Raw genomic sequence first — 57,465 nt, forward strand, 5'->3', positions numbered from 1 at the left:
GAGAGATAGCATCTACTTCCCCCTCCCTTACTTTACAGATGAGAAAACCATTTCCAAGAGGTAGTGAAACTTACACAAGGTTACATAACTAGCAAAGTGGTAGAGTGTGGATTTTAACAAGTTTTATTGTAGTGATTCTGGGCTTAATCACTGCCCAATTGCTTCTGTTGCCAGGAACATTTTCAAGGCATTTCCTTCAGCATTACTCACTCCCTTCTAGTGAAGTCTGAACAAGTTGGTTAAATTAGCAAAAACTTGAAGAGTTTTTGCCGAAGACAGTATGGTAGACACTATTGGGAAATCTGAAGAGGCAAAGATCCTGTGCCAAAATCTTCTTAGGGAACTAAAATACACTACATATAAGAAGCATATGGGTTCCCTGGTTCTTCAGACAGTAAAGAATCAGCCTGCAATGCAGCAGATCCTGGTTCAGTCCCTGGGAGAGGAAGATCCCCTAGAGAAGGGAATGACTACCCACTCCAGTATTCTTGCCTGGAGAATTCCATGGACAGAGGAGCCTGGTGGGCTACAGTCCATGGGGTCACAGTCAGACACGACTGAGGGACTAACACTTTCATTTTCACTTTTTTAAACAAATTAATATATATGGATATATAGCAGTACTTTTAGAAGGAAAATAACAGCAATTTAGTAACTGTGGTGTGGTGGGCAAATCTATCCAATGTCAGGGAACCAAATGGCCATACCCAATTCTGCAGCTCTACAGAATTTAATACCCTCCAAAGAGTAGTGTGGGGAATATTGCAGACCATCCTGAAATGAGAATTAAAGCTGATTTATTTTTTTTTAGATGACCAGGTTTGTTCCTTTAAAAAAAAAAAAAGCTGATTTATATTTGTAGAATGTAGGAAACAAATCACCTTCGAGATGTAGCTATTTCTAAAGAAAAGTATTACTACCGTGAGTGAGCATAAACCACCGAACGGACTCATCTCGCCCCTTCGTCTTCACTAACCTGCGTCTCCATTCCCCAGGTGTGCTCCGCGGTCCTGGTACTATCCACGAGGTGGTGCTGAAGCAGGTGATTCCCGGCTATCTGAAGCCATTCCCAGTGGAGCCATAACACCCTTGGTCTCCCCCTGCCTCCAAAATCTCGAGCTGCCAACCGACTTCTGCATGCTTAGTATGCAAATCTGAACTCTGCGGGTGTCGCACCGGATGCCCTGCCAATAATCTTTTTACTGATCCCTCCTCCTGGCCACTGTCACCATGCCTTTGACCCATGCCAATTCCTTTGACAGGGTTATAATAGCTCATCCTACAAGATCGTGTAAATGTACGTGATTCATTACACGGTGTCATTCTTGAGACAAGGACATGCATAATGGAAATACACACCCAAGAGAAGATGTAGCTCCTTGAATATGTATTGGTTATTTTCTTTTTCTTTTCCTTTTTTTTTTTTTTTTTTTGCGCGCATTCCTAATCCAGGATGGTTTGCAGTCCACATTAGATGGAATTGCGCGTATCCTCAGCCTTGTCCCCTAAGTTTTGGAAATACATGTTTCCTGAGATTAAAATCACTAGCTAACGGTTTCCTGCCCCGCTTTGGCCCCTCAGCCTCCTCCTGCCTGGCTGGGGCCAGATCCTCGAGCAACGGTGTCTGTAGCCCTTCGCTGTGCGAGGGGATATCCAGATTCCGAGGTCTTGCGGATGGATGTACTGCCTCTTAAACCCAGGACCTACCCCTTCCCTCCCCATCCTCCCCTCCGCCCGCCCCGCGCCGCCCTAGGAGGAGCCTAAATGTCCGCTTCCCCTCGCCGAAGGGGATTGTAATGCGTAAACAGGATTAACTCTCTCTCCTCCAGCTGCGCGGATCGGCCCGCGGCCTGCGGGCCGCAGTGAGCCCCATGGGTGCGAGGAGCGCGCGGCTCGGGGTGTGGGGGGTGTGGGAGCACCGGACCTCGGAGCTGTCCCTGGGGCCCGCTTCTTCGCCGAGGGGGGCTGGGGACCACAGCCTGCGGAGCTGCTCCTGGGAAGCCGGGGCTGACGGCCGCGACGGCTCGGGCTCCTAGCGGCAGCCTCGGCTCCGCCACCTCCCTCTCCCTCCCCGCGCTTCCTCTCCGCCCACCGCGCTCCAGCCGCCCGGTCGCCGCCGGCTCAGTCCTCCGCCCCCCGGAGCCGCCGCGCCCGCCCGCGCCCAGCCATGGGAGACCTGCCGGGCCTCGTGCGCCTCTCCATCGCCCTGCGCATCCAGCCGAACGACGGCCCGGTTTTCTACAAGGTGGACGGACAGCGCTTCGGCCAGAACCGCACCATCAAGCTGCTCACGGGCTCCTCCTACAAGGTGGAGGTGAAGATTAAGCCCACCACGCTGCAGGTCGAGTGAGTGCGGGCGCGCGCCGCGGCTGACCGGCCCGGCTTGGGATACGCTGGGTGGAACGAGGCCCCCGGGACAGCCAGAGCCTCTCCCGGGCACCTCTTACCTCTTACCTCGCCCGGAGGGCCCAGGAGGTTTTGTTGGGGGGAGGTATGAGGTCAGCTGTCTGCTCCCTAGGTCATCTCCTTCGCTATTCTCGCTTCCCTCCACGCCTCGAAGGGTGAAGTGTTTTAAACTGCAACTGGAAGCTAGGGGATTGGGGCTTTTCCTTGTAAATTTCTCATCCTTTCTGTCCAGCCATTGATGCGGACCCTCAGGCGGCCGGGGTGGGGCGGAGGGGAGAAGCTCGCCTTGGGCTTCGCCTACCGCAATTCCTGTTCATCTCCGCCGGGTTCTGCGAGACTGAAGGAAGGAGAAAGGCTGAGTAATGAGGCATAAAATTGGGGGTGGCTGATTCTTGGGGCTTCTTGAGGATGCTCGCCACTCATCCATCAGCCATTATGAGCCTGGAACCCCGGGGCTGGAAGAGGAAGGCGGAGGGCAGCCTTCCCCGCTTAGGCCTAGTTTCCTTTGCCTGGTGTGTTTCTTTTTCTCCTGAATTGTCTGTTCAGCCTGGTGATGGGATTAGCAACATCCTTACAACAAAAGGATGGTGGTGTGTGTGTATCTGTGTGTGTGTCTGTGTGTGGCAGAAACCGTCTCATCTCTGCTATCAGAGGTTGATGTATCCAGTAAACCTCGGGCTAGAAAGTCAGCGTAGAAGGGTGCAGGAACTTATGGGGAAGTATCCTTTACCATAAGAGGTGGAGTCCTTTACCTCTCAGCTTCTACCTAAGCATGGTGTGAAGTCTATTGTGGAAAGAGGAAAGAAACCACTCCGTATTGTATCTGCTACCATTTACTGAGCTCAGAAGGTGGGGTGGAAAGGGCTGATAGCTTAAGTCTCCCCCAGTAGACCTTAATTCAAAAGTTGTATTGGCCAGTAGACTTTAATTCAACAAAGTTGTACTGGCCTTCTAGGTGCCAGGCTCCAGTTGAAAGACCTAGAATCAAACCTGGGTTGATTCTGATGCTCTTGGTCCATTTACTTGTCAGCATACCCAGCAGCTCCAAGCATCCATTATCCTCACATTTCCCAGTGTTCTGTGCATCTAGATATGATCTAGACTTTTCCTTTCCCTTCTTTCCTGGCAAACCCTTCTACCAAGTTACCTGGTCTAGTTCCCTCAGGATAGTTCTCTATTTTTCAAGTTAATCTAAAAACAAATTTGTGTTAATAATAAAACTTTTTTTTCTTTTTACACTTTAATTTTATCAAAGTGCTTTAATGCCCTAAGCAGTGGTTCTCAAACCTGAGTGTACATGAGAATCACCTGGAGGGCTCTTTAAAACACAGATGACTGAACCTCACCTTAAGTAGATGTAGTAAACTCTAGCACTAGAGTGGAGCTTAAGAATTTGCTTTCTGATAGGTTGGCAGGTGATACTGACACTGCTGGTCCAGGGATGACACTTCAAGAACCATTACCCTAACATGCAGTGAGAATTTTTGGTATATGCCTGGCTTGAGGAAGAGTACCCCCCAAATCATGGGACCCCTAATGTTCTGTTGTTGGAACAGAAAAAAAATTTATTAGAGAACTCATTCAATGGTTCTGAATTATACCTGTGCATTAGAATCACCTCTGCAATGTTAAAATAAATTTACAAATGCTCAAACCACACCCCAAGCCAAGTGTTTGAGATAGGCTGGGTATAGCTAGATTTTTAAAAGTTCCACGAATGAGAACCTAAAGAGGAAGACCATTGACAGAATCTGACTTAGCCTTGTATAAGTATTCTAGATGAGAATACTCATGCCAGTCCAGAGAGATTAAGCAGTTGATCTAGGTTCACATGACTGGTTAGTTGGAAAAGACAAGCTCGCTTAAGTTTCAGAACTTTCTATCACACCACAGTGTCTCTGTTAGCCAACCCTGTATGGTTTCTGCCCAGGGTTATGGTCCAGACCAGAATAGGGTGCCTAAGCTAATTTCTACCAAATATGATCAACTCAAGTCCATTGCAGGAACATTTCCATTGGTGGTGTGGTTGTCCCACTGGAACTGAAGTCTAAAGAGCCCGATGGGGACAGAATCGTATATACAGGAATATATGACACGGAAGGTGTGGCCCCAACCAAGAGTGGAGAACGGCAGCCCATCCAGATCACCATGCCGGTAAGGTCTACTTGGGAGTGTTGGGGTATGATGCCAAAGCAAATGGAAACCATGTAAAAGAAAATAATCACTATTTTCCCTTAAGAAAGGATATAAAATCAAATATTATGAAATGTTATATCAGCTCATAGTTTCATATATTTGTTCATAATGTCCCAGTTGTTGTTTTAGTCTCTAAGTCATGTCCAGTTCTTTCGTGACTCCATGAACTATAGCCTGCCAGGTTCCTCTGTCTATGGGATTTCCCAGACAAGAACACTGGAGTGAGTTGCCATTTCCGTCTCCAGTGCATGAAAGTGAAAGTGAAGTCTCTCAGTCGTGTCTGACTCTTAGCGACCTCATGGACTGCAGCCTACCAGGCTCCTCCATCCATGGGATTTTCTAGGCAAGAGTACTGGAGTAGGGTGCCATTGCCTTCTCCGTTTAGTCTCTAAGTCATGTCCAATTCTTTTGTGATCCCATGGACTATGGACAAGAATACTGGAGCAGGTTGCCATTTCCTTTGCCAGAGGATCTTCCCAACCCAAGGATCAAACCCACATCTCCTGCATTGGCAGACAGATTCTATATCACTGAGCCACCTGGGAAGCCCAGTGTCTCAGTACAGTTAATTAAATAATCCATGCTTCTCCATGATCAGTTTTATAGTAATTTCTTTGTGGCAAAAATTTAATTCTCTCCCTACATTTTTGTTCTCTGTTCCATTGATCTGCCTATACTTATGCCACTACTGCATTGTTTTAAATGCATTGTTTTTACAGTACATGTTTGTGTATTTTATAATTGGCCACCTTACTGAACTTGCTTACTAAAATTCTTCATTCAATGATCTTGGATTTTTGAGATAGTCATAATCTATTAATTCATATAATTGCGTCATTTTCTGGGGTTTTTTTTCCTGCCCTTATTGCATTGGCAAATATTTCTAGAATAATGTTTTCTACTAATAGTAGTAATCGTTATCTCCAACGTTTCACTATTAGATATACTGCTGGTTTCAAATATTTATCTTGTTAAAGCATCCTTTTTCTGGTTCATTAAGAGATAATTGGGAGATGTGTTGAATTTCATTTCATTCCTTTACCCATCTATGGAAATAATTTGAAATCCTAAACTTCTCTTCATTTCTTAAAAGAAATCCTACTTAATGTCACTTATCATTTTTAATATGTTGTTAAACTGAAAATGCTAATATTTAAGGGTTTTAATTTTTAATTTTATTTTTTTTTGTTTGGCTGATTTATCAGCAAATATGTAAAGACTTCCTCTATATATCAGGCATTGGGAGAAGAGTGGTAAACAGAATAGATATCCCTGGCTTCACAGGGCTTCTAATCTAGAGGAGGAAAACATACTTTACACAAGATCATCAATAATAAAGTAGATAATTATTATTGTACAAAATGTACTAAAAAAGTAGTGGTGCCTTTGGGACATATACCAGGGGTCTTAGTCTAGCCCAAGATTTAAGGGATGGCTTTCTTAAGAGCTGAGAGAAGAGGGAACACTTGAGGGAAAAGGAGCTACAAAGATCAACAGCTGGAGGAGAGCAAAATGTGTTTCAAGGAAAGAGTAGCCCCAGCATAGCTTGAGCAGACAGTGAGGTAGAGACTGACTTAAGATTAAGATGGATTTAACCCAACATTGTAAATCAACTATATTCCAATAAAAATTTTTTTAAAAAAAGATTAAACTGGAGAGGTAAATAGAGTTTAGATGTTACAGGGCCCGCTTATTGAATTTATCTTCATGCCTCTGGGAATCCACTGAAGGTCTGTAAGTCAACTTTGGTATGCAATTTACATGCAAATTGTATGTAAATATATTAATAAACCAATTTAAATTGTACAGTAACATAGATTTTGATTAGTGTATAATCACCACCCCGATAAAAATATAGAACATTTCTGGTCATCCTGAAAATTTCCTCCATGCCTATCTGTAGTCAGTGCCCCCAGTCTTAGCCACTCTGAGCTTTTTGTCTCAATAACTGTTATAATGGTTCTAGAATTTCATGTAAATAGAATCATAGCGTTGTGCCTGATTTCTTTGACTTAGCATTATGTTGTAGTATAATGTTTTTGTATAAGTAGTTGGTTCCTTTTTTTCCTTTTCATGGTAAGGATATACAAGAGTTTATTTATCCCTTTACCAATAAATGAACAGCTGGGTTGTTTGCAGCCTTTGGAGTTATAAATAAAATTGCTATGAATATTTGAGTATGAGTCTTAAAGTGAGCATGTTTTCATTTCTCTTGAGTAAATACCTAAGAGGAGATTTAACAGATCACATGGTAAGTATACATTTAACCATATAAGAAATATCCCGATTGTTGTACCATTTCATATTTTTACCAGCAATGTATAAGAATTTTAGTTACTTTACACACTTAATTATATCAGTCTTTTAAGTTTGGAAATGCCAAAGACCTACAAGAGCTAAAACATTTTATTTTATGATCTATATTGTAGTCTTTAAGTTGGATAGCCTAAATCTTTCAGCTTTGTTTATTCAAAGTCATTTTGACTATTCTAGGCCCTTGGCATTGTTATACAGATTTTAGCATGAACTTCTCAGTTCATTCTCCAGTTCTCTAAGAACTGGAATATGAATTGGGTTTGCAAATTGGGCAGTTTGGAAAGATCTGACACTTTAATATTGAGTCTTCTGATAGATGAATATATCTGCTTATTTAGGTCTTTCTCTCTATAATGCGTTACAGTGTTTCCTGTACAGACTTTATACATATGTTGTTAAATTTTTCATTAAGTATTTCATATTTAAACACTATTATATATGGTGGTTTACTATTTATAGAAATAAAATTGATTTTTTTCTATATTCATCTTGAATTCTGAGGCTTTGCTAATCTCACTTATTAATCCTGATAGTTGTTCGGGATTTTTTTTGTAGAACACTTAAGCTTTTCCATGTTTGATATAATGTCTTCTGCAAATAAAAAGTTTTTCTTCTTCTTTTTCAATTCATCTTCGTTTTATTTCTGTCATGATGGCAATGCCTAGGACCTCCAGTTTGATGCTAAGTAGAATTGATGAGGGAGAAGGCAGTGGCACCCGACTCTAGTACTCTTGCCTGGAAAATCCCATGGATGGAGAAGCTTGGTGGGCTGCAGTCCGTGGGGTCACTAAGAGTCAGACACGATTGAGTGACTTCACTGTCACTTTTCACTTTCATGCATTGGAGAAGGAAATGGCAACCCACTCCAGTGTTCTTGCCTGGAGAATCCCAGGGACGGGGGAGCCTGGTGGGCTGCCATCTATGGGGTCGCACAGAGTCGGACACGACTGGAGTGACTTAGCAGCAGCAGCAGAATTAATGAGAGTGGACATCTTTGTTCCTTAATCACAGGAAGAAGGCATTCAATTTTCAACACTAAGTACAATGTTAGCTGTAGGGTATTTTATTTAATGCCTGTTATCAGGTTAATGAAGTTCCCTTCTGTCACTAATTTACTGACATGTGTCGTATGTTTTCAAATATTCTTTCTTTACCTACTGGGATGATCATATAATGTCTTTTTTATTCTCTAGTAGATTTTATTGTTTATTCAATGTTGAAACAACTTTGAGTTATTGAATACTAGGATAAATACCAATTGGTCAATGGTATGTTCCGTGTATATATGACTGGATTTGATTCACTAACATTTTATTGAGGATTTTACATCTGTGTTCCTGAGAAATATTGGTCTGTGGTTTTCTTTTTTTGTATTGTCATTGTCTAGTTTTGGTATAAGAATAATAAAATTATTTGAAAGTTGTTCACTCTTCTGTTTTCTGGAAGAGTTTATATTATTATTTATTTAATGTTGGATAGAATTCACCAATAAAGGCATGCATTTCATTTTGTTTAAAGGTTTTTAGTTACAAATTCAACTTCCTTCTTTGATAACGGGCTATTCAGGTTTTATTTCTTGAGTTAATGTTTGTGATTTGTCTTTGATATCATTCGTTTATTTCAACTAAATTGTCAAATTTGTTGGCACAAAGTTGTTGGTAATAATCTCCCACCATTCTTTGATGTGTTAGGATCTCTAATAATGTCCACTCATTCTTTATGTTTATAATTTGCATTCCTCCCTTATCCCCAACAGTCTAGCTAGAGATTTACCAATTTTATTGGCTTTTTCAAAAACCCAGTTTTGTTTTCATATGCTTCACTGACCCATTTTTCTGTTTCATTGATTTCTAATCCTATCTTAAGTATCTCTTTCTTTTGCTTGGATTAAAATATTTTAATTTAGGTTATACACACAGAGAATTTGAGTCTATAAATTAATGTTCTTACCAAATTTGAGTTATTTTTAATTTTTATTTTGCCTCAAATTCTTTTCAGCTTTATTCCCTCCCTTTCTTGTAGCGCTTCAATTACACATTGGAGAGTTTGGTATTATCCTTCAGGTCTTTAAGGTCTTGTTCAATTTTCTTTTATGGATCTCCAAATTAGATAATTTCTATTGATGTATACTCAAGTTCACTGTTTTTTTTCATCTGCCCCAATTTACTCATGCTTGTTTTCTGATTTTTTTTTCCTATCATTATATTTTTCAGTTCTAGAATTTTTATCTGTATTTTCTATAGTTTCCATTTCTCAAGGTTCCTTATGTGTTTGCCCATTTTGACCATATACCCCTTTACCTCTTTGAGCATATTTATAATTGCTGGTCTGAAATATTTATTTGGTAAATCTAGTATCTAGCCCCATTTAGAGCAGGAATGACTTTTTTCCTGAATATGGGTCATGCTTTCCTATTTTGTTACTTGTTTGATAATATTTGATTAGAAACTAAACATTATAGATGGTATATTATTGATTTTAGTTTACTTTATTCTTCTGAGGATTATTCTCTTTTTGACTTACATTCCTGGACTGAAGCTGCAAATTCTGTCTGTCCAGCAGGATAGCAGCTGAAATCTCTGCTTAATTTTTTTCGGCTTCCAGTTGCTGCTTTTCTAGCCTGGTCCCCTTTGTTCTAGTGGAGTTTAGCAGTCAGCTAAGGAATTGGACAGTTTATACTAAGATTTTGATATCCATCCACCCTGAGGTTCCTCTAAATTTCCAGTTTCTCTGCCAGTCCTGAGCCCTTTGCTTTGGTACTTTGAAGCCATTAAGGCTTCAACTTCTCAGGTTTGGGAATGCATTCAATTAAAAAAAAAAAAGGCAGCAAAGTTCCAAATCTTATTCAGCATAACTTTCTCTTTCAAGAATAGACGCTTCACTTAGATGAAATCAACCCTGCTAACACCCTGATCTGGGACATCTGAGGAGCCTGGTGTCCTATAGTCCATGGGGTCGCAGAAGAGTCAGACGCGACTTAGCGACTAAACCACCACCAACCTCTTGAACTATGAAACAATAAACTTCTGTTGTTTGGTGGGGGGAAATAGACTCTTTACTGGTTTGTCTGCTTTTTCAAGCGGGAAAAACCCCCTCCCAGCAGCCTAGACGTGTGATTAGCCTGTAGAATTATGGCGTAGTCATAGTCAGATTTTGAGTCTCACCTCTTCTGCAGCTCTCTTGCTTCCAGGATTTTCTCCCTAAATTTCCAGCTGCTCTTCCAGCCCAGAACCCTCTTCTCCCTTTTCCAGTAGATAATACTGCTATTTTCTTCTTCCAGAACTGCCTGGGATTGGGGAGCATCCTCAGGCAAAAAACCACAGGGACAGTTTTTAATAGTTAGAGTTGAGATCATGGATGTGAGAGTTGGACTGTGAAGAAAGCTGATCGCCGAAGAATCGATGCTTTTGAACTGTGGTGTTGGAGAAGACACTTGAGAGTCTCTTATACTGCAAGGAGATCCAACCAGTCCATTCTAAAGGAGATCAATCCTGGGTGTTCATTGGAGGGACTGATGCTAAAGCTGAAACTGCAATACTTTGGTCACCTCATGCGACGAGTTGACTCACTGGAAAAGACTCTGATGCTGGGAAAGGTTGGGGGCGGGAGGAGATGGGGACGATGGAGAATGAGATGGCTGGATGGCATCACCGACTCTGTGGACATGAGTTTGAGTGAACTCCGGGATTTGGTGGTAGACAGGGAGGCCTGGCGTGCTGTGATTCACGGGGTCGCAGAGAGTCGGACACGACTGAGCGACTGAACTGAACTGAACTGAGATCCTTCAAGAGGAACTCTGATTTCTGTCTTGCTTTCAGTTGCTTTTTAAAGGCATCAAATAGCTTTTGTTTACATTTTATCAGATTTTATAATTCTCTTTGTAAGTTTCATCCAACAGTTCCACCCCACTATTATCACCATTTAAAAAAAACATTTCAATGTAGGACTTCCATTTCCTGGTAATGGTGATAAGATTTGCCAGTTGTTAAAAATCAGTCTAGTAGCAATGTGTAGATTAGAAGGGGAAAAGGGCAAAGGACAGAAGGTCTTCACAGTTTAAGATGGGGTGTTAGAATTAATCACTTTATAAAATGAATTGGGCACATTTTCATAGTTTGTGCTCTGAAACTGTTTACATGGTGTATGATTTCGTTGTTATTTGAGAGTCTGACAGAATTTCCCCATAAAAGTCAGGATCCAAAGTAAAGATATTTGGAAAGAATATCCATAACTTTCAACTTAGTCCGTAAGTTTGCCTTTGGAGAGGCTTTGAAGATTTTATTGAGTCCGTTTTAGTTGGTTTTCTGAGAAAACCATCCATTTCTACAGAAACACATATTTTTAGACTTCTAAAAAAATATTTGAAGATCACATATCCAGTTAAGGGCTGGTGGATCAAATAAATTTCTTTTGTATCAAAGAAATATCCTTCTATTCTAGTGTATCAAGAATAGCATATATATCAATAATTAGAGTTAAAGGAATGATTAACTGGAAGCAGAATTGCAGATGCTTATGACTTACAGTGTTGTATTAATTTCTTCTGTACAGCCAAGTTACTCAGTCATATATGTTGATATTTTCCAGAAAATCCTGGAAAATCCTGGAAGACTGTATATATGTAGTCTTTTTCATAGTCTTTTCCATTATGGTTTGTCATAAAATATTGAACATAGTTCCCTGTGCTATACAGTATGACCTTGTTGTTGTTTTTCTATCCTATATATAATAGTTTGCCTCTGCTAATCCCAAACTTCCTTTCCTTCCCTCCCCTACTCTCTCCCTGCCTTGGCAACCACAAGTGTGTTGCCTATATCTGTGAGTCTGTTTTTGTTTCATAGATATGTTGATTTGTATAGTATTTTAGATTCCACATGTAAGTGATATCATATGGTATTTGTCTTTTTCTTTCTGACTTACTTTGCTTAGTATGATAATCTCTAGGTCTATCCAAGTTGCTGCAAATGGCATTATTTCATTCTTTTTGATAGCTGAGTAATATTCCATTGTACGTATACACCACATCTTCTTTATCCATTCATCTGTCAAAGGACATTTAGGTTGTTTCCATGTCTTGGCTAAATGGTGCTGCTTGAACATAGGGATGCATGTATCTTTTAAAACTTTACTTTTGTCTGGGCATATGCCCAGGAGTGGGATTGCTGAATCATATGGCAACTCTATTTTTAGTTTTTTGGGGGAACCTCCATACTGTTTTCCATAATGTCTGCACCAATTTACATTCCCACCAATGGTGTACAGATCTCCGCCCTTTGTCCAGCATTTGTTATTTGTAGACCTTTTAATGATAGCCATTCTGACTGGTGTGAGGTGGTAGCTCATTGTAGCTTTGATTTGCATTTCTCTAATAGTGATGTTGAGCATCTTTTCATGTGCCTATTGGCCATCTATCAGAATTCTAATGAGAGCTCAAAAGGCCAGTGAGCTGACTTTAAATTGTTCATTCTTTCACTGAACTGGTACTGAGCACTGGGTCAGGTACAGAGGAAGTCACAGTAGATGAGACTATATCCCATTCCAGGTGGTCACAGGACAGGAGAGGAGACCTCCCCTCCCCACCTTCTCCCTGGAGCCAGTATGGGCTGAGGGGAGCAGAGCTATAACTTCCTCTGGTTTTAAAAGGGTGTGGAGTCACACTTCTTTTGCTGTAAGTGTAAAAAGAACACTAGGGAGACCGACTAACAAGCAATTTAGAACTTGGTTAAAAACTTAATTGGATTTGTAAACTAAGAACATCTACATTATTTTGAATGAGACTAAAACACAGTATTTTTTTTAATGTGAGTATAATTTAAACATATCCATAAAAAGAAATATTTTATTACTCACAGTAAGTCTGGATTGCCTGTCCAGGTACCTGCTAAAAGGCTGGAAAGCTTTTAAGTTACTCAATGCCTTTGGGGTGTATTGTGGGGAAAAGAATCTCTACACTCTAACTCAAGAATCCTGAGTTCCATCTGTAAAGCCTAGATTCTTCCATATAATTCCACTCTAGAAGAAGCAGGTGATTGATAGTCGAATGTTCCAGCAGTGATCACATAGCGTTAGGTTTGAGCATTGGCTGTGCATTTGTGTTTTATTTGTAGTAGTCTGATTCTCAGGAAAACAATGGAAATTAGAGGTTTTCTGATTATGTCAGCAGCTCTGGTATTAAATTAAAATGTTCATTCTAGTGGTGAAGCTTTCAGCTAGTTTCATCATTATCCTGTGACATTTTTAAGTTACCATTCAGTTCAGTTCAGTCGCTCAGTCGTGTCCGACTCTCTGCGACCCCATGAATCACAGCACGCCAGGCCTCCCTGTCCATCACCAACTCCCGGAGTTCACTCAAACTCATGTCCACAGAGTCGGTGATGCCATCCAGCCATCTCATTCTCTGTCATCCCCTTCTCCTCCCGCCCCCAACCTTTCCCAGCATCAGAGTCTTTTCCAGTGAGTCAACTCGTCGCATGAGGTGGCCAAAGTATTGCAGTTTCAGCTTCAGCATCAGTCCTTCCAATGAACACCCAGGATTGATCTCCTCTAGAATGGACTGGTTGGATCTCCTTGCAGTCCAAGGGACTCTCAAGAGTCTTCTCCAACACCACAGTTCAAAAGCATCAATTCTTCGGCGATCAGCTTTCTTCACAGTCCAACTCTCACATCCATACATGACCACGGGAAAAACCATAGCCTTGACTAGACGGACCTTGGTTGGCAAAGTAATGTCTCTGCTTTTTAATGTACTATCTAGGTTGGTCATAACTTTCCTTCCAAGGAGTAAGCGTCTTTTAATTTCATGGCTGCAGTCATCATCCGCAGTGATTTTGGAGCCCAAAAACATAAAGTCTGGCACTGTTTCCACTGTTTTTCCATCTATTTCCCATGTTACCATTATTATGACTCAAATTTTAAAAATTGTAGACATACCATATTCTCACAGGCAACATCAAAACCTTGAACTATCCAGGTAAATACAGTCAGTTAAGCAGCAAGTTCCTGGATTATTAAATTTGCATACTTTATCAAGGGAAACATCAGTGGTGTGGGTGCCTGAGGAAACCTCTAGAATATCAGAATTAAAACTGGAAGTTATGAAGGTATTAGGATGCCATCTTCTTCTATAATTAACTGTGTGTTAGTCCCTCAGTTGAAACCCCATGGACTGTAGTCTGCCAGGTTCCTCTGTCCATGGGATTCTCCAGGCAAGAATACTGGAGTGGGTTGCCACTCCCTTCTCCAGGAGATCTTGACCCAGGTCTTCTGCATTACAGACAATTCTCTATCATCTGAGCCATGAGGGAAGCCCCATAATTAACTGTGATCCCAGGCAGTGGGATCCCAGACTTAACTCAGTGGACCTGTTTCTTTAATACAAATAGGTGAATTCTACTCTTTGATCACTAAGACCACTGTCAGCCCTAACATGGTATAAAAATTATAAACTTACCCTTAGGGTATGATACTAGTTATTTGCTGAAGAAATCAGATTCTCAAATACTATCATTTAGGATGACACCAACTAGGACTGAAATCCAACAAATCCATATAGGATTCCTTTCCGGTTGGGTACAGGCATGCCGAGAAGTATGGCAATGCATCCCAGCATCTCAAGGGATTTGCATGTTTCTTTAAAAAACTGTGAGATATCAAGACAAGATTCAGAAATATGAGCAAACTTTTAAAGCACCGGTAATCCCTACATTTTGATTTGGTTCATTTTCAGATTAACTTCCACATAAATACATTCTATAGTTGTAATCATTTTTAATATATATTGTCCATATACATATTTAAAAATTTTTAATGGTAATATAAGATTCTATCACAATGTATCATGATTAGACTTACCCAGATATTAGATATATTGATTGTCCCATCATAAAAAGTACTATAATGTAAAATTTTATATATGTTTATACATACATATATATATATACACATACATATATATATATATATATATATATATATATATATATATATATATATATGCACCTCAATCTGAGTAAAAATATTTGGTCAAAAGAACTGAATCTTTAAGGCTGTTCTCCAATATGGCATTTTGGTGTTTTTTTTTTTTAACTTATACGTACTATTTTACAATGTTACTAGAATGAGGAAGCCTACTGACTTTGTTATAATTATGACATTACTGAGAATTACTTCAAATGTAATAGATTTTCTAGTTTACTTTTCACTATCACAAGAATGAACATTTCTACATGTCAATTTAATTTTGTTTCTTCTATACATTGTTCTTTCATGTTTTGTCAATGCTTCTGTTGGAAATTATTTTTTTAAATCACAGACTCCTAATACGGAAAAAAATCTGTCATATCTATCCTATTTCTCTTGCTTTATTTTATTTTCCATTGTGTAGAAATACAATTACACTAAAATTTTTCATATTTTGATTTCTTCTTTTAAAATGAAGAAGGTTATTTTTTCATAGTCAACAGTCTATTTTGGCTTTCCCATAATTTTAGATTTTATGTGATTTAACTTTCCTCTAATTCAAACTTGATTTATGTTTATACTGTACATCATTTCCAAAAGCAGAGCTATAACTTTCCAGAATGGTATTTCACATTTTATGAGTCCAAGCGGTAAAGCCTAGGTCCTTAAATGTAATTTCTACTCTAGAAGAAGCAGGTGATTGATTGTTCCAACAATGATCATACAGATTTTGGTTTGTGCATTGGCCATGCATCTGTATTTTATCAGTGATAGGCTGATTCAATTACAGTTGAAATTAGAATTATTATTAACTGAAATTAGAAGTTTTCCTGATCAAGTAAGCAGCTGAAATGTTAAGTGAAAATTTCATTTTAGTGATGAAAGCCTTGCATATGCTTTAACACTATCCTATGACAAAACTTTTGTCAGGCTTAAATATTATACATTGCTGACACAACCACTTACACAAGTAATAAGGAAGTCTTGAGATATCCAGGTAAAGTCAATTCATCAAGTAGGTGAAGCTAGCAAGGAAAGCTGAATTAAAGGTACACCAGAACAACTTCTTATAAGTCTAAGGTTACCTCAAGATAGTTTCTCAGATTTTTAAACATTGGATAAATGATGCTAGGATAATTGGCTATCGGGGAGGTTCTGTTCTTCTTTCCTGATGCCTTTCCTTCTTTCCTGATCAAAAAATATTTCAGATGGATTATGAGATTATCTCTAATGCATCAACTTTGTAAAAAAAATCAAAATGAAAAGAATGTATCTAAACCTAAAAGAAATGGAAGAAATCCAAAGGTAAAAATGGAAGAAATCCAAAGATTAAAAATGGAAAACTCTGATTACATAAATGTAGATTTCCTGTTAAATGTTGTAAACAAGTTAAATTAATTTTTTCTTAAAAGGCAATTTAAACTAAAAGGCAAATGATACTTGGTGACACGTGAAAAGCTTGTTTATAACATGGATGGTTAAGCAATGTTGCCTCGATTTACCACTGCCTGTGCAAACAATGCTGCAGCCCTGAAGCTGAACTCAGGATGTTATCAAATGCCATCTGACTTAGATTAGTGGCATTGATCTCTTTATTCACATAATTCCAGAGGCCCTGGTACAAGGAGTTAATGAATGATACCCAACTCTAGGGTCTTCCCTGACAGCTCAGTGGTAAAGAACCTGCCTGCCAGTACAGGAGACAGAGGGGATGTGGGTTCCATCCCTGGGTGGGGAAGATCCCCTAAAGAAGGAAATGGCAACCCACTCCATTATCCTCCCTGGGAAATCCCACAGACAGAGGAGCCTGGTGGAGGGCTACAGTCCATGGAGTCATAAAAGAGTTGGGCATGGCTTAGTGACTAAAGAACACCACCCAACTCTAAAAGCTCTCCACCCCATTTTAAAGAGTATTGCTGAGTAGTATTTTAATGGGACTAATTCTCCACTTAGTCCCTTCAAGGAGAGAGCTCAAAGGGAGATTCTGTCTGCATTATGATAGTCATCACATTATTCTCCCTTTTGTTTGGCGCTCTTGGACAGGAGACTGGGGGGAGTTTGGAGGAATGAGGCAAGCAGTACATGAGCTTGTTGTGAGCCTGTGTTTTGCCGGAAGGTGGCCTTACACATGCATTCCCAAACGTAAAATGCGTTCCTCATGTCAACTCTTTCTAATATTTTGGCACAATCTGTTACTTCATTTATAAAGAATTCTTAGAAACCAGTAAGGAAGAGAACCTTACTGGACATAGGAAATTGAAGGAGAAGGACATGGGAAATTGAAAAATAAGTGAAAAAATAAAGAGGCAATTCACAAAGGAATGCAAATCATCAATAAATATTAAAAAGTGACAATTTTACTATTGATAAATATATATATATATAAATAATACAAAGCCAATTTTCACCCACAAAATTGGCCAAATAGTAAAAATAATACTGCTAATTCAGTGCTAGTGTATTTCTTTATGAAATATGATTTACTCTGAATTGATTTTGGGTCCTGCAAACTTGCTGAATTTACTTGTTAATTGCTTCATAATTTTTGCACACATATTTTTATCGTGAATTGAAAGTTTTGTTTCCCTTTTTCCCCCTCTTGCCTTAAGATACTGACTTAGGGCCACTGATACAGTGCTGAACAGGAATAGAAGCAACTGCTCTCCTTGCCTTATTTCCATCATATAGGGAAAGAACTCGGTTCACTTAACATTGAAGGTGATGTTAGCTGTTGTTTTTTTCTTGATGGTCCTTAATCAGACTGAAGAACTTTTCTTCTATTCCTAGTTTGCTGAGAGTTTTTATTATATATATGATAATAAAGTATAAGGATGATAAAAGGTATAAATAAGGATGGTATAAGTTTAAATAAGGTATAAGGATGTTGAATTATCACATGTCCTTTCTGCATTTATTGATATGATTGCATAGCGTTTCTCCTTTATTTTGTTAAAATGGCAAATTACATGGATTTTCAAATATTGAACCATCCTTGAGTTCTGAGGATAAACTTCCAATGTAATATCCTTATGTATTGCTGGATTTGATTTACTAATATTTCAGGCAAATAAAATTATATGTATGTTTTATGCATAAATCCACGAGGAATTTTTGCCTGCAACTTTCCTCTACCCATAATATCCTGGTCAGGTTTTGGTATCAGGGTAACAGTGGCTTCACAAAATGAGTTGAGAAGTATTCCTTCCTCTGTTACATAGAATCAGTATTTTCCCCTTAAGTGTATGAATTTATCAATTTTCAGCCACTGAGCCTGAAATTGTCTTCCTGGGAAGAATTTTAATTACAAATTCAAGTTCTTTAGTAGTTAGAGATTTAGTGATAGTTTGTGTCTTCCAAAGAATTTGTACATTTGTATAACGAAGATCATGGCATCTGGTCCCATCACTTCATGGGAAATAGATGGGGAAACAGTGGAAGCAGTGTCACACTTTATTTTTTGGGGCTCCAAAATCACTGCAGATGCTGATTGCAGCCAGGAAATTAAAAGACACTTACTCCTTGGAAGAAAAGTTATGACCAACCTAGATAGCATATTAAAAAGCAGAGACATTACTTTGCCAACCAAGGTCTGTCTAGTCAAGGCTATGGTTTTTCCCGTGGTCATGTATGGATGTGAGAGTTGGACTGTGAAGAAAGCTGATCGCCGAAGAATTGATGCTTTTGAACTGTGGTGCTGGAGAAGACTCTTGAGAGTCCCTTGGACTGCAAGGAGGTCCAACCAGTCCATTCTAGAGGAGATCAATCCTGGGTGTTCATTGGAAGGACTGATGCTTAAGCTGAAACTCCAATACTTTGGCCACCTCATGCGATGAGTTGACTCACTGGAAAAGAGTCTGAAACTGGGAGGGATTGGGGGTGGGAGGAGACAGGGACGACAGAGAATGAGATGGCTGGATGGCATCACCGACTCGATGGACATGAGTTTGAGTGAACTCCGGGAGTTGGTGATAGACAGGGAGGCCTGGCGTGCTGTGATTCATGGGGTCACAAAGAGTCGGACACGACTGAGCAACTGAACTGAATTGAACTGATACCAAATGTATTGGTATATGTTGTTATTTAGTCTCTAAGTTGTGGCCAACACTTTTGCAGCCCAATGGGCTGCACCCTGCCAGGCTCCTCGGTCCTTGAGATTTCCTAAGCAAGGATACTGGAGTGGGTTGCCATTGCCTCCTCCCAGGGATCTTCCCAGTGCAGGGATTGAACCCATGTCTCCTGCATTGGCAGGCAGATTTTTTACCACTGAGCCACCAGGGAAGCCCATATTGGTATATAAGGATCCCATGTTGTTACTAATATAGGATCAATAGTGATAGCATCTTTCATTCCTAATATTGGTAATTTGCTTTCTTTTTCCTGCTCAGTTTTGCCGAGATTTATCAATTTTAAAGATAGTTTTTAAAGAAGATTTTAGTTTCATCAGTTTTTCTTTAGTGTTTTTCCTTTTTCGTTTCATTGGTTTCTGCTCTTTATTGCTTTTCTTCTTCTTACTACTATACTAGCTAAAATTAAAAGAACTCCAACAGCTTTTGGAGAGAATGTATCAATAGAACAACTGAAACTCATTTTGCTGGTGGGAAAGTTAAATGGCACAATCACTTTGGAAAAATTTAACAATTTCTTATGAAGTTAAGCATACTTATAAGGCTTAGAACTTTTAACCCTATCTATTCAGCTAAGAGAAATGGAAAATAAGGATTTACTAATAAAACTTCAGACGGTACAGGAATAGAGATGTTTGGAATCCAGTAGGAACTGGTAGGTCATACCACAGTAAAAGTCATAGATGCTTATTTTGTACTGGATTTGTTTACTAATGAAGTAACATCATGTCTCTATCAATACAATAAGTTCATTCTGTGCTCCTAAGTCAATGAATTTCTGCGTCACTTTATTCTTGATGAATTTCACATGTCACTGGTGAAACTGAGTAGAATGGTGAAGAGAAATACTCTGGGGATTCTAGATCATATCGTTGTAAGACCATCACAGAAATTGTTTAAAACAAATTCTTCAGGACTTCCTTGGTGGTAGTGATTAAATAGCTGCCTTCCAATTTAGGAGACATGAGTTCAATCCCCAATCCAGGAAGATTCCACGTGCTATGGGGCAACTAAGCCCACGTGCTACAATTACTAAACCCACACTCTAGAGCCCATGAGCCACAACTCCTGAACCCGCACCACTACCAAGCCCAAGTGCTGTAACTGTTGTTGCCTGGAGCCTTTTGTGCCTGAAGCCTTTTCTCTCCAACAGGAGAAGCCACCACAATGAGAAGCCCATGTACCGCAACTGGAGAGTAGCCCCTGCTCTCCACAACTGGGGAAAGCCTGCACAGAGTAACAAAGACCCAGCACAACAGAAAAAAAATTTTAATAAAATATTTACTGTTTATTAACAAGTCAGGATTCCTCACTTGTTACTGAGGACAACAAATGAGTCTGCTCTCCTTAGAATCTGGTGGGTTCCCCTTCACATTGGTTGTGAAATAAAAGTGTACCAAGGCTTATAACTTGTAAGAACACTAAAGTAAATAAAATGTTCAGGTATATAGTAGAGTGTCAGTTTCAGAATGTGATAGACTGGGTGGCTTAAACACCAGATATTTATTTCTCACAGTTCTGGAGGCCGAAAATCCAAGATCAAGGTGCCAGCAGACCTGGTGTCTGATGAGAACACTTCCTGATTCATAGATAGCTTCTTTCTTACCGTGTTCTCACATGAAGGAAGGGAGAAACAGATCATCCCTCTCATGTCTATTTTTATAAGGGCACTAATCCTATCATGAGGGCTTCATCTTCCCGCCATAATTACTTCTGGAGGATCCCACTCCAGATACCATCACTGGGGATTTAGGCTTCACCATATGAATTTTGGGGAGATACAGTCTGTAGTGGCATCCTAAAATATTCTACACATGACAATTCATAGATGTTCTTCTCATTCAGGGAGAAAAAAGAGACACTGTTCAGTAGCTTGTAGCTCATTTGCTTGTACACTGGTTATCATTTTCTAGATGAAAATTAAGAAACCTCGGTTCTTGACTTGCTCCTACCACTAGCTGGCTGCACAGCTAGTGGTACTAGAGCTAGTGAGTACTAGAGTAACTCACTTAACCTCTCTGAATTAGTTCTTTCATCCACAAAATGGAGATGTTAAAACCAGTCACAAGACGAAATGAGATAAATGATAGTAGTTGTGTATTTTAAAAAAGAGAGCTATTAAATGCACAGAATTATACTGTGTCTAATTGCATCACTGGGGAGCTTGCCTGGGTAAATTTTCCTTGGAAGGCACAGATGGGTTGGGAGCGGGTAGAGAGCTGTGTGGTTGTTTCTGTTCTTCAAAAGCAATGTCAGCTTTGAAGACCCCATCTGTTCTTAGCCAGAACAGAAGAAACCCTGAGTTAGGTAGAGATGGCCAGGAAATAGAGCTCCAGAAGGAAGAATAGAAAGAGCGCTTATGAGAAGTTAAAACAATTAATATGTGGGAGAGAGGAAAATATATGCCTAGTCAGCAGCAGTTAAGTTTACTATAACATGACTTTGAATCCAACACTAATAAAAGAGGAAGCAGAAGTTTTAGCTGTGACTTGCTGTCAACATATTTCTGTTTTGGTTTACTGTTACTGAGAATTCTTGGATGGAGACTTTCTTAGCTGTAAGGTTACTCAGATATAAGTGTACTGCCTTAAGGGCTTTCATTTTTGTTTACTGCCTGTGGTCATAATCATCTTTGTTTGTTTTTATGACTAACTTTTATTTATATCTATTTCCAAAAAGGCCTCAGTATTGTTTCTCCCACTTACCTAACCTTGTTTCAAGCTGCTCCTGCGAAAGTTTAGTTGGTGTTTATAAAATATTTTTATAACTTAATTCAGTTGCACTTAAAATGTACCGTATCCTACATTGGTCAAAAATAATAGTAAGTCATCTCGGTGATTTGTAAAATGAGATATCAGTTTATTATTACCACTTAAGGGTGGTATTATAAACAAAGTTGTACTGTTTTCATTAGCATATATGTATCCTTAATAGATTTTATTAAATCCCTAGGGTTTGAGGGATATTCGTGTTAATTTTTCAGGGGTGATAGATCCATTTCACCATTTAAAATATTCTTTCTGCTTATAAGAGTAACATGTTTATTGCAGAAAATCTAAGTAGAAAGATAGAAAAAGTTTATTTTGGGAACTATTGTTAATATTTTTCCATTTTCTTTTCTCTACACATCTTAGTGTATTTGAGCTCATTTTCTTCCATCTTTTTTCTGTTAACATCGTTTTAATCATTTTCTGTCATCATTAAAACTAAATTCCTGGGCTTCCCTGGTGGCTCAGTGGTGAAGAACCCACCTGCCAATGCAGAAGACACAGTTTCAATCCCTGATGCGGAAAGATTCGACATGCCACTGGACAGCTAAGCCCGTGTGCCACAACCCCTGAGTCTGCTCTCTAGAGCCCACTGATCACAACTACTGAGCCCATGCACTGCAACTACTGAAGCCCGCATGCCTCAGAGCACATGCTCCCCACCAAGGAGCCACCGCAGTAAGAAGTTTGGGTACCAAAACCAAAGCATAGCCCCCACTCACCACAACTAGAGAAAAACCTGCACAACAGCGAAGACCCAGCACAGCCAAAACTAAATAAATAATCCATTAAAAAAAAGCCAAAAACCTAAATTTCTGTTTAGTGGTTATACATATTCAGAGTACAGATATACCACCATTTTTCATAATACTTTCCTGAAGTTTTAGGCTTAAATTGCTTCTGGTATTTGAAAATGTTTGCTCAGTTGATAGGTGAACAAGTTACAAAACTCTGAAAGTTTGTATTTCTTTAATTACAAATACTACATTTGAATATTTTTCAGAGTTAACCAATTTTTTAAATGAACTGTTCAGTTTTATCCAAATATTCTTAGTAGTTCTTAACATATTTTATGTTAAGGATGTTAGCTATTTGGTAAAACTTGTAAATACAATTTGGCTTAACATTTTTTCTGATTATAAAGTAAAATTTGATCATTAAATCTTTAAAGTACCAATAAGTACATAGAAGAAAATGAAACTTATCCCATCAGCATTAACATGTATACTTTTTTAATTTAATTTATTTATTGACTGCACTGGGTCTTCGTTGCTGCATGCAGGCTTTCTCTAGTTGCGGAGAGTGGGGACTCCTTTCTAGCTGTGGTGCATGGGCTTCGCATTGCTGTGACTTCTCTTGTTGCAGAGCCTAGGTTCTAGGCGCATGGGCTTCAGGAGTTGTGGCCCCCGGCTCAGCAGTCGCTTCTCACAGGCTCTAGAGCACAGGCTCATTAGTTATGGCATGTGGGCTTAGTTGCTCCACAGCATGTGGAATCTTCCTGGACTAGGGACCGATCTCATATCCCTACACTGGCCGGCGGATTCTTAACCACTGGACCACCAGGAAAATCTGTAACATGTATAATTTTAATGAAATTAATGCTAGACAGTCTTGTTAGTACTCTGCTTAGTTCAGGTAACAATACAGAATAATAGAAATTTTTTATTTAAATATTTACATTTAGAATTGTTATATAGTATTCCACTATATAGATATGCCATAATTAAGGATGAAAATTTAGTATTCAGTTTTTCACTATTCTGAACACTGTGATGTCAAGATAAATTATAAGTGAAATTGCTATACCCAAGTATGTTCACAGCTTTACTTGATACAAATTACCCTTCCAAAAGGCTGTGTAATTCAGTTCGCACTGGCAGGGTTAAGAATACCTGTCTCCTTTGTTGCTCATTAAAAATCAATATTTCTAATTTTTAATCAACTTGGTTGTATAGTTTACATATAATAAATATACCCATTTTAAGTATACTGATCAATGAGTTTTAACAAACACATACATGTGCTCTTGTAACCACCACCCCAATCAAGATGTAAAATGTTTCCGTCACCTGCAAAAAGTTGCCTCTGGCACATTTTCACCAATCATCTATCCCCTCCTCCTACCTCAGGTAACCTAGGTAACCACAGGTATTTCTTCTCAGCATAGATTATATTCTAGGGCTTCCCTGATGGCTCAGCAGATAAAAAATCCACCTGCAGTGCAGGACACACAAAAGATGCAGTTTCAATTCCTGAGTTAGGGAGATCCCCTGGAGTAGGAACTGGCAACCCACTCCAGTATTCTTGCCTGGAAAACTCCATGGACAGAGGAGCCTGGCATTCTGTCACTATAAACGATATAGATATACATACATATGTACATACATATATGGAATCATATACTATATATATTCTTTGGGGTCTGGATTCTTTTGCTCAGCATGGCTTTGAAATCCAACCTTATTGCTGCCTGAATCAGTATGTTCTATTTTATTGTTAAGTAAAAAGCCTTTTTATATTAATAGATATACCAAAATGTTTCTATCAGCAGGTAAAAGATGGAACATTTGGGTTGATTCCAGTCTAGGGCTTTTGTGAATAAGGCTGCATATTTGTGCACAGGTCTTTAAGTCATGACTTTCTAAAAAGAGAGACTTCGTTTTCTTAGCTGAGAGAAGATTTGTAGACTCGAGGTACATCATCCACTGTTACAAGTCAAGCAAATTTCCCAAAGGCAAGCCAAACCTTGTTTTGGGATCAGATTAACAAGATGAGGCAATGGTGCAGGATATAATTTTGAAAGCATCTTGGAAAGCTATTTGGGAAGCACCTGATCACCCTCCCACTGTGGCAGCCGCAAGCAGAAGGCTCCTATTGCTCACTGCCCTCCCCCCTCCACGTCTTCTGGCTCCTGACAAGTCTAAGAACCCTGCTAAGTCAGTCCCTGTCTTCTCCCATGACAAGGGAGGGTCAGAGGAGAAAATAACAGCAGGCATCATGCTATTTAATGCCAGGTCCCCTAAATAGCTCCAGGAGACGGTGGCAGGGTCAGGCTACCCCACAGGCCACTTGAGCCCCTGCCCAGTGGCCTCTAGGCTATTCCGTACCCTCTTCTCAGCTACATGAGAATTGTGTGCTCATGACTCTGGAGAATTCTCTGCAGTGTTTCCAGGGCCTGTCTTCTGGAAGAAGAAGGCAAATTTCTTAAGAGCAAGGAGCATCCCTTATACAAATTTTTCTATGTGCAAGGCACACAGTAGGTACTCAACTGTGGCTTTGGATAATGTATAATCAAAACCTGAGGCATGGGCATGGCTTATAAACACTCCATAATACTTGAAAGTTAGCATCTTTAACAAGCAAGTGCTTTCAATAAAATAGGTTTTCCTGGAGTTGAAATTAATGATGGGAGGGCAGTTGTATCTTATATTTAGTCATGTTGTACACACGTTATTTTGTACAACTGTTTTTTGAAACAGAAACCAAAAACAATCATTAAACACCATTCCCTCTCTTCTCTTCCCAATCTCCCTTCTGTGGCAAGCTCTGAAATTCTGAGATTCTAAGAGTCGTTTCTAGAACTTAAATTTGGTAAACATATACATTTGGGGAGTTATTTTTATTAATGGCAATATCATAGCAAATGCAATAAGTGTAATGAGAATATGATTTTATAGAAAAATAAATGACTTACAGATAGCTTTTCAGGAAAATCTCTCTTGTAACAAAGGAATATCGTTCGTTAGAGTAAAAGGCCTAAGCTTTTATCACAGGAGCCCGGAGTAATTATCAGTTCAGTTCAGTCGCTCAGTCGTGTCCAACTCCTTGCGACTCCATCAATCACAGCACGCCAGGCCTCCCTGTCCATCACCAACTCTCGGAGTTCACTCAAACTCATGTCCATTGAGTCGGTGATGCCATCCAGCCATCTCATTCTCTGTTATCCCCTTCTCCTCCCGCCCCCAATCCCTCCCAGCATCAGAGTCTTTTCCAGTGAGTCAACTCGTCACATGAGGTGGCCAAAGTATTGGAGTTTAAGCTTTAGCATCAGTCCCTCCAATGAACACCCAGGACTGATCTCCTTTAGAATGGACTGGTTGGATCTTCTTGCAGTCCAAGGGACTCTCAAGAGTCTTCTCCAACACCACAATTCAAAAGCATCAATTCTTCAGCGATCAGCTTTCTTCACAGTCCAACTCTCACATCCATACATGACCATGGGAAAGACCATAGCCTTGACTAGACGGACCTTTGTTGGCAAAGTAATGTCTCTGCTTTTTAATATGCTATCTAGGTTGGTCATAACTTTCCTTCCAAGGAGTAAGCGTCTTTTAATTTCGTGGCTGCAATCAGCATCCACAGTGATTTTGGAGCCCCCAAAAATAAAGTGTGACACTGTTTCCACTGTTTCCCTATCCATTTCCCATGAAGTGATGGGACCAGATGCCATGATCTTTGTTTTCTGAATGTACTGGTTACCAAAACGTGAGGGGCAGAGTGTAGGTAGGAGGAGAGTTAGTCATTGCAAACCTCTTGGTGCAGGAATCCTTTGTTTTTGCAGCAGTCCACATCGGTCAGGTCACAATGTGACTGTAAACCTCCAACAAGATGAATGTCATTCTCTGTTCTGCAACATTTTACCTTTATATGAATAGAAAAGTGTACTCTTAAAAGTCAGAACCTTGAAAATGGGCTATCCTGTGTATTTCAGGTAACATTCTTACCTCAAAGCAAAAACAATAGAATGTGAAGGTTAAAGTAAAAGAAACAGCTCTAATATGGAGTCAGATTTGTTCTTCCCTATTACACCTCTTCCACAAACATCAGCTCTTGTCTATTGCTAGTGGCAGAATGAGTTTTTGATGGGGTGTGTTTCTCTTCCTTTAGTTCACTGACATTGGGACCTTCGAGACGATGTGGCAGGTCAAGTTCTACAATTACCACAAGCGAGATCACTGCCAGTGGGGAAGTCCCTTCTCCGTCATTGAGTACGAATGCAAACCCAATGAGACCCGCAGTCTCATGTGGGTGAATAAGGAGTCCTTCCTCTGAAGATAGCACTTTCTGATGCTGCTGGACAGTCTCTTCAGAAATCCACTTTTAGATAACCCAGCACAAGCCTTCACCGAGGCACACCACACCATTGCTGTGTCCTGTCGGGTGCCAAGGACCCATTAGCCCCGATTATTTTTGAAAGTGTAATTCCCCTCTGATTCAATATCCCTGACAAAAGATTGTGATGTTCCCTGCCCAAGAGGCTCTCTTTCTGTATTCTGTATTGATATCCCTGCCTCCAGTTGTTCTTGGTCACCCTGGTGACCTCTTGGAGGAGCTTCGTGGAATCTGCAGGCCCTGTCCCGCACTTAACTTCTCCACTGATGACTATGCTGTTTTGTTTCCAAGTTGAGTGCTTCCCTCTTTTTTGTTAAATGTTAAATAAAAAATAACAATGTGCGTGGGTTCCATCCCAAGTGTGCTATGGTAACATGTAACTTGCAATGTTTTCCAACTCTCAAAGCAGGCTTTGTGAAAATGTGATGCAAACAACAGTCAATGGGACTCAAGTGTTGTTCTTTCTATAAACAGCTTGGCTTTTTCAGGGAAGGATAATGACAGAAGAAAAGGACAAATGTTTAAGTATTTACAACTTAGTAAAACTCAAGTAATGCATTGTGCTGTGGCCTAGTGGAAGTGGGAAAGAGCCTTGTGTGGACCACTGTTAAGGTGACCAAAAGTGACAAGGTTACCTTTTTGGCAAGTGATTGTGGTGTCCAAACAGGCATACTGATGGCCTCCCTACATTCCCCTTCACTTGAACTTTGTAAAACTGTGTATGGAAATGTAATCAACTTTTGATATTTCTTAATAAAGATATTGAAAATCATCCTTGACTTAGCTTCTTAGTTTGGGCAATATCTGTTCAGCAGGTAGACCTCTGCTTCAGGTCAGCTCTACTAAGACTGTTCCTGAGTCCAAATTGGTACTGCTAACTGCATGACAGGTCAATAAATCAAGAGAAGATGTGTCGGGTCAAAGAATAGAACTTCATTTGGAAAGCCAGCAACCCAAGAAGATGGTGGACTAGTGTCCCAAAGAACCATCTTACCAGTTGAATTCAGGCATCCTTCAGAATACTTAAAAAGGGAGGAAACGTGGCTGGTTGTTGCAAACTTCTTAATGTTGGAGTCGTTTTTCTTGCAGCTGTCTGCATAAGTCAGGTCATAATGTTCCTGTAAACATCCAACAAGACAAATGTTATTCTCTATCTTCTGCAGCCTTTTAATCTCTCTATGATTAGAAAAGTGGTATACTTTTAAAGGTCAGAGCCTTGAGAATGAGCTATCCTGTGTATTTCAGGCCACATTCTTTTACAAAACGTAGAGCCAGCATGAAAAAGCACAGGCAACAGAACACAAAGATTAGAGCTAAAGGAATGGATCCAATATGAAGTCGTTTATTTTTCTCTGTTACAAGATCTCCACCTATGTTGCAAGGCCAGGGGGATATCCTTGGAGTAGAATTAGCACACTTACTCATAGACCAATTCTGACCATTACACAGGGAATACTCCACCTGGCTCCAACAAAGCAAACACAGGCTTGAGTTCTTGGTGATCAATCAAAAAATGTCCCTCCCCCTCTCTCCATTCCTTCTTCCAGGGTGACCAGTTCCCCATCAGCCAGCCATGTAGCTGAGCTGTTTGAGGATGTGACTCTGTAACTGTGCATGTCCATCAAGGTAGAGGCCTCCTTGACTGCTCCCAGACACTGCAAGACACCTGGCACAAAGCCAGTACTCCATGCAGATTGAAGATAAATCTCTAAAAAGCAAAGAACCATTCTCTTGAAAAGTAACTTAATGGAACTTCCCTGACTGTCCAGTGGTTAAGACTCTGTGCTTCTAATGCAGGAGGGCTTGGGCTTGATCCCTGGTCAGAGAATTAGGATCCCACATGCCATGCAGTGTGGCCAAAAAATTTTTTTAAATATATATAAATATATTTGCACATAGACAAGGGAGAAAAGAAAAGTAATTTACCACTTGGTAACAATATTGTAATGTTCACTTGGGAAGCACAAATCCTACTGGGTTGGAAAAAGTTAGTTGGGGATTTGTTTCTTGCTGCCTGTGAACCTCCCATGTAAGAATGAAAAGTGAAAGTCAAAGTCACTCAATCGTGTCCGACTCTATGTAGTCCATGGAATTCTCCAGGCCAGAATACTGGAGTGGGGAGACTTTCCCTTCTCCAGGGGATCTTCCCAATCTAGTGACTGAACCCAGGTCTCTTACATTGCAGGTGGATTCTTTACCAGCTGAGCCACAAGGGAAGCCCAAGAATACTGGAGTGAGTAGCCTATGCCTTCTCCAGGGGATCTTCCCAACCCAGGAATTGAACTGGGGTCTCCTGCATTGCAGGTAGATTCTTTACCAACTGAGCTATCAGGGAAGCCTGGGACTGTTGTAGAAATGAATTTGGAAGACTGGCCCCAGAACCTCTGCACCTGTATGTTACTTACCTGCAGTGATGCTGGACTGCCAGCAGGGCACAGCAATGCCTTGAATTTGGGCTAATCATGAGTGGTATTAAAAAAGAAGAGTACGCTTCTCAATTCGCTTGTTTTTCAAAAATGATAGTGTCTATTACAACCGCTGCTATATGTTAGCATTAATCCATTCCTAATTACTGTATTTTAAAAGTTAACACTTGACTTCAAACATTGAGATATTTAAAGTAATAGATTTACTACAGGCAGAGGCTTAAGTTTTCTTCCAGAATATCCAGGGGAAATGCAGAATTATTAGAAGGTGGAGTAAATGTAAAAGCTGTATATCTTAGCCCGTTTAAACATTTGCTGAGTAAGTATTCTCATTTAGGAAACAGGCTAGTGACTCATTCATCAGAGCCTTAGGATTTGATTTGAGAGGTAGAAGCAATATCGTGACTTTGGTCATTTTCCAGGTTTTTGGTTTTTTTTAACTAGAGCCTTCCATTTTTGAGTTTGGAATGACTTAAGGTAGGGCTGGGGGAAATATGGCGCATATCACTGGACACACCCTCCCACCAAAGAGAGAGAAGATGAACTCCGACCCAGAAGCTGAAGGGTCCTAGAGACATGCTGGGTGGGTTTCAGTGTTCACCATTATTCTGCTTGTGGCTAAAATGAGTTGGCTAGTGGAATTCTAATGCACATTAAGATTCATGGTTTATACCTCTACTTTGTACCCCTTATTTTAAGTGTGTGTGTATGTGTGTGTTTCCCTTGAGGCTAGGAGGTAAGGTTGAATCAAGGGAGGTGAGGGGGGTATGAAGATGAAGTAAACAGGAAATCTTAACAGCTAATCTGCCACGTTAAGTGATCTCTCCTGGCATCTCCTGTTCTACTTATGATTGGACTCAAGCCCAGTCTCTCTGGCTACTTCTCGGCATAGCTCTCCTCCTACTCCTAAATTCAAGTGCTCAGCTATATCAAGCTGCTGAGTTGTAACTTTGCCCCTCAACCATCTGGAAGGGCTATTTTTATACAAGTTGTAGCCATGTCTCTCTACTTCTAAGCATCGAATGGCTACCCAGAAGCTTGAGGAACTAAGCCATCCTTCTAATTACTATGATGATTGAAACACTTTGGAACAGGTGGAAGAGTAGAAATGCCTTGAATTTCTATTTTGTGACACCTTGCTTATTGAGAAGTCACTTATCCAGTCATCTAAACCATCCAGAATCCCAGTTGAGAACAGAAAACATGCCAAAAAGTGAAGATCTCCATCACAGATGTCACAAAGCCCAGTCACTAAAGGCTTAGGTCTTCTCTCAAGACCTCACGACTTATATTTTAAAGACAGTTCTAACTTATAGGGTGACCTGGTCTCTGGCTCTTAGAAAATTGGGAGCAGAATAACTAGAGGTAAGTTGGCAATTTGTAGGTCAATATACTGAAAATAATTTTTTCACAGAGAGAGGACAAAGAAAAGAAATATTGAAAGAAGGTAAGTCAAAAAGCATAATAGATAGGGACATAATTCTGAATTAAACAATAGTTTCTGTGGATATCAATAAAAATTGATATACATAGTCATGACTCTGATTTATTTAGGAAGGTGATCCATTATCTTAAAAATGTTACATCATGACCCAGTGTTTTAAGAGTTCAGTCTGGAGCCAAGATGCCTCAGTTCACAACCTGACAGCCTCTTATTAACTGTGTGATCTTAGGCAAGTCACCTAATATCTCTTTGCTTCCATTTTCTCAGTTGGAAAATGGAGATAATAACAGTATTTACCTTAAAGAAAGCTGTTGTGAAGATTAAGTAAGTTCAGTTCAGTTCAGTTTAGTCGCTCAATCATGTCTGACTCTTTGCAACCCCATGAATCGCAGCATGCCACGCCTCCCTGTCCATCACCAACTCCCAGAGTTCACCCAAACTCATGTGCATCGAGTTGGTGAGGCATCCAGCCATCTCATCCTCTGTCGTCCCCTTCTCCTGCCCCCAATCCCTCCCAGCATCAGGGTCTCTTCCAATGAGTCAACTCTTCACATGAGGTGGCCAAAGTATTGGAGTTTCAGCCTCAGCATCAGTCCTTCCAATGAACACCCAGGACTGGTCTCCTTTAAGAGTAAGTAAGTTAATGCATATAAAATTAACTGTGACAGACATATAACATCATTACTTGGTGTGTTCGGGCCCAGTCATGTTCAACTCTTTGTGACCCATGGACTGTAGCCTGCCAGACTCTTCTGTCCATGAGATGTTATTCTAAAAGACACGGAAAAAAATACATTTTCAACTAAAACCATTAAAATGCAAAGAGAAAAACTGAAGGTGTTTAAAAAGATACTCCATGCATGGGTAACGGTCAAAGTTTGTGCTTTGATTTTATATAAAACATGAAGAAGGAGAAGGAGAGAAAGAAGAAGAAGAAGAGGAAGAAAGAGAAGGGGAGAGGAGGAAAAGGAGAACTACAAGAAGGAAAAGGAGAAGAATGCATGTGAAGACAATATTTTTCATTATTTAAAAACAAATAGTTTGAATCAGTATATTTTCAGATATATTAGGGAAAGACTTTCTCCACCAACAGGCTTCATAGAGTCTCTTTTACAATGAGCCAGTTCTCAATAATATGTAAACATCAGGACCAAATCAGAAAACTTAAAACCAGGGAAAGGTCAAGATTGATGTCAAAAGTTCTGTTTGTTATTTCTTTTAATCCTCCCAACAGCTCTGTGAGGTAGGCAGCAGATGTCAAATCTCTGTTTTATAGGAAAAAAAAAAATGTCTCAGATGTTGAAAAGTAAGGCTCAAGTTTAAACAGATGATTTTATAAGAAACTATTTGTTTCTCAGTTTTCTCATTTGCAAAATGGTGACATTACTATCCACTTACCAAAGTGTGTTAGGATTAAATAATATGTCACATGCAAAACACCTTCCTCCTGACACATTGTATTTAAAATGACTTCATCATGTGCCCACATTCCTGTAGTGTTTATTTTTTTTAACTGGTGGTTTTGCCTTCCTTTACTTGCAGTCTACTAGGTCAATGCCGTTCCCTCAAAAAATTACTGTGGATTGATGAAATCTATATAGATGACTCTAAATTATTGTCAATAAATAGAAGTATTCCATTCCTAGAAGCTCTGTATTTAGTTAGAAACCTACAGCTCTCTACAAACAGATTACTTGGAGAGAAACTTTACTCTTGGAAGTCATAGGAACTGCTGTTAGAGCAATAAATAAGACTAATTCCATATTTTCTTAGCAAGTATGGTATTTACTTGGTATTAATACCAAATAAAAGTATGGTATTTTATTTACTGACAAGTGAAAAATATGACAATATTTTTGGCCCCAGTCTCGTGCTAGAACAGTAATCCTGACAGGCACTCCAGCCTCTGGCCTTGTGGATCTCTGATTCTCCTTCAGATAGTCAGAGCTGGTTCAGTTTCCTTGGCACCACACAGCCCGTACCCTCTGCTTGGAATGCCCTGCTCCATGTTCTACCTAGCAGATGCCTTCGAGTGCCAACTTAAATGTCATCTCAGCAATGAAGTCTTTCCTGACTCCTCTAAAATGTTGAGTCCAGAATTCTTCTGAAATTTTGTTTATTCAAATGTTTCTTTGATGACCCCATTTCTGAAAACTGTCACCAGCTCTCATCTAACTCCTGCTTTTCTGAAGTTCCCTGGATGACTTCCATGTATTCTGACTAACTCGGTAAAAATGAGCTGACTCAATAAAAAAGCGATGAGATTCTAGAAAGAGCTAGCTGGCTGGCTGATTGGCTGAAAAAAAAAACAAAACAGCAAAAAGTTTGGGATTTATTAGCCTTTAACAGATTAGTTCTGCTACCTTTGAAGAAGACTGCAAGTAGGCAAGTGGATGAGAAAGGAAAAGCATCTGAGTTTTCTGTCCAACATTTCTTAAAGTGGATATGTCTTTTCATGTTAGTATCATTAATGATGACAGGATTAAGGTGCATGCTTCTTGGAAAGAGTCTGTTTATGTCAGGATCATCATTTTGTGCTGCCCACCAAGTGTTTATAACTCTTTGCTATCTAGGCACATGACAGGATTGCACTCTCATGATGGGGTAAGGCCATGTGAGAGAAGCTCAGGTCAATGAGTTGTGAGCAGAAATGACATGAGTCACCTCCAGGCTGAAATAGCCAACTGTCTGCACAATATCCAGCAGAGCTCTCTTTCCTTTGCCATGGCAACTGGCCACTTTCAAGATGGTCCATCATCCTGCATCCTGATGTGAGAAGACATGGAGCAGAGCCCTAGCCAAACTTTATTGGACCTGGAGCATGAATGAGAAATAAACTGTTCTCCCTTGACTTTTATTGTGAAAAAGTTGAAACAGAAAATGGAAAGACCTGGACAACAAAGACAGAAGCAAAAATCCATACACCCATCACCTGGACTTTGTAATTAACATTTTGCTATGATTACTTTATCACTTATCCATCCATCCATCCATGCATCTTTCTATGCTGTATCAATCCCTCTTTTTGGAGGGAGAAAGAATGAGAAACTATTGCAAAACACTACTGAGATTAGATGGTTGTTTATTATCACAACATAGTCCAGGCTTTCCTTGGCTACATCTGCAGAGCTCTGGCCAGCTACTCTCTTTCTGCTGAAGATGCTGTGTTAGTGGCAACCTCACTCCTTGCTTGAAGAAGAATTTAAAATGTTAAAATTACTTGACAAGAATATTGTTTGAATGTTCAGAAAAATTGCATAGGAGCATTGTGAATTTCTCAAAGCTGAAATAGCTGGGTTTTTTCCTTTGGCTTTATCAGTCACTTTCTCTTACCAAACACACACACACACACACAGATTCTATAATACCAAAAATTTTTTCTTAAGCTCAAAGCCTGGTTGGAATCTCGATTTTCTGACAGTTTATGCTTGTATTTTGTCATGGAGTAAGGGTGTATCGGTATACAAGTATACTGGATATCCCCCCAAATCTAGATGGTTACACCTTGAAATTAATAAATATCATCACACTGACAGTTCATTTTCAGACGTCTCATGACTCTAGTCTAATGATTTCAGAGTCACGTGAGTTATACTCAGAAGAACAGGTATGATGGGTGTAACTTTAAATCATCAAGTTCCCATTACAAGAATGTTTTTCCTGAGCTAAGTAGCTCTTGCTCGTCTGAGTAGGAGGGAATAACTGAGCCAACTTGCCTGGGAAGACAGCCTAAGAACCCACTTAGAACTTGAGATCGTGAGAATTTGTCCTCATCCTATAGAAGTAATCTAACCTTGGATGAAGGGATGACAATTCCCTTCAAATATTGCACACAGGTTATCTTTTTTCCCTTTTCTATGGAGCTTATTAGCCATTTCCTGTTTTTTTTTTTTAATATGATTAAAGCCTTAAAATAAACCTTGGATATTCAAAGGGAGTTTCTTGGGTGATGGAATTGTTCTGTATCTTAGTGGTGATACTTGCATGAGTCTATAAAGGTGTTAAGACTCATAGAACTGTATGCAAGACACATGCACACACACATAAACAGAGTTAGTTTTACTGTATGTTTACTTTTTAAAAACCTGAACACACTGATACAAAAAGGCCCAGGAGATTAGAAATCAAGCTGTCACAGTCAAACCATCTCTACAAAGCGTCAGGGAATAAAATTCCAGAGGCAGTCCGCTGAACAGACTTCCAATGGGTGGCTATCAGGGCAGTCCTCTCCTCTTTCCTTCATTTATATAAATCCTTCTGGAAAACTGACAAGTGAAATATTTCTCATAAACCATCAGAGAAGAGTTCAATGTTTTTCACAGATGAGCTACTGATCCTCTGTGTGTCTTCATCGAGGCTGGCAGCCTGAGACTAAAGATCAGGCAAGCTAAGAAGGCCATCCCTGAGAAGGCAGAATCTAGCAAATATGGGTCAGAGAAGTACCTAAATCAGAAACTGGGTTAGTTCAACTGGGTTAGCTTCAGTGGATCTGAGGAAATCAGAGCCTGTAGAGCTGAGAAAAGGTTCACCAAAAGGAAAGTCACAGGAATGAGAAGTCAAGGTTAGTCTAGGCAGATCCACGTGGCCGAGGTTGGGGGAACGGACTCTGGGAGAATTAGAGCTCTGCCCCCACTGAACATCTGCTGCTGGAAGACCCGCCTCCACACAGGTGCCTAACTCGTGTCCACTTCTTGTCTCTGCAGTGGGTCTGCAAGTAAAAAGTCTTGGCTTTTTGCTTTGGCCAATGTGGTCCTTGGCAGTTCTTCATTGTCTAGAACCTGGGAATCTTTTCAGAGCTCATTTATCTCAGGCGGGAAATTGCCTGAGCAGACTTGAAGGCAGGGGTGGGAGCCAGCTGCTGAAGACACCAGGGAGCATTTGGCAGGGTGGGTGGGGAAAGGAGATAGAACAGAGGGAGGGGGCTGGGAGCTCTCCCACTCTCTCCCTCCCGCCTGCATCTGGTGCCCCAGGAGTTGCTCTTGAGCAATGCCTCTCCAGTGAGTTGGCGTGAACTTGCACTTGTTCCTCCCTGAGGGAATAAGGGAAGACAGGCTGAAAGCCGCTAAAATGCTTGGAGAACATCCAAAGGGAAGCTTTTCACAAATGCAACATATTAATGAAAACAGCTTGGGTCTGGCTAAATAGTGACTCTTGGAACAAAACAAACAGATGGGAGTTGACGACAATTGTTCTGAAAGAGAAACAGTCCAGCCCTTGTGCATAGAGCCTGATGCTTCTTGAGAGTCTTCAGGGAATTCACTGCACTGTGGCTTTCTCCAGCTTCTACTGATATCCATTTATTCTCAGGAGTACCAGCAACTACTGCGTCAAGGGAACTCCTACAGGCATAAACACGCTCTCCAATGTATGCCATCTCCAGGAACAAAGATTCTTTGCTTTTTCTTTTTTTCAGATTATTTGCTTTGCATTCTGGGGGTTGGCCTCTCATAGATCTTCGAAACGATCTCAGATGCTTGTTAAAATGTAGATTCTTGAGCTCTACCTTTTCACACCTGTCAAATTAGGTGGCCTCTCTGGGAGGAGATCCAAAGTATCTGCATGGTGTTTACCAAGAAGGAGGGGGTTGGGGCAGGATGGAGTGGGAGGTTGAGGTTAGCAGATGTAAGCTTTTGTATATAGAATGGATAACAACAAGGTCCTACCACATAGTACAGAGGACTATATTCAGTATCCTATGATAAACCATAATGGAAAAGAATATTTTAAAAAGAATGTTATATACATATATATGTATAAATGAATCACCTTTCTGTATAGCAAAATGTACAGAAATTAAACAACATTGTAAGTCAACAATACTTCAGCTTTAAAAAAGCACCTTCATGATCCTTATCTCAAAGTTTAGAAACCATTGCCCTAAGGTCTTTTGTTGGTAGTCCTTGTCTTTAATATACAATTATTCTTTCAACAAACATTCCTGTGCCAGCTACTCTGTAGGACTGGAAATGAAAAGAGTACTACAATACATGTTCGAGTTGCTCATTGCCAGGTAATTACAATTAAATGTGGTAAGTGCTATGCTGCTGCTGCTGCTGCTGCTAAGTCACTTCAGTCGTGTCCGACTCTGTGTGACCCCGTAGACGGAAGCCCACCAGGCTCCCCCGTCTCTGGGATTCTCCAGGCAAGAACACTGGAGTGGGTTGCCATTTCCTTCTCCAATGTGTGAAAGTGAAAAGTGAAAGTGAAGTTGCTCAGTCGGGTCCGACCCTTAGCGACCCCACGGACTGTAGCCTACCAGGCTCCTCCATCCATGGGATTTTCTAGGCAAGAGTACTGGAGTGGCTTGCCATTGCCTTCTCCGAAGTGCTATGCTAGAAAGTGATATAAAACACACAAAAGGATAGAGGAGGAGCCTGCAAGAGTTGGCAGGCAGCTTCATCGATGGTATTTGAACTTCATCTTGACCAATGAGAAGAAGTCCTTCAGGAGGATGAGAGAAAGCACATTTGAGGCATAGAGAAGGTATGACAGGGTATGGGCAGGTGAAGGCATATGATCCACTCTGTAAGAAGGGATTCTGGGTGGCTGGAACACAGGGCACAGTGAAGGAGGAAAGAGGCCTAGACCTGACCACGAGGAGATTTGCATAGATGCTGAGCAGCTTTGGCTTTCCTCGACAGAAAATGGGAGCTGCGGGAATATTTGAAGCATAAAGTAACAGGATGGTATGTGTGGTATAGAGTGAGCTCCCTGTTTGGTGCAGGGAGAGGAGTAGAGAAGCATCCACATTGGTGAGAGATGAGGAGGCCAAATTGAGACAATAGCATGTGGGGACAGAGAGGTCTCTGAAGGAGGAGTTAAGGGTCTGTGAGAATACAGAGAGAGCTTAGACCACATGCTGGAGAGGTAGAGGGGCTGTAGCTCTGCCTCTAAGGAAATGAGGTCCATATAGATTCGGCAGAAGAGGTGTGAAAATGGCCGGTTGGAGTCTAGAACCTCATCCGAGGAAAGGCAGTTTCAATGCCCACATAACTCTTTCAGCCAGCCTAACACTGGAGCTTGTGAGCAAATTGTCATGTCTGGGCCCTTTGGTGACAGTCTGCTGTGCTATGGAATAAGTTTAAAGGTATATGTATATGTATGACTGAATCACTTTGCTGTACAGCAGAAATTAACACAGCATTGTAAATCAACTTGCTCAATAAAAAGATACCTGGTAAGTGGTAAGATCACCCCATAATATTTAGTTTGATTTCATTTCTGTTTTTAAAAACTAAGGGCAGGTAGATAGATTGGGAGAGATAGAGAAACAGGGAGAAAGAGAGAGAGGTCAGAGTTGGAGGAAATACATAGTAAAGGCAAGTTACTATTAATAAGGATGAGTAGTTGGGTTGGGAGAGGGAACAGAAGAACCCTCGACAATTTATTCTGAATTCTCGCACATTTTCAACTTGTTCTTAACCATGAGGTCTGTGGACATAGGTTTTTGTCGCTTTTTTACAGCAATTTTTAGAAAGATGCTTACACATCGTCTTGGCTGCCACTAGGTGGCACTAGCGGCAGGACAGATTGGATGGCCTTGAAGCTTCTTGGGCTCATCCATGATACCCGGGCTCTAACTTCTGATTTCAAAGAGTGAAACAAATTAAGGCACAACTACTAGAGCTCAGGGCTGCAAGCCCTTAGACTTCCTTTTTATTCCTCCTTTAGGTGTGAGAAGAGGATTTTCTATTTAATTGGTATCAAAATATTTTCAAATAAAAGAATGTTCTTTCCGTATCAATCTAAGTTGTACACAGTTTTGCTCACATACATTCAGTTCATTTCCAGATCACCACCTTGCAATGATACCCCTGAGTCAAATCTTAATCAGGTGCATAAAAATAATCGAACTCTTCTCTGTGATGCAACCGCATCACCTGAGGTTCCTTCATTCTAAGACCAGGCCTCTCTTTCCATCCACTTACCCTCAATTCTCACGGACAGTCACATCTTCCATCACCTCAACTGATGTGGGCAGGAGACAGAAACATTACACTTAACTTCTTTCCCCATCCCTCGACAATGCAGCACGTGCCATTTCACTGCTGGGAGATTTCCCTCTTTTCAGCAGGACTTCTTTCCTATCCTGAGTGGTCTGAACTAGCTAATGTGTTGTCCTTTGTTCTAAAGCAATGAAAAGTGAAAGTGCTAGTCGCTCAATCATGTCTGACTCCTTGCGACCCCCATCAGGCTCCTCTGTCCGTGGAATTCTCCAGGCAAGAGTACTGGAATGGGTAGCCATTTCCTTCTCCAAGGCATTTTCCTGACCCAGGGATGGAACTCGGATCTCCTGCATTGCAGGCAGATTCTCTACCATCTGAGCTACCAGGGAAATATTTCATTCCCAAACCACCAATCCTGCTAGATGGTATAGTCTAGCAGGACACCATGAAAACAGTCATGTGCTCTCTTTGGGATACCAATGAGGCCAACCTGGCACACAGAAACAACTCAGTCTCAAACAGTGCAATGCCAAGAGGTGTCTGCAGGGGCTCTGGCGTGGCTAAGGCATGCTCCCAGTTGTAATCCCCACAGGACCTGGCATGATTCCTCATTGCCTTACCCCAAACCTCACCCAGTCCCTCGAGCAGAGGCACCGTGTTGAGTTGATCCCTGGATAAAACCCAAGAAGAAGGTCACCAAGGTTACAGAGTTGTACTTGACACTCCCTGTGTGGCCGGTTGAGCCACAGATAAATACCAGAAGGGAGAGTCAGGAATATTCCATGCAAAGGACACTGGATATTAAATGAATATTAGCCACCATCCAAAGAATGGGCTTCCCAGATGGCACAGTGGTAAAGAATCCACCTGCAGTGCAGGTTCTATCCCTGGGTTGGGAAGATCCCCTGGAGGAGGAAATAGCAACCCACTCCAGTATTTTTGCCTGGAAAATCCCATGGACAGAGGAGCCAAGAGGGCCACAGTCCATCAGGTTGTAAAGAGTCAGACACAGCTGAGTACACACACATGCAAGGTTTTCTTCTACTTTTCTTTTAAACTCTTGCTGTTTGCCTAACCTCATGCAAAGAAAGACAATGCCAAAGAACGTTCAAACTACCACACAATTGCATTCATCTCACACACTAGCAAAGTAAAGCTCAAAATACTACAAGCCAGGTTTCAACAGTACGTGAACTGTGAACTTCCAGATGTTCAAGTTGGATTCAGAAAAGGCAGAGGAACCAGAGATCAAATTGCCAACTTCCATTGAATCATCAAAAAAAGCAAGAGAGTTCCAGAACAACATCTACTTCTGCTTTATTGACTACATCAAAGCCTTTAACTGGGTGGATCACAACAAACTGGAAAATTCTTAAAGAGATGGGAATACCAGACCACCTGACCCACCTCTTGAGAAATCTGTATGCAGGTCAGGAAGCAACAGTTAGAACTGGACATGGAACAACAGACTGGTTCCAAATCAGGAAAGGAGTACGTCAAGGCTATATATTGTCATCCTGCTTATTTAACTTATTTGCAGAATGTGAAATGCTGGGCCAGACGAAGCACAAGCTGGAATCACAATTGCTGGCAGAAATATCGATAAACTCAGATATGCAGATGATACCACCCTTATGGCAGAAAGTGAAGAAGAACTAAAGAGCCTCTTGATGAAAGTGAAAGAGGAGAGTGAAAATTTGGCTTAAAACTCAACATTCAGAAAACTAAGATCATGACATCTGGTCCCATCACTTCATGGCAAATAGATGGTTAAACAATGGAAACAGTGAGATATTGGAGCTCCAAAATCACTGCAGATGGTGACCGCAGCCATGAAATTAAAAGATGTTTGCTCCTTGGAAAAAAAGTTATGACCAACCTAGACGGCATATTAAAAAGCAGAGACATTACTTTGCCAACAAATGTCCATCTAGTCAGAGCTGTGGTTTTTCCAGTAGTCATGTATAGATGTGAGAGTTGGACTATAAAGAAAGCTGAGCGCTGAAGAATTGAAGCGTTTGAACTATGGTGTTGGAGAAGACTCTTGAGAGTCCCTTGGACTGCAAGGAGGTCCAACCAGTCAATCCTAAAGGAAATCAGTCCTTAATATTCACTGGAAGAACTGATGCTGAATCTGAAACTCCAAAACTTTGGCCACCTGATGCGAAGAACTGACTCATTTGAAAAGACCCTGATGCTGGGAAAGATTGAAGACAGGAAGAGAAGGGGATGACAGAGGATGAGATGGTTGGCTGGCATCACCGACTCTATGGACATGAGTTTGAGTAGGCTCCGCAAGTTGGTGATGGACAGGGAATGGACAGGATGATGTCCTGGTGGTGATGGACAGGAATGGACAGGGATGCAGCCTGGTGGGCCGCAGTCCATGGGGTTGCAAAGAGTTGGACACGACTGAGCGACTGAACTGAATAGAAGTGATGCTAGGTATTTCATATATCTCGTCTCATTTGATTTCCTCAACCATCCTGTAAGTTAGCACTATTGCTCCATTTTACAGATATAAAAAGTTTCAAGTGACAAGCTCGGGTTTATTTATTTTTGAAGCTTATATTCTTAATCTTTCGGAGAAGGCAATGGCAAGCCACTCCAGTACTCTTGCCTAGAGGATCCCGTGGATGGAGGAGCCTGGTGGGCTGCAGTCCCTGGGGTCGCTAAGGGTCGGACACGACTGAGCGACTTCACTTTCACTTTTCACTTTCACACATTGGAGAAGGAAATGGCAACCCACTCCAGTGTTCTTGCCTGGAGAATCCCAAGGAAGGGGGAGCCTGGTGGGCTTCCGTCTATGGGGTCACACAGAGTCGGACACGACTGAAGTGACTTAGCAGCATTCTTAATCTTTATCCTGTTCTGAAGCTAGTGAAGGGCTCTTGTTGTTTCGAGATCTGTTTAAACTACATTTGACAGACTACTGAGAATCCTTAGTCTTCCTCCTCCCAACCCTGTAGTTCACTATCCTGTCCAAGAGGGGAGGAAAGGTCAAGGCAGAAAATGAGCGTAAACAACCACATGCTTTGTAATGATATACACTTTTTATATTTTGCATACACTTTTTCATTACAAACTTTTTAAAGATAAAGACTATGCTTTTCAGTTACTTCTTGTCTTTCCTTGGAACCTCCCAATACGCTCCACCCGCAACAGTTTTTTTTTTTAATACTGTGCTGCTTCAGGGACTGACTGGCCTCTTGTTCACATCTGGAGTCAGGAAGGTTAGGGATGGGATACAACCCAAGGCTTGTGATTTTCTGTGGGTCAAGATTATTTTTACCCTCTGTTTCCTCTGACCATGAATCCTTGAAAATGAAGTGTCATTTGGTTTCCAAACTGAAATATTTCATCCAATTTTTTAAAGACGAGCCTAATTTTATTACTTTAAGAGAAACTTATTGAATGTGACTGGTTGAAATAAGTAAACAAGCATAAATCTACCATCACCACCGCAGTCTCTTTCTTAGGAACTTAGAGCTGGAGCTTGTTTTCATGATATAATTAGTCAGGGACTTCTGTGGCTTAATTTAAAAGCCTGGAGTATAATCACCTTTCTTTTTTTTTCTTTTTGAAAACAGTTTTCTTCTCTGCTACCCCTGGATGAACCTGGCTCTGCTTTTCCAAATTCAATGATGTCAGGTCATCAGGGAGCAAATTTGAGATGGTACAATTCCCATCAGCTATTAGCTGGAGAGCGCTTTCCATCCCCAAGGTCTAAGCTCAGTTCTAAAGGGCATGTTTTCTTTTCAGCAAATGTGGTTATCCCTATTAACAGTAATGGGTGTTATATGTGAATGTGCAGAAGACTCTGTACCCCTAAGTTTCTCCCAAACGTGAATTTCATGAGGCCAAATTAAACACAGTTTGGCTCTTTGGCTCCGTTCTCCTCTGTGTTCAGATAAATGTTGATACTCAAATAAGACTCTTAGTGATGAAATGCCAACACATGTGGCTTCTGCATCTGTCATCTAGAGGATGTGCCTTTAAAAATGGATTCCTTTCTTTGTTTAATTCTTGGCCTGGTAAACCAATGTAACCCTGCGAGAGAGGTGAAGCGAGGAGATATTTCTAAACAGTCTTTTTCTGCCCCGACATCAAACAACTTGTGCCAGTGATGAGATATGCTCCTGCTGCTACTGCTGCTAAGTCGCTTCAGTCGTGTCCGACTCTGTGTGACCCCATAGACAGCAGCCCACCAGGCTCCCCTGTCCCTGGGATTCTCCAGGCAAGAACACTGGAGTGGGTTGCCATTTCCTTCTCCAATGCATGAAAGTGAAAAGTGAAAGGGAGGTCGCTCAGTTGTGTACGACTCTTAGCGACCCCATGGACTGCAGCCTACCAGACTCCTTCGCCCATGGGATTTTCCAGGCAAGAGGACTGGAGTGGGGTGCCATTGCCTTCTCCATTGCTGTGTGATGAGATGTACACAGCACCTATTCTGAAATGCTTACACCCTAGGCTACCTCCATTGATTCTATCAGTATCAGATACTCCGACGTCATGAAGTGAAAAACTGGCATTAAAAAAAATCAACTGAAATACAAATAACAAACTGTTCAAGAGGAGACAGCCAGTTCTGGAGGATTGACTCCACTCGCTTAGAAGTGTGTACCAATGCCAAATAAGCCGAAATAAGAGGCAGCCTTGTTTGTGTAGTAGTTAATAGGCCCCAGAGGGGAAAGGGACAGCTCAATGAAACAACTTTGCCTACTTTTTTTCTTAGGTTCTTTACTCTGTTTCACCTAACTCATGATTTAGAAAGGTCTCTAAAATGTGGTGGTTGTAAGAACATCAATGGGCCAAGGCTCTTAAAATATATGTTAACAACTTTGATCTTGTGGCCTATATGGCATTTCACGTGTATATAAACTCAGTAATTTCTGCATGAGAAGGCCTTTACTGACATTTGTAAACTCTTCACCAGAGAAAGAGTGGGAAATAATAGGATTAATAGTAAGCATAAGACTTCCATTTCTTCTGAAATTATTTTCAAGGATGTAAACAACTCACCCCCTTCTTTGCTGGTGTTAACCTACAAAACACAAAAAGTCAACTTGTGGTTATTTTTTCATGACTCTTGGCCTCAATTCCTGGATCAGGAGATAATACAAAGCAGTTCAACTGGTTTTGCCTTGTTTGAGAAACTAAAATTAAAATCTCAAGAGTTATTTATTTTAACCCACAAATAGGAAAGAAAGTGGTCTGTCGGAAAAAGTCATAAAGACAATTTTCCAAATGTGTGGACCTTTTTAAATTTGTGCCAATCTAAAAAAAAAAAATGTGTTTTTTTAGAAAATATTTTTATTGTGTTTTTTTTTTTCAAATGGGTCTCTCTAGTTGCAACTGAACACTTTAGGTTTTAATTCTCATCTTTCAGCTACTGGCATGTCATAATCTAGTCTAGGGAATGACTGCCTAAATTACTACATCCATAAATATTCTAGTGGAAAACATTTGCAAGGCTTATTTTCAGAAGTACACTGAAGTACCTCGACATTGAATCCTAGCTCATAATACCAAATTCAATTCTATTTTTCCGTATCATAGTCAACAATTTCTAGGTGTTATTTTAAACATAGCAAGTCCAAAAGTATGACACAAAAGAGTTAAATAAACCAATCTTGCAGTTCATTATGGAAAAAAAAGATATCTAGTGATGGTGACTTCCATTTTTCATACCAACCAATACTGATGACCAAGCAACCTCTGCTATTTACTCTTGGCTAAGATAAGTGATATTTTTGAAAACAAAATTTGGACAAATGTATGTTTTTCTGACTCATGACACATTCAATCTCTTTCTCTTTTTTAAAAGTCACAAATCAGACTCTAGTTGTCAGAGTTTTAGCTTTTGAAGAAGAAATAGCTTGAGGTGTTCATTGATCAAAGCTAACTGAGTCGAAGCCATAATGGCTAATTTTGCCTCCTTCCTAGGACCCTTCCTAGGACTCTTCTAATCACAAATTGCTTGGTTAAACCACTAAATGTGCTTTGTTAACTGAAAGTCTGAATAAGCAGTTGTGTATATATTGTGTTATCAATTATAAAACCTTCTATTCTAGTTGAGCTTCCCTGGTGGCTCAGAGGATAAAGAATTTGCCTGCAATGCAGGAGACCCAGGTTTGATCCCTGGGTTGGGAAGATCTCCTGGAGTAACCCACTCCAATATTCTTGCCTAGAGAATCCCTCATGGACAAAGGAGCCCAGGAGGTTACAGTCTATAGGGTCGCAAAAGAGTCGGACATGACTGAGTGACTTGACTTCACTTCTATACTAGTCACTGGTTGATCACTGAGAGGGGTATCTGTATTTCAGTCAATAAATCTTTACTGAGTGCCCTATAAACACTCACAGAAGAAAAGATTATAAAATAATCTGTGAACTACCTTACAAATTACAATGTTGAGACAAAATAAAAGTTAAAACACAATAAACATGTAAATCCCTTATCTGCTTAAGGAGAAAAATCTTTTATCTTCCTTGTTCCTTTTGATCTTTTTTTAAATTAAATTCCATTTTAAAACCGTCTATAGGAATAATTCGAAATTTACGAAGTAAATATAGACCTCAGACTTGGAAGTGTTAGTACGACCAACACATGATTTGTGATTGCAGGTCCTGGAAACAGCTAACATCTTTGAGAGTCTCAGGAGGACACCCAAACCACTCTCCCTCAACTCTATCAACCTAAATAGAAGCAGAAATGTTTGTATGCATGACGCATGAATCTCTTCTTCAGTTATAGACACATCAGTCTCTGATTCCAACCTCCTGGGTTCCCTTTTCTGGCTGGGTAACTTCTTCCACATATCCCCAGGGTAAGTTGCTTGGTCTCATGGAAACTTCATCTCCCTGCCTGTTAAAGGGGGAGGAAGGGTGATAATGTTTTTACCACAGAGTGTTGGTAAAAATTAATTACTATTTATAATATACTCCATTAACGTCCTCAGGTAATTCATAACACAAAATTTATATGGCACTTGATCACTGCTTAAAGTTTTTAGAACTGTCCTTGGTTTTTCAACTCAAGCAAAAAATGTAACAAATCTTTATACTTCAAACAGTAGGATTAAGCGTAGGAACATTTGGCTTCCTCAGGAACAATTATTTTCCTGAGGTGAAAAATATTAGCATGCTACAAAAGCTTATTTCCTCAGCTTTAGACTATGAATAGAGTAGCTTTCATTTGTAGTTGATAAAAGCCAAAGGAAGAAGGTTGTTTTTTTTTTTATTTTTTGCTTTTTTTAAAATAAAACCCATTTTAATAGCTGCCATCTTTGGGGATGTTTTCAACTCCTCACTATTGAAAAGGAATTGGTTCATCTATTTTACAGTGATTTAATTTTAGCACTTAAAGGAAACCCAAGGGGTCATTTCCTGGTTGCTGTCTCCTGCCTGCAATAATGCTATTTAACACCTACCCTGCACCTGCCTGGGGCTTCCCCGTAGCTCAGATGGTGAAGAATCCACCTGCAATGCTGGACACCCCAGTTTGATCCCTGGGTGGGGAAGATCCTCTGGAGAAAAGAATGGGAACCCACTCCAGTATTCTTCTCTGGAGAATTCTATGGACAGAGGAGACTGGCAGGGTACAGTCCATGGGGTTGCAAAGAGTTGGACACAATTGAGAGACTAACACTAATACCCCTGCAAAGCCACATTCTCATATTACAGATGAGGAAACCGAGGCTTGGTGAATTTAAATAACAAAGCAGAGATTGAAACTCATACCCCTGGACAGAACTTCAATCCCATTCTAGAGGGCTCAAGAGTATCCTCAAATCATTTGGTAAAAGTTATTTTGAAAGATAGGTAGTTTAAAATCACTTTTAAAAGACACTTATAAAGTTTTATGAAAGGGGGGAAAAGCTACCTTTATCTCTTCTTGAGAATTTACTTAGTTCACTCAGTAATTTTCTTATGCCAAATCAAAATGTATGTTATATTATCAAAGCCTTTAAACTTTCTACTGAAGCTTAATATACATTTAGAAGTGAAGTACATTTAATTTCTGAAATGTTTAAAATCCATCCCATCTTCACCTTGTGAAGACAAGATGCCATTTCACATCTCAGAGAAATGTACATAAGTAACAATGAACTGTAATAAATGTATAAATCAGTTCATATTCCTAAGAGTGCTTTAAAAGGTTAAGCTCATTATTTAAATGAAGGCATTACTGGTAAAGGATCATAATTATGATGATCATTTAAATGATAATATATTTTCTGATGCCTTTAGACAGCAGGTAAGACAAGATAAAGATAATAAAAATAATTATAGAGCCCCTACACACTATCACTATCTTTAATAACTAACAATAAATACAATGTATGAATATGTATGAAATCTACCTCCACAAAAATTGCCGATTATTGGAATGATAGGGCCTTAAAGTCCAGAAGTACCTAATAATTTGAATAGCAATTGAATGAAGTCAATTTGAAGTATTTATCTTTATCTTTTTATTTTGACTCATATTCCTATTTAACATTCACTGATAATTAAATGGATGGAGATCTCTTATCAAACTCACATCAATCACTGTTCTAAGCTGGTAAATATCAGACTCCCGATTATGGAGACTCAATGATGCTCCTGGGCTGGGAACATATATTCATTGAAATATTACCAATAAACAGAGGTCTTTTATAGTAGTTGATTGCACTCCTCTTATCTCTAGACAATGAATCAACTCAGCCCTACCTTTAACTTAAATGAGAGGACATAGGCACCAGATATCCTGCCCTATGCCAAGCTCAAATTAAACAAAAACAAAATAGCCATTCCCCCTACACCTTGAAGGACTGGCTTGGACTTGATCCCATTCTCAGTGTCTGTCGTGGCAGGTACCACAGTCGAGCAGCCCTCTGGGTGTCAGTCTCAGCGGTACAGGTCCCTTCTGGTCCTGGGCCTCTGGCACCATTAGCAGAAAACCCCCGAGGAGATCCCCTGAAGGCCTGAATTCAGCTTTTGTCTGCCTGGTGAAAAAACAATTCTTTTCTAACAATTCCCCTAAGATTTTCCCCAGGGAGTAACATATGACACTAAATCGACTCAACTGGAAGGACAAGTTAGCTAGATGAGAAAGAAAACAATGTTCCATAAATTTAGTGACTGAAACCTCAGAGTTTAACCTGCTATCAGAAGTTGATTAATTATACTCATAGCACTAAATTCTGGCTACAATATTTCAGGGGAAAAAAATCATATTTTTAAAAAGTTTTAAATGTAAATGCAGGTATTTAAAAGAAAATAAAACTTTTTTATTTAAGAGCTTTGTTGAGAGTAGCTTATTTATGAAATGAGTAGGCCACTATAATGACATTTAAATCATGTGATTTTCTAACTTATCTTTAGAGTTGAAATTTTTACTGTTTCAGTTCCCCCCAAAATTTATTGAGATAGAAATAAATTTGAAGGTCTTCATTTTATAGACATTATATGGTCCCAGAACTTATAAAATAAAACAAATAACCAATTTAAAAAAGAAGTTGTAGGGTGAGGGGTAGAGAGAAATTAGAATTGATCTATTGGTCTCATAATACATTCTCCTGCTAAATCAGACAGGAATTCTGGGTCAGCAGATAAAAAGCTATTCCAATTTCCCTCATTAATGCTTGCTGTCACTTTAACAAATCCCATGGTGAGAAAGTGTTTTCAGGTATCCAAAATCAATGATAAAGAACAAGGGGTCATTATTTACATAGAAACACTGTACTTTGGTACAATTAACTCAAAAAATAAAATTCACAAAGCAACTAAAAACAGGTAAACAGAAAGTCTGTATGAATCCATTTCAGACATGAAGTCTCTTGACTAATTCAAAAAGTACTGGTCTTCTCTGTCCTTCCAACATTTACTCGATCTCTTTGACTTATCTAGTTACATAACTGATTCTGTGACTTGTAAACAAACAGCCACATTGCTTGACAATTCTGGATCTGTGGGTTTGTACTGCTGCTTCCCTGTGGAGGTTGAGAGCTGCATAATGATTTCTTCTTCCCCGCCCCTGCCTTCTTTTCCTATTTTGCTCCCCACCCCTCCTTTTTTTTTGTTAAAGTAGGTTAAAAAAAAATCCATGTGAACTGAGTGTGAGAACAAACCCTGGTGATATAAGAGGCCACCAATTTAAATACCCATTTGCACAAGAAATGCAAAATGTGAGGGTCTCATGCTCAGATGAGCTTCCCAGAAGGAGACTAACAGTCTTTTTCAGCATCTCCTGGACTCCAAACCATGTGCATTTGTATAAGGCAGCTTTGATTCCCCTAGTTTCCCACGCATGAAGCTCTCAGAGCTTCAAAGAGAGCTCGGCATGCAAGAGATACATGGGGGTGTAGTTCAGGAGGAGAATGTGGGTGAGTTACCATTAGAGTCTGTTCTTTAATTCCTGTGCTATGTTCCAGTGGTGTGCCCCAGTTATAACATTGACTGCCAGCAAATTAGAAGCTTTCTATTTTGGTAATTAGACTTAATCAATTACCTGGAATTAAAACACACCTAATTCCACCATAAAGAAGTGAAATTTTAGATTGGTTCTTAGGTTGTGGATTCAGTTTATTTTTGATACTGTAGATTAAGTACAGTTTATACTACGGTATGTGTGCCAGGCACACACTGGTACTTTGTGTCACTGATGGAATCTTCAGGAAACATTTTCATTGCATAATAATTTAATGCATATAAAATAAATACAGAATAATTGAGAATTCTGTTTTTAAAAGTCTAGAAATTTATGCAGGTTGAAGTGAAGGAAGACAACAGAGCCTTTAACTACTTTAAGTGAGTACATGAAATTTTAACTAATTCTCCTTTTGTGTGTGCTAATTTTAGGAGACACAAGATATTTATTTCTAAATATTTTCAAACTGTCTTCTCTCCCATGTATCACCTGCTTTTCTAGTAGTATGGGCATTATAAATTATTTCTATGCCAAAGATTCTCTTGGGACATTAGAGTCTAATCTACTAGTAGACTTTCTTCCTTAAAAAACCTTCAGGAAGTATTGTATTAGCTGAATCAGGGCAGAGATAAAAAAGCTTTTGAAACTGCAAAAGCCTTCTTTGCATGCTGTCTTTGGAGGTTTAGTCTTTTTCCACGAATGTACTTAGTGACCAATGGATATTTGATGAGTTCTTCATTAATTTATTTTTAATCTTATACCATTTTCAAAAGGTTACCTTCCAACAGTGCTCTCTTTATAAGAAATGTACCTCTACCCCTTTTAAAAATCATTTTGTCATGGGAACTTTTTTTCTATCAGTATATTCTCAAGCTTTAGTTTTTAAATATATTTTCATGTGTGTATCCTGAGTAAGAATGCCTGGATTCTCTCTGACTTTAATTCATGTGATCCTAGTTGAAATGAAAGTGGCAGGTCTCAATTTTGCAGCCACTGAAATGAGATTCTGAGGAGAAATAATTGCTGAGCCCAAGAAATGAAGAGGAGCCTCTTTGTTTCTCTCAGAGGCTGCAGTTGGAGCTTGCTGGGTTTTGTTCTGGCAGGTTCACAAAGTCTGTTAGGAACAATGGAAGCATAGACCTTTAGAACTGGAAGGAAAGATGAATAGTCCTCATCTAGTCTAAACTCTTCATGTTAGAGATGTGAAAATGCATCCCAGATAGGGATTGTGATGTTGAGAGACACGTTTTCTACTTCTGTTTTTCTGAAGCCATTTTAAAAATCCAATTCATTTGAACAATATTTATACGCTGCTAAAGCAAATGGACCCCAAAATTTGTTGTGATTATTCCATCCACATGGTGGAGGAATTGGAGGGAAGGGGAATTTTGCTTTCCTGAAAAAATTAAGCAAATACCAAGCAAAATATAGGACAAAACTTAAGGACCTGGGTCTTATGGACACCAACTTCCATATTAATCTGATTTAATAAATAATGAATCACTCTCTGATTTACTTTATATAATCACAAACTCCAAGCATGAAATATAAAAAAATAAATCAGTATTATGGAGGACTGAAGCAAGGAAACCATGGCTGGATCTAAAATGAAAACAAGATAGTTTAAAAATTCACTTTCTTTCTTCATATGTCTGCTTCCTGTGTATCTTAGAAACACATTTATTCACTTTATAAACAAGGTTGTAATTTTTTTAAGCTTACTGTTACATATGATTATCTAATAAGTAGAAACACTAGTTGAGAAGACAAAGGAGGGGATTATATTTCTGCCATTCCTACACAATAGCCTGAAGCATTCCAATTAAGAAAAAAGTTGTGAATGTTTCCAAATGTTTCCATGATTTGACTATTTTTGCAAAGTCAAAGAAATTAGATCCTTGTCTTTTCCTTCATCTCAACTTCTGGGCTTGGTCTCTGACAGACTGGTGGCTCAAGTCATTGGTAGCTTTAGTATGGCCTCTGGGATCATTTTTTATGAATTGGGAATTTACTTTGTTTAAATATTGTTCTTAGGCCTTTGGTTGGGGCCCTGGAACCAATGTTATCAGAGCTCTCCAAAGCCTAGTGTGTTACATGAATATAAAGAGTCGGTGAGGCAGACTTTACAGTTGCCAGAGTTGGGGGAAGAATGGGGGAAGAGATAGGGAGTTTGGGACAGACATATACATATTGCTATATCCAAAATGGATAACCAAGGTCCTACTGTATAGCACAAGGAACTCTGCTCAATATTATATAGCAGCCTGGATGGGAGGGGAGTTTGGTAGAAGATGGAAACATGTTATATGTATGACTGCATCCCTTTGCTGTCCACTTGAAACTATCACATTGTTAACAGCTACATGTGAAAGTTGCTCTATTGTATCTGACTCTTTGCGACCCCATGGACTACAGCCCCCTGCAGCCCACTGTAGTCCACCATGCTCCTCTGTCTGTGGAATTCTCCAGGCTAGAATGCTGGAGTGGGTTGCCGTTCTCTTCTCCAGGAGATCTTCCCCACCCAAGGATCAAATCTGTCTCCCACTTTGCAAGCAGATTCTTTACTGCCTGAGCCATCAGGGAAGCCCATTAACAGCTATACCCCAATATACAATAAAAACTTACAAGAAAAGAGTTGGTGAGGAAACTAGTTACAAAACAGCATGATTCTATTTTATTTCATTTTTAATTTTTATAGTAGTATAGTTGATTTACAATGTTGTGTTATTTTCTACTGTACAGCAAAGTACATTATATATATATATATATATATATCTCACCACTAATTTTAGATTCTTTTCCCATATAGGTCATTACAGAGTACTGAGTAGAGTTCCCTGTGTTATGTAGTAGGTCCTTATTAGTTACCTATATTATATAGTGTGTGTATATATATGTATATATGTGTATATATATGTATATATGTCAATCCTAATCTCCCAATCCTAATCTTTCCACCCTAGTAACCATAAATTGGTGGCTCAAATGGTAAAGAAGCTACCTGTAATGTAGGAAACCCAGGTTCAATCCCTGTGTTGGGATGATCCCTTGAAGAAGGGAAATTTGTTTTCTACATCTTTAACTCTATTTCTGTTTTGTAAATAAGTTCATTTGCACCATTCTTTTTAGATTCCACATATAAGCAATATCATATATGTTTTTCTCTAATTTCACTAGTATGACAGCTTTTGGTCCATCAGTGTTGCTGCAAACAGCATTAGTTCATTCTTTTTCATGACTAATATTCCATTCTCTCTTTCTTTCTCTCTCCCTTCCCCCTACTCCATGTATGCGTGTATACAGGCTTCCCTGTTAGCTCAGTGGTAAAGAATCTGCTACCAATGCAGGAGACACGGGTTTAGCTCCCATGTTGGGAAGAGTCCCCGTAAAATAGTTTCAACCCACTCCAGTATTCTTGCTGGAAAATGCCATGAACAGAGGAACCTGGTGGGCTACAGACCATGGGGTCACAAAGAGCTGGACACGACTGAGTGACTAACACACACACATACACACACACACACACAAATATGTATATATATATCACATCTTCTTTATTCATTGGTTGATGGATATTTAGGTTATTTCCATGTCTTGACTATTGTAAACAGTCCTGCAATGAACACTGCAGTGCATGTATCCTTTTGGATTATGGTTTTCTCCAGATATATGGCCAGGAGTGGGCTTGCTGTATCATATGGTAGTTCTATTTCTAGTTTTTTCAGGAACCTCCATACTGTTCTCCATAGTGATTGTACCATTTACATTTCTGCCAACATTGGAGGGTTTTCTTTTCTTGATGACACCCTTTCTAGCATTTAGATCCTACTTTATTTTAAAAAGATAACCAAATATATAAAAATGATGCATGTGTGCATACACACACACACACACAGTAACACAGGAATACACCATGGTTATACACCAAACACAGAGAAGGCAATGGTACCCCACTCCAGTACTCTTGCCTGGAAAATCCCATGGTCGGAGGAGCCTGGTAGGCTGCAATCTATGGGGTCGCTAGGAGTCGGACACGACTGAGCAGCTTCACTTTCACTTTTCACTTTTGTGCACTGGAAAAGGAAATGGCAACCCACTCCAGTGTTCTTGCCTGGAGAATCCCAGGGACGGGGGAGCCAGGTGGGCTGCTGACTATGGGGTCGCACAGAGTTGGACACGATTGAAGTGACTTAGCAGCAGCAGCAGCATACACCAACAGCAGTATAACACAGTGGTGAAAAGCTTGAGTTTGGAATCACACAGATTTGAGTTCTACTTCCAGGCCCAGCACTTAATCTCTATTCTTCTTAGATACATGAAATAATTTTCAGCCAACTAAAAAGATTTAAAAATATATGTGTTTCAAAGTGCTTAAATTTGAATCTTTATGAATTGCTCATACCCATCCCCATGTTCCTCCAGTAATACCTATGATTCTCTATGCCCTGCTAACCAGTCAAGCTCAGATCCCTCCTTGCTTCTCCAACAGCCAATACTGGAGCACTCTGTTGGGGTTCAAAGTTCTTAAACTAGTGTTTATAGTGCCTAATCCTTCCACCCACCACTGTGTAAACATCGTGCAGACCTTGCTTATTTACTCTATCACAAGAACATGTGCATTTCAACCACTGGTTGATTTGGTTCTGCTGAGCCCACTCTCTTGATCTCAACCCCCTAAGTTCTTCCTCTTAAACACACACATTTGGAGTATCAGGATCACTTTGTCTTCATCCTTCAAAGACCAGTCTTTTTCTCAAAGCATCTGCTAAAGGCAAACAATGAATTTCAACATCTCTGGTATCCAGGATTAGTGAGGTTTTCTTCCACACTGAAAATATCCATTACTAATCAGATCTTGAACATGCACATATTTATCTAAGTTAAAATGACTACTATTATACAAAAAGTTTTCATTTCATTCTTTATCCTGTATCATTAAAAAGTTTCTTGTATTGCTGCAGAACTTAGAAAAGGTACAAATGAGAGATATAGTCACAGTTTAAAAGGACCATAGGGTTCCAGACTGCTCTGTTAGAAGAAAGCCTTTCTTCCAGTATCAAGATTGTTTGGTAGTGAATAGCAGATTAAAATATATCCTGGTAGGTTGTGCTCTTACTTTGCAGTATATTCAACTGCATGACAGACAGAAGGAGGTTCTGTTCAGTCATAGCCAAGTATTTACCCAGCATTTAGACATTGCAGTCAATTACTTTCTGTAACCTGCTTTCTGCAAATAACACCATCCTTTGGCTCTTGGGTGGATACATTCTAATCGCTAATTTTAGTGTTTTATAGAATCCTATAAAAGGAAACAAGGGGCCCTAGGGACTGAGTGTGGGTTAGAAGAGAGTGTAAACCGAGGATATCAAAGTTCGGAGCTTGAGATTCTTGTAGGAGCAAGAAAAGAGGAGTGGTGATCGGAGAGAGCACAGTTAGAATGTGGATTTCTGGATGGACCTGAGTGCAGTTACTGTTTGGACCAGAGGCTCTACTGGTTCCTCATCATGTCACTCTTCACTGTTCCCCGTTACTCTTTGCAGAGTCCTTTTGTTTCCAGGCAAACTGTATGTCTAAGGTCACTGATGCTGACACTGCAAAAGGATACAAGTCCTATTAATTATAAATGCTTTGATAGTGAATGAGAGTCTTTGCTTAGAAGAAGTAATTAATAATTATAGTGGTGCCTCGGAACTAATATGAGCAGCCATTTAAGACAAACAATGGAAAAAGCTAGTTGAGACTAACTAAACACAATCATCATTGACAAAATTTGTGTCTAAGGTAGAATGGACCCTGAAACTCTATTGCTTCTGGGCAAAGGTTGTCTGCTTGTATGCTAACATTTCTCTTCCTTTTGATTTGTCACGCAGAGTGGTTAGTATTTTATGATGACCTGAAGATGCTCTTTCAGTTCAGTTCAGTTCAGTCACTCAGTCGTGTTCTACTCTTTGTGACGCCATGAATCACAGCACACCAGGCCTCCCTGTCCATCACCAACTCCCAGAGTTCACCCAAACCCGTGTCCATCGAGTCGGTGATGCCATCCAACCATCTCATCCTCTGTGGTCCCCTTCTCCTCCTGACCCCAATCCTTCTCAGCATCAGGGTCTTTGTCCACTGAGTCATTTATAATCACAGAAAACCCAGAATTCACTGGATGAAACTTATTTACCAAACATTTCTGCCTTACTCAAAAAATACAACTTTTTAATGAAAACACCTTCTTAGAAATACAATCTGACTCCCCCAGTCTGACAAAATGCATAAAATGCATCTACGTTGCAATTTCCTGCTGTGACCTTGAGAACTTTAGCACTGGTGCAATTTGCTAATTTTATAGAACAAGTTCTATTTACAATATTCTAAATATTATGTATCTCATACATGTTTACACATTCTTTTCAAAGGAGGAAATTACTTTTTAAAAAGCATACTCATTTATTTTAGTGATACAATCTTGGCATGGTTCATTTACTGAATATTTTTAAAAATATTATTAATTTACAATATTATATTTTATGTTTTTATTTGCACAAGTATATTTCTTTAACATATGCCTTTTGGTTACTGCTACATTTTCTGGAAGAACAGCATTATAGAGAATATGCTAGTGAAATATTCAAATTTGGTTCCCAGTTTGCCCCGCAAAAACAAATTTCTATAATAATTTTAATCGTTACAAGAAAAACTGGTATAACTAGACAATTCTTTTTTTTTAAAAAAGATATTTCTAATTTAAAATATTTCACAAGGAAGAACTCATCCCAACAGAAAAACAGAATGAGAATTAACTACCCAGAATGGATCTTGGGCTTATGACTTTATTTAGTTATGATATTACTTTTGTTGAAGCAAATTGTTTTCATGTATTCATAGAATTCTAAATGTAGAGGAACTATGTTGCAGTTACCTATATATACAAATAAAAGGTTGGTTTAATCTTCTGTCATTTATCTTACTTAGGATACCATGGAGAAAAAGAAAAATGTGATATAAATTTTAAAAAAATGTTTTGAGTAGTGTGTATATTTGATAGAGAAAAAACATAAAGCAATGTGTATCTCACATATACATACATGTACACATACATTTTATAACCATATGCATTGTATAGGCTATGTGTGCAACTGATACATAGAACAAAATAATACAGTTGACCCTAGATCATTGACATTTTCAGAAGATATCTTCAGTTGTTTTCAGCTTCTGAAGATTTCAGTTTTTGGTTGTATATACAGTTCATTATGTGTCTTTGATGCAACATTTTCATATGCTACTTTCCTCTTCATTGAAGAATATGATTGAGAGATAAGTTAAGGTCAAATAAAATTTTGAATGAATTGAATTTGCTATTCAATAGAAAACAGAGTAAGTAGCTACTGTCAAGTCAGCATTAATTAACCTATTCTCTGTAAGTAAAGAGTGGTTGGTAATTTACTAGATAGTCTGCCTTCCAATCTAACCATTGAATATACACTTTATAATGTTTTGCATGAGAGAGATAGATTAATTATATGAAAAAGTTCTTAATTAACTAGAAGATATTTATATATTAAAGGTGTTAACTTTTAAATTATCATTCAGATGTTATTTCCCTCCCATATTCAGAATGGGAAAATAATCTTTAAAAATGCCACAAATCTAGTCAAAACATGATAAAGGGATTATATCCTTCATATACAAAAAGTTTTTATAAATCACTGAAAATGACCAATTTCCCCAAGGAAAGTGAGCAATCAACACATAAGTCATAGGAATATATTCACAGCAGTTGAGTTAAAAGATCAAAATTTAAGAAAAATGTTCAATATTACTAGTAAACCAAGAAACACAAATTATGATGAGGTGCCAGTTTAAAAAAAAACCTACATTTAAAAGAAATAACAATACACAGTTTATACTGCTGTTGAGAAATGTGCATTGCTGGTGGGAAATCTACAAAATTTCTTGAGAGTAATCAGAGTCTCTCTGTCTCTGTCTCTCTCTCTATATATATATAATATAAAGGCTTTAAAAATGTTTAGACCCTTTGGTTCTATAACTCCACTATTATGAATGCATCCAAAAAAAAAATCAGAAATGTGCACAAAGATTTTACAAAAGTGTTTAATATATAATGTAATAGGAAAAACTGAAAACAACCAAAATAAAAATTAAGTTATAGGAGATTCTTAGTTAAATAAATTATGTCATACATTAACATTGAAGTGAAGTGAAGTGAAGTCGTTCAGTCGTGTTCGACTCTTTGCGATCCCATGGACTGTAGCCTACCAGGCTCCTGTGTCCATGGAATTCTCCAGGCAAGAATACTGGAGTGGATTGTCATTTCCTACTGAACACATATAAACTGA

At 39.5% G+C, this 57,465-nt stretch overlaps 1 protein-coding gene across 2 annotated transcripts; it reads left to right on the plus strand.

Annotated features, from left to right (window-relative positions):
* The first annotated feature begins 1,778 nt into the window (after positions 1 to 1,778).
* Positions 1,779 to 29,291, plus strand: CNRIP1 (cannabinoid receptor interacting protein 1). Of its 2 annotated transcripts, none has more exons than XM_088841290.1 (3): positions 1,779 to 2,346; positions 4,410 to 4,560; positions 29,067 to 29,291. In XM_088841290.1, the coding sequence occupies exons 1-3, from the start codon at positions 2,168 to 2,170 to the stop codon at positions 29,187 to 29,189; spliced, it is 453 nt and encodes a 150-aa protein (XP_088697416.1). In that variant the 5' UTR covers positions 1,779 to 2,167; the 3' UTR covers positions 29,190 to 29,291. The 2 variants fall into 2 exon arrangements, with proteins under 2 accessions (XP_088697416.1, XP_055256387.1); XM_055400412.2 differs by lacking the exon at positions 29,067 to 29,291 and adding an exon at positions 26,657 to 27,640 and having other exon boundaries at positions 2,012 to 2,346.
* Positions 29,292 to 57,465: the final 28,174 nt, after the last annotated feature.

Source organism: Moschus berezovskii, chromosome 11 (genome assembly GCF_049115385.1).
Source record: "Moschus berezovskii isolate FMDL1 chromosome 11, NW_MosBer_1.0, whole genome shotgun sequence".
Classification (NCBI taxonomy): Eukaryota; Metazoa; Chordata; class Mammalia; order Artiodactyla; family Moschidae; genus Moschus; species Moschus berezovskii.

Excerpts from the sequence above, each read along its gene's own strand:
- CNRIP1 (XM_055400412.2), top strand. The coding sequence starts at position 2,168 with ATGGGAGACCTGCCGGGCCTCGTGCGCCTCTCCATCGCCCTGCGCATC. Across the intron at positions 2,347-4,409 it reads CCCACCACGCTGCAGGTCGA|GAACATTTCCATTGGTGGTG; the intron begins GTGAGTGCGGGC and ends AGTCCATTGCAG. Across the intron at positions 4,561-26,656 it reads CCATCCAGATCACCATGCCG|TTCACTGACATTGGGACCTT; the intron begins GTAAGGTCTACT and ends CTCTTCCTTTAG.